At 37.0% G+C, this 72,089-nt stretch overlaps 1 non-coding gene and 1 pseudogene across 2 annotated transcripts; both read left to right on the top strand.

Annotated features, from left to right (window-relative positions):
* Positions 1 to 19,125: 19,125 nt before the first annotated feature.
* On the top strand, positions 19,126 to 50,769 carry LOC114377351 (annotated as a pseudogene). Its single transcript, XR_003659067.1, has 15 exons — positions 19,126 to 19,728; positions 20,083 to 20,185; positions 20,726 to 20,730; positions 25,741 to 25,844; positions 25,936 to 26,019; positions 27,501 to 27,573; positions 27,660 to 27,725; positions 27,917 to 28,006; positions 46,021 to 46,086; positions 46,396 to 46,532; positions 46,620 to 46,706; positions 46,795 to 46,858; positions 48,204 to 48,347; positions 48,986 to 49,155; positions 50,453 to 50,769. The product of XR_003659067.1 is annotated as an uncharacterized protein At5g03900, chloroplastic-like (transcript).
* On the top strand, positions 41,864 to 41,970 carry LOC114377792. The gene has a single exon (XR_003659225.1). It is a non-coding gene; the product is annotated as a small nucleolar RNA R71 (small nucleolar RNA).
* Positions 50,770 to 72,089: the final 21,320 nt, after the last annotated feature.

Below are 72,089 nucleotides of genomic sequence, written 5' to 3'. Positions count from 1 at the left end.
TGTCACTCTTGACAGGGCCAGACTCATTTATGGCATTATTATGAAGATGGATATGAATGTGGGGTACCTCATTTCCCACTAGATCTCCCTCACTGCTCTGCATGATACTTCCAGACTTGGATTCCTAGCCTTGATTACAGCTTTATGTAAGGCTAGGGGAGTTCATTCTAACTCTAGATCCTTGGAGAGCCTGAGTCCTGCCATTAATTTGGCTTATATTAAGAACTGTTGGAATCTTGATGATCCAACAGTAACTTTTAGAGTACCCAGGAAGGCCAGAGGGAATAGATCTAAGGTCCTTTTCATAGCAGCATTAGAGGCACCAACACCTTCTTCTTCTACACTTCCTCCTTCTTCCTCCATAGATATTCCAGTGATTCCTCCAACACCTTCACAAATACCACTACCAGCTCCAACAGATTTTATTTTCACTCCTCAGATGCTTCACTCCATGCTCTAGAGCATCCATAGAGGGTAGTCCATCATCATGCAGAGCCTTTAGGGCTTGGGCTTGCCCTTCATTATGAGCATAGAGGAGTTTGACGAACAGGTGGCCTAGCTAGCAGACCAGCCTTCTTCCTCTGGAAGGGGTGGGGCCTCCACAGCCCAGGAGCCTGTGACTGAGGAGCCCACAACACCAGCACCATCACCAGCAGTAGCAGAGGAGGAGAACACTCCAACTCAGACCCCTCAGCCATCTCCACCATCTGCACCTTCTTCTGAGGAGACTCATCCATCATCAGCACTGGATCTTAATGAAGACCAGCCACAGGAGGAGCAGGACGTTTAAATTTTTTGCATTATGAACACTTCAATTTTATTTCAGTTATTTTATGCTTTATGTCATTTAAATTTCAGCATTTTAATTTCAGTAGCATAGTTGTTTGTGTGCTTGTACAAAAAAGCTTGATTGAACAGTGAATTGATTGAACATTGTATGCAGTGGCTTGTTTGGTATGGAATGAGTGTTTGGAATTGATTTGATTGAGAAAATGTATGAATTGAATGGATTGGGATGATTGGATGATTGTTTGGATCAAGTTTGCAGTCATTAGAAGAGAATGAGCATATGATTGGAATTATGTTTGAAAATTTTAGTCGGTTGTCAGATTGATTGAGAAGAAATGCATTAACCGTATCCCGGTGAGAGTGTGATCTTTAAAATTTTGAGAGAAACAACTATCATTTAGTGTTGATTTTTGCGTGAATCTCTGATGTATGGATTGGATGCATGAACTTGAGAACAATGAAGGCCATGCTTGATTATGAATAGCTACTTAGCCAAAAAGCTAACCTTGTGATTGAATGAATTATCCCTTGCACCAAGTTTGAGCTGAATGAATTGATTGATCAATTAAACCTTGAGCCTATTCAGTTGTATCTTCTGCTACCTTATTTTAGGTTGTAGGAGAGCATCATCCACAGAAGATGGTTCAAGGAAAATTTTTCCCAAATTTGGGGGAGGTATTATCAAGGTAAATTTGTCCCAAATTTGGGGGAGGCACTGGGTAAGGATTGAAATGGTTAAAGAAAATAGTATATACACACTGTTTCTATTTCTGTGTTAAAAAAAAAACTGTAAGTATAAATAAAGTTAATAAGTGTGTATGCTATAATTTCAGGTATGGAAGCTAAGTGCTTAAGAAAAAAGGGCAAGTATGGGGAAGGAATGAATGAAAAAGTGAAGGTTATTCTATGGATGAATGCTCTCCTAGAACCTAAGCTTTTGAATCCTAGAAAAACCATGAATTGTTGGCAGCCTAACCCCATTACAAGCCTAGAAAGTCTTTCGGATTCATTTTTGTGTGTCCATTGTTGTATGATAGGAGATGAAATGCAAAGGTTGGAACTTGTGTTGGTCGTTTATGATGGAATAAGCGTAAACACTTGAGTTTGAGTGAAATAATGACTGTGAGGTTTTGGTCGATGATCCTTCCTTGATTTCTGTCATGCTTACTAGCTTATTTCAGCTGTGACTCTAATACTTGTGCTCTTATCTTTGAAAAGCTGCATGCTTGTGAGAAGTGATTGATTTAAGCATTCCATGATATTCAGTTCATATGGTGGTTGTCCTTGATGAATCAAACACCATTTTCTTTTGATTGGCCACTGTCTTTGTCACTTGAGGACAAATGAATTGTTCTTTCTTTGCTTGAGGACAAGCAAAACTGTAAATTTGGGGGAGTTTGTTAGTCGCTTTATACGACTGACTTTTGTATAGAAATCATTTTCCAAAGCTTGTATAGTTCCCCAATTTATAGTCATTTTGGAGTAAATTTGATAAATAAATATTGTTTTGTGGTAAACACTGTCTCTAGATAATTTCTATTGAATTTAATGATGAAATCTATGCATTTTCAGGTGAAAAAGAGGCTAAGTTTTGAATTGCAAAATGTAGCAGTTGGGCTAAGCTCAGCAGCTGGGCTAAGCGAAGATCCACCGCTAAGCGCAGCTTTAGCGTGCTTAGCACAAAGGAGAATCTGGCAGAGCATCAGCATCAAAGTCGCGCACTAAGCGCAGCAGGTGCCTTCAGCTAGGCTAAGCTCGAGACTGGCGCTAAGCCCAATTTCACTTACTCGCGCTAAGCGTGAGGGTGGCGCTAAGCGCAGCATCGCAATTTCAGAGCCTATTTAAAGACTGTCTTATGTAGAATTAGGGTACCACCTTTATGACAGCTTCTACAAACAGCCAGGGCACAGAATTCTAGAGCAGCCACGGCCTATTTGGGGAAAAGATCCCTAGAAGCAGAAAAGAGGAGCAACTTGTGCATTGGAGTCTAGGTTTTGTCATTTGAGAGAGATTATTGAGTAGAGAGTGAGTGTGAGATGCTAAGAAGAGGAGGAGGAATCCCCCTTCGTGTGTAAGGAACTATCATTCTCTGCTTTTAATCTCATTTATTGTTAAGGTTTCTTTGTAATGGTTGGCTAAACACCCTAATTCGAGATTTCTAATGAACAGCTGATGTAAGTACCTAATATCTAATTGATTATGTTTTCTATGTTCAATGCTTCCTTCAATGCTTAATGTTTGTATACCTTTGGTTTGATCACCGATTTGTGTGCACAGTTAGGTGACTTTAGCATTGGAAAATGTATTGTTGCCTTAGAACTTGATTGAAGTAGGATTGAAACTTAGCCTTACATGATGGATCTGCGGGTTAAGTTTTGGTTTTAATTATGGTGTTACAATAATGTTGTTTAGGTTAAGCCTAGTCTTACATGAGGGATTTGCAGATGAAGCTTAGGCTAAATTAGGCTAAACTTTATTAAGCTGCTCGAGCTGAGTCTAGTCTTATATGAGGGATCTGCGGACGAAACTCAGTTTAAGTTAGTCTAAACCTAAGAGACCTGTCTAAATTGGGTGTAGTCTTACATGAGGGATCTGCAGACGAAGCTTGGATATTCGGCCTAACAAGGGATTGAGGGTTTAGTAATTTAGGCTACAACATAGAACACCAGAGCATGATTGATTAGAGAAATATATTTCTATGCATTAGCTTGTTTGTTAGAAAGACCCAACATATCTACCTACTGCTGTCATTTTATTTACCTTGCATTTGATAGTTTTTAGCATACAAGTTTAGCTTAAATTCTGTTTTAATTTATCACTTATACATGTTCCCTCAACAATTCTTCGATTCTGAACTTAATTCAGGCTAACATTAGTTCCCTGTGTTTGATACTCGGATTCATCCATTTTAATTTTAAATACTTGACAACCCGGTGCGCTTTCCGGTGAGAAAACCCCCCATTGAAAATTTCCTTAAGACATAAATGCACAAAAAGTAACTGCAGTGGGGAGCCATCAGTGGGTGAGACTGACAAGAATTTGAGGGATCACACAGTGTGAGCTTAACCCTGAAGGCTTCAAAGTTGGTAAGAGATAAAGATTTGGTAATAATTTCAACATATTGACTGGTGGCAAGCACATAAATCACTTAGAGCAACTTGTTTAGAATGTTTTCACGAACAAAAAATAGGTCTAACTCCATGTGTTTAGTGCGAGAATGAAGAACTGGATTATGAGCAAGGGATACAGTACTTGTATTGTCACAATGAATAATAGGAAGCTTGTGTGAAACAATAAGTTTAGTAAGAAGAGACAAAATCCAAGAAACCTTTATTGTTATTAAGACCAAGCTCTTGTACTCTGCTTTATTACTTGACAAGGCCACAATTGTTTGCTTCTTGAACCACCATTAAATTAGATTAGGACCAAAGAAGACAAAAGCACCAGATGTGGGCTTCTTGTCATTCGGATCGGAGGCCCAATATGCGTCATTGAAGGCATTGATGGAAAAAGGAGTAGAAGCAGGTTTTAGATGGAGATCCCATGAGAAAGTTCCTTTGAGGTACCTTAGGATCCTTTTGACTGCAAATAGCATACATGTTACATTCAGTTTACTGAGATCTATCACATCAATATCATACAAATTGTTGTGTGGTCTGGCATTAAAGAAAGACTTGCCATCTTTTGTTTTGACTATGCATCTGTCTTTGTTGAAGGACACAATGTAACCACTATCACAAAATTGAATTATGCTAAGTAGGTTATACTTTAGACCTTCAACATATAAGACTTTACCTATACCAATGATATTTCAGTTACCTATGTTTCCAAAGGCAACCGCTCCTCCTTCAAGTGATTTTAGGTCAAGGAACATAAACCTTTCCCCTGTCATGTGCCATGAACATCCATTGTCCACGTGCTACCTTAAACCCTGGCCTTTTCCTACCAAGGATATCTACAATAGAAACTATTTGAGACTTTCGTAGCCATATATTTTTGGGTCCAGTAAAGTTAGTACCCTTAGAAACTTGCTTCTTCTTATGGGTGCATCTAAACTTACAATGTCTAGGTTTACCATAGAAGTCACATTTGCCTAAGTTAGATTATGACTTGGAGGATAAAGTTCCCTTTTCTAAACCCAGGTGAGACTTGTCATGTGGGTGTTGACGTAATGTTAAAAGCATAGTAACTATGTCAAAACTTTCTAACTTCCCAAAGTCATTAGTAAGACACACTATTCCTTTCTTAGATTATCAACTGTGGAGGATTCATCTATATTACTTGCCTGACTTAGACTTTCTTTTAGAGTCTGGATTTTTTTTTCTGATCTTTATTTGATTTCTTTAGTTTAGTGTTTCACAAATAAATGCTTTAATTTTTTCTTTCAACTTTTTGCACTAAATAGAAATCATATGATAGTTCTGAAGAAGAACATCATAAGGCATATCCTTTTCATCATCTGAAGAAGCACTAGAAGAAGTATTAGATTCAAAGCATAGATTTACCTCATTCTTATCGACTGTATCTTCCATAAGACAAATGTTAGCTTGTTCATCGTCTAAAATACTACTTTTTTCAATATCTAGTCGTCCTAGGGTGGGTTCAACATGGATGGACCAATCACTAGAGTAAGGAGTAAAATATTTCAAGAAGAGCTTGGCAAGAGACTAAATTCTCTCATAGAGGAAAAAGAAGAAGAATTGAAGCTCATAAGTTTTAGCCAACTTTTAGAGTAGGATTTATTTTCATTTATTAATTGTAATTTGGGCCTGTTTTTGGACTTGTAATGGGCTGTCACAACCTTTTATTGTTATTTTCAAGTCTTTTAATTATTAGATTAGTTATTGAGCCTTGTGCCTAATTTAGGGTTATTGGTAGGAGTATAAATAGACTCCTTAAACACTTTGTTGGTTGTTTTTGATGAAATTTCATATTAGACACAATTAAAAGAGTGTCTCTCTTGGTTCTTGTGTGAAATCTTAGGTTCTTATCGAAAAATTCTATTATTTGTGATGAATCATCCTCAACTTATCAATCTTCCAACATTGTGGCATTGTTCTTTCCATCTCCTTTTCTAATTCCTTTTTTTTCCTTTTTTCCCAATTTCAGAGAGTCCCAAATAGGTTCCCTAGTTTGTTGATGCTAAAATTTAGTTCCACAAATTAGGGTTCCATCTATTGGTATCAGAGCTCCGATTCTTGAAATCAGGTGTTATCTATCCTTTGCGCTTTCTTTCTTCTTGTGTGTTTCTTCCTTTGTTTGTTCTTTCCCTTTTTTTTAGCTCTATATTATTGTTTCATCTTCTTCTGTTCTATTTCTTGGAGTCTATCTTTCTTTTCCAAAATTATGTTACAGTCTAGATTTGGATCCACCTAATCACATATTTGTGTTCAAATTTGAATTTTGTGACAAAAAAGTGCAGAGATAAAATAAAAAGAAGAAAAAAAAAGTTCAAAAAAAAGGGTTCTACATTCATAGTTGTTTCCTTCTAGTTTTCACATACCTATACTTCAAAAAAAATTGTGTCTTGTTGGTTATTTACATCTAGTTTACTTCAATTCCGGGACAATCCTTTTCTTAATTCTGGAGTAATTTAGTTTGTCTTCCTTGACATTCCTTTTAAGTATTCCTTTCATTATTTTTTTCCTTGTCTTTAAATTCCTTAGTTTTGTCTTAAGAGTATTTCTATTCTTGACTTCTTGAGTTGAGTTATGATTTGTGACATATTTTACATTGAATACTTCCTAATTTTGAGTTTGAATGTTCTGCTTAAGAACTGAAGAGGAGCAAGAGTGGTAAAAGGTAAGAGTGCATATTATAAAAGAAAAAGCCTTGAAAGAGTGATACACCATGAGTGAACTTGAGGGAAACACTAAGTTGAGTGGTGAGGTCCTATTATGTTTATTACTTGTGCACTAACTTTACTTGTTGGTATGGCTTCTACAAGCGGAGATTGAGTGGAGGGAGAGGGAGAGAGGCGGGGGGCACGAATTTTATGCCTCAAATAAGGTCTGAACTTTGAAGTCTCATTTCTCAAATGATCAAAGTTGAAAAAAATACACACACAAAGCCTCTATTTATAGCCTAAGTGTCACACAAAATTGGAAGGAAATTTGAATTTCTATTCAAATTTCAGTTGAATTTGAATTTGTGGAGCCAAATTTGGAGCCAAGATTTCACTAATTATGATTAGTGAATTTCAGATATGGTTCAGCCCACTAATCCAAGATCAAGTCCAAGATTTTCGACTAAGTGTGCTTAGGTGTCATGAGGCATGTAAAGCATGAAGGACATGCACAAAGTGTAACTATATGATGTGGCAATGGGTTGTAGCAAGAAAATGCTCACTTCCCACTTAGGCTAGTCCTAAGTTTAATTGGATTGGGCTTCTCCCAATTGAATTAAATTTCTCTCAAAACACACACATCAAATAGTGCACTTAATGCACGTGAAATTACAAAACTACCCCTAATACAAAAACTAGTCTATGTGCCCTAAAATACAAGGGCTAAAAAATCCTACATTACTAAGGTACCCTCCCTACATTATGGAGCCCTAAATACAAGGCCCAAAAATAATGAAACCCTAATCTAATATGTACAAAGATAAATGGGCTCATACTTAGCCCATGGGCCCAAAATCTACCCTAAGGCTCATGAGAATCCTAGGGCCTTCTCCTGCATCTTTGGTCCAACCTTCTTGGAGTCTCCTAGCCATGGCTCTGGTGATGGGTCCCCTCCTTGGGATGATTAGATTTGCTGATCAAATGAGAAGAATGAGTTATGAAAATGAAGAAAGGATGGAGAGAATGAGAAAGAAGAAAAATGAGTTTGGGAAGAATACACAAGAGTAGTGAAGCTTTAAGTGTGAGGATTGAAAATATAGAGCGAAGAAGAAAGGACAGATCATATAATTCTTCTCATGGAGAAGATGAGGGGTATGAAGAGGATGAGGGAGGAAGGAGGAATGAGAGGTATAAAGAGAGAATAAATCATAGAAGATATGTAGGTAGGCAAAGAGAGGAAGGGATTGAGGGAGTGAAGGTAAAGATCCCTACTTTTAAAGGGACTTATGATCCAGAAGTGTATCTTGAGTGGGAGATGAAGGTTGAGCAAGTCTTTGCTTGCTACAAATATAATGAAGAGAAGAATATCAAATTGGCCTCCTTGGAGTTTGAGGGATATGCCTTAGTGTGGTGGAACCAAGTAAGGAGTGATGTTGAAAGGATGAGAAGGCCTTTGATTAATACTTGGTAAGACATGAAGAAAGTTTCAAGAGAGATATTTGTGTCGTCCTTTTATGGGAGAGACCTTCAGAACAAGCTCCAAAGACTAATTCAAGGAAATAAGAGTGTGGATGAGTATTACAAAGAGAAGAAGATTTCCTTGATTAGGGCAACGTTTTTGCATGGTCTCAATAGGGAGATCCAAGAGATTATAGAGTTGCACCACTATGCCTCTTTGGAGGATCTCATTCATCAAGCTATCAAGGTGGAGCAACAATTAAAGAGGAAGCAAATATACAAGAAGTCCCCCTATGGCTCTTTAACTTGGAAAGCTAAGGAGATATTCAAGGAGGAATGATCTTCATTCAAATCTCATGAGAAAGGTGCTACACTTAATAAAAATAATTCTAACCCTACTCTCACTTCTTCAAAAAAAAGTTTTATTAAATGTTTTAAGTGTTTGGGAAAGGGTCACATTACCTCCTAATGTCCTAACCAAAAAACTATGGTTATGTTGGGTAATGGGGATATGACTAGTGCATCTTCTTCTAGCTCTTCTAGTTCTTCTAGTGAGAGTGAAATTGAATGTGATGTACAACCCCTGTAAGGTGATCTTTTGATGGTTAGGAGGTTAATGGGTAGTGTGCATAAGGATAGAGAAAAAACTCAAAGGGAGAACATTTTTCATACTAGGTGCATGGTCATGGGGAAATATGCTCTTTGATTATTGATGGGGGTAGTTTCATTAATGTAGCTAACCAAAGATTGATTGAAAAGCTTGCTTTGAAAACTTCCCCTCACCTTAGGGCTTACAAACTACAATGGTTGAGTTAGAATGGGGAGCTAGTTGTAGATAGACAAGTTTTGATATGCTTCTCCATTGGCAAATATGTTGATGAGGTATTGTTTGATGTTGTCCCTATGGAGGCTAGCCATCTTTTTCTTGGAAGGCCTTGGCAATATGATAGGGATGTTGTACATAAAGAGCAAAAGGTTACCATCACACCTTTGTCTCCAAGTGAGGTTTGTGAGGATAAAATAAAAATGAGAGTGAAAAGAGAACAAGAGAGAAAAGCAAAGCTAATAAAAAAAGAGAGAAACATTAAAGGAGAGAAAAGAAAGAAAAGAGTGGAGATAAAAAAAAAAGTGAAACTATAAAAAAAGATGAAAATCAAGAGGATAGAAAAATACAAAGCTTGTTCATGAGAGAAAAAAAGGTGAACAAAGTGATGCTAGCAAGGCAACCTATGTATTTACTAATGCCTCATGATTACTATTTGTCTTCTATTGCTAGTTCTTTGCCTCTAGGTGTGGAAGAATTATAGAAGTTTGGCTCATGGGTTGTCTTCTTTGAGAGGGATAGAACACAAAATTGATCGCATGCCTGGAGTTTCCATACTGAATATGCCAACATATAGAAGTAATCTTGAAGAGACAAAAGAGAGCCAAAGACAAGTAGAGAGCTTGATGGAAAAAGGATGGGTGAGAGAAAGTTTAATCCCATGTGCTATGCCTGTCATCCTGGTAAATCAAACTCTATCTCAACTTCTAAGGTACTTGGTAGGTAAGAATTTGAAAACTTGGGAGGAATGCCTACCCTATGTTGAATTTTCTTATAATAGGGTAGTAAACTCTAGTACTTTTTATTCTTCTTTTGAGGTGGTTTACGGTTTTAATCCATTGTCCCCTCTTAATTTGTTACCCTTGCCTAACACTTCTGCTATGATGAATAAGGATGGGCTTCCTAAAGCCAACATTCTCTTGAGGATCAAATAGAAATCTAGTGCATAAATAAACATTATACATAACTAGTAATCAGATACAAAAGTGAACCAATCATACCTGTTAGACACTAGACGATCCATCACTGGACGATCCAAACATCTCTTAAGGTTTTGATGAAAACAAAGATATAAATTCGTATTAACCATTCTATTACATGTAAGTGAACATGTTTGATGACTGGATGCAACACCAGGTGAGATTTATCCGTTAGTGGATAACCTGTATATTGGAAGCAAGAAGTACTCGTCTAGTCCATCCAAACAACAATTGAAATATGGATTTCATTTGAATTTATTAGTTTATTCCAGTTTATATGATTTTGTTTAAAAGTAACATATCTGCGAATCCATCATTTATTTCCTTTTATATGTCTAATGCCACTATTGAGTTATGAATGACAGATATAGAAAGTTTTGATCCTGTCAAACAGAAACACACATGATTTGCTTATTTCAGGAAACAAGATCAATTTTCTCAACATTATATTATTCAATCCCGAAGATACTCTCCACAATTACAAGCTTCTCTTTACCTATAACACAATATCAAGGATTGAAGAACAATGACAAACACGTACAGAAAAACAAGAGTCATGACTCAAGAAACAAGAAAAACATTTGTTAAGAAATACACTAAACTTAAGAGAGTCCATCCTTTGTGATATACAAAGTACTTGTAAGAGATTAGAACTTCATTGTAAACTCACTCTTTGAGTGTAGTAAAGAATCTATGATTCTACATCAAACTTTTGTTTGTGAAAGCTAGGAGTGGCTTAGTGACAAAACAATACTTGAGTGTTCTTAGATTCAGGGGGAGTCTAAGGATTGGGACAGTAGTGGCCTTGAGAATACTTATGAGCCAAAAGTGGCAGAAAAGAATACTTGTTGTAATCAAATTTTATTAGTGGAACCCATTACTGGTTAGTAAAGGAGAACTGACATAGCTTAGGTTGAATGAACCAACATAAAATGAAGTATTTTTACTAGCTTATCAAAGTATTTCAAAGTCCATTATTGACACATTTTGCACACAAGGTTTTCACTAAAAAAACAAGTTTTACACATCACTAGACAACAGTCCACTTTGAGTCACTAGATGAGGGTTCTTATAAACTTGTTTATTATAACATCTTCCATTCCAAAAAGGTTTTATATTTTGACTAACACACTATTCAACCCCCCCTTTCTAGTGTGAATTGTTGTATTTCAATACCTTTGTAGATCATCTGGTCTATTGGTTTACGTGGTTCGTCTTTGCCCAAAGGATTTAAAGCATGCATAGAAGTTTTCATAGGTTTAGCATCTTCTATCTTTAACTTTTAATTTTCAAAAGTTCCTTGGTGTGCTTCTACTGATGTATGTATAAACCTTTGATTTCTTGTTTGATTTGAGGTCCCAAGAAGAACTTAAGTTCTCCCATCATGCTCATCTCAAACTCACTCTTCATTAGATAAAAAACTCCTTGCATTGAGATTCATTAGTATCTCCAAAGATAATATTATCAACATAAATTGGAACTATAATGATTTCTGAAAAGAGTTATATCAACTTTGTCTCTTACAAAACCATTTTCTAACAGAAAAGAACTCATTCAATCATACCAAGCACAAGGTACATGTTTCAGACCATACGTATACATAGCCTTCTTAAGTTTGAAAACATGATCTTGAAGAGTGAGATCTTCAAAACCAAGAGGTTGCTTAACATAAACTTCCTCATCAACAAAACCATTTAGAAAAAAGCATTGTTAACAACAATTTGAAAAAGCTTTATGTTTTTATGAGCAGCAAAGGCAATCATGACTCTTATAACTTCAAAGTCTAACAACTGGTGCAAAGGTTTCAGTAAAGTCAATACCTTTTTATTGGTTATAGCCTTCAGTTACAAATCTAGCTTTTCTTCTTACCACTTTACCTTGTTCATCTAGCTTGTTTTTGAACACCCATCTTTTTCCAATGATGATTTTGTTATTAGGCTTAGGAACAAGTGTCTATACATAATTTATGCTGAATTGGAGAAGTTCTTCCTCCATGGGAATAATCTAGTCATCATCTGTTAGTGCCTAATTTATCGACTTAGGTTCTATCTCTGAGAAGAGGGCATAAGACACATGATCTTTGAATGATGATCTGGTTTTGACTCCTATAGTCCAATCTCCATTGATTTGATCCTGAGAATGGGAGTTCACAAACTTCCAATCCTTCGTCTGAGGTTGTTGATTAGATGGTCCTTCAGTTTGAGGTAGGATTTCATCATATTGTTTGACTTCATCTTCCATAGAAGCAATCAACGGACTAATCCACAAGATCTAATTGCTTTCTATCAGACGTTAGTCCATCATTGACTTTAACATGGATAGATTCTTCTACAACTAAACTTCTTGTGATTACACCTTAATAAAATTTCCTACCATGATTTTCAATATTTCTAATTAGTCATTTAAAACAAATAAATCAAATAAGTCATAATCGAATCACACAAACACATACAACAATTATCTCACTACTTAAAATGTTATAACCCTAACTATCATTCAAACATTAGCTATTTTTACTATAAACTTTCCAAGGTACGAAAATTGGAATGTTACACGATCAAGATCATTAAGGTTTTACATATTAATAATGTCAACATCATCCTCATGATCAATTGCATCGTTAGGATTTTAGGTTAAAGTTGATGTTGATGAACGCCAAGATGAAGTAAATGAAGTGATTCAAGAAAAGGGTTTCCCGAGTAAGGTGGATGAAGATTGATCGATTGGAAAGAAGGACAATTTAAAGAAGCAAGAACAACTAAAAGATTGAGCAGGTGAGGATATTGCATTTTTAGAGGAAGGAAAAAGAGAATTTTAAAAAAGAACTTGATAGCTAAAGGATTTGTTACCATTTCAAATTTTGAAATTAATTTGAAAAAAGTAATAGTGACAAAGTATAAGTGTGGTTGTAATCATAACATCTTATCAATGTCATTAAATTAGTTGATAAATGTTGGGGGGGAATTTGTTGGTAATCGGAAATAAATTTTGGTAACTTAGTTAATGGTTGGTTGATGGAGCGAATCAAGTGAATTTAGAGAAGCCCAATTGAATTATTCAGTTGTCATTGTATAATCTTTTTAGCCAGAAATCGTCGATCCCCAAATGTCGATGGAAGATAAGGCAACGGGCCTTAGGCAGTGCAAAAGCCTAAATCGCTAAAGGGGCTCTGATCACAATTATTAGTTTCTGATTAACATGGGCAAGGAAACAATGTTGACATGATTGTGTGTCAAATGAAATAATTGGAAGGAAATCTCGATAATTAAGGAGCAAGCCTACATAGTGGATCTTAACTATTTTGATAGCGCAGTGGTTTCCTTTCACTATGGGTGATCATGTTATCTATAAATATTTGGATTGTAAAAACTGAAAAAGGACCTTCAACTCAAATTCAAATCAATTTATCTTATGTTTTAGTTATTTATCACAATTTATGACATTATTCCATTTATAGTTTATTCAATTTGCCTTTATTGTTTTCAAGTTAGCTTTTTTGGTTGCTTCGCCTACACCAAACGCTTTTTGGAGTAACTTGGGAATCCATTATTGGAGAGCATATTTCCCTCTCTAACACAAATCACTTGATCTTTATTTTTGGAATCACATTGAATCTTTTAGCTGATACAATCGGTTGAATTCCACGCAACAACATAAGGAAAACTAACACACTGGAAAAAGGTTCCAACATTGATGAAGTCCGTGAAACCCCGAATAAGAATGAATGGAGAGAGACTTACTAAGGAAAGTAGATGGAAACTCATGCTTTTTCCTGTCACTGAGTTTGACTGCGGTTGACTACAAATTAGTTATAAAGGTCATGGATGTTGTTCAAACAACAAAATAGTTCATGTTTCAGTTTTGAATGAAATGGAGAAGAATGTTGCTGCTCGTAGTGCTTCTATTGATAAGGTTGTAAATCTATATCTTTGATATGGAGAAAATATTGTCACATACACTTTCCTTTTCTTTGCTACAACCACTAAACCCACACATCGATCTTGTCGCTTATTCAAAGTGTGTTTGCAGTTGTAGAACCCTTAATTTTTTTGGATGACCATTCAAAATCTTTAGATAAGTTTCTTGAAAATTAAATAGTTACATGACATTTTCACCAATAAATTTAATTATTTACCACATTAAATAATTTAATAAGAGTAACATGTTATTTTTACTATAATAAAACAAAAGTTAAACTTGGGAAAGTAGGATTCTCACCCCTTCAATGAGAATGCTTTTGTAGGAATGTGAATTAAAAATGATTCACAAGAATCATAATTTCTCATAAATATGTTTCTTAAAAATGCATACCAAATGCAAGAAAAGTTTTCCGAGTTAGGATTCTTGGAGAAATAAAAAAATTTCTCCTACCAAATGTTTTCTAAAGGTGAAATGCCTCGATTCATAAAAATGAAAAAAAAGTTATTTTTTTAAATATAACTTTTCCTATAAAAATTAAATTACTTATATTTTTAAAATTACACTTGACTCAAGTTTATTAAAAGAAAAAACTTAAGAAAAACTTGACCAAAGAATAAAATTATTTGGTTAGTATTGCATAAAAATACGATGAGATGATTAAAACTCAACAAAATACAAGTACAAGTTTTGGAGTGGAGAGTAGGGGGGTGTTCAAAACTGAACTGAACCAAACCGAGCATAAAATCAAAAACCAACCCAAAAAGCTGCAAACTACAAATAATCAAAGGGTATCAATTTGGTTTGGTTTTTGTTTTTCCCAAACAACGCAGTTCAGTTTGATTTTCAAATTGGCATGCGAAAACTAAACCAAACCAAACCACACTCATTAGTTTGATATAGGGTTTATATTAGTCATATGCGCATATGATAATGTAGCTTTAAGATTATGTGAAACGACAACACTTACACTTAGTCTAATTCTAAGACTAAAATACTTAACACTTAGTCTCGCCCTCTCTCCTCTCTCGTGGAACCCTAAACTAAAAGCCCAAAATCACTCTCCTTGTAGCCCTTTCTATGTTTGTGGCATCAACTCTGTCCGACGACAACACTTATTGTTTTTTTTAATAGTTTAGTCGTTGGAACTTGAAAGCAAGTATTACATATTTGTCGCAACCTATCCTTCGGCAGGAGGGCGATGCGGGGCTTATGGGTTCGTCTTCCAAGAGAGGAAAATGCACGGAGTCGTCACCAACGTTTATTTAGGGAAAACGTCAGAAAAATCAGAACGTGTGGTCCACAAACTTTAAGTGTGAAAGGTTCGAGAGTTGTTTTTACGCACGGGGAATGTATTAGCACCCCACACGTCCGTCACAAGGGACGACAACCTTTAATCGAGTGTGCAAGACATGACTTCAAAAATTATGTATTTTCCCTTTTTTTATGTTTTTTTAGCTTTTTGGGGCCTTTTTGTATTTTTATCTTTTTGTTGTCGACAAGGGTGTTTCCCTCGCTCCTACGTATTCCTCAATTGCGATGAGCACATCAGACCTACGTAGTTCTTTCAGAACTAAATGTTGGTTAAGTTGTTTTGTGTTGGATCAAGTGACCTCGGAATAATTAAGAAGGGGGCGTTGAATTAATTATTAATGTGTCTTGACTAATTAAAAAATTATCATTCTTAATGTTACTAGATTCAACTAGGCTTTTACTACTAAGTTAAGAAAGTAAAGAACATAAACAATAACTTAACCAAAAGTAAAAGCGGCAATAAAAAATACACAGCGGAAATGTAAAAGAGTGTAGGGAAGAAGAAGACAAACACAAGATTTATACTGGTTCGGCAACAATCCGTGCCTACATCCGGTCCCCAAGCAACCAACGATTCTTGAGATTTCTTTCAACCTTGTAAAATCCTTTACAAGCCAAAGATCCACAAGGGATGTACCCTCCCTTATTCTCTTTGAACAACCAAGTGGATGTACCCTCCACTTGAACTGATCCACAAGAGATGTACCCTCTCTTATTCTCAGTATAACAACCCAAGTAGATGTACCCTCTACTTGTGCCACAAAGGATGTACCCTCCAATGTGTTAGGACAAAGAATTCTTAGGCGGTTAGTCCCTTGAATTCTCTGTGGGGGGGGATACAAAAGATATCTCAGGTGGTTAGTCCTTTGAAATCTTTTGTATAAAGGGAAAGGGAAAAAGATATTTCAGGCAGTTAGTCCTTTGAAATCTTTTGTAAGAAATAGAAGATATCGCAGGCAGTTAGTCCTTTGAAATCTTTTGTCAAGAGGGAGAAGGGAAGAAACAAAAGAATTCTCAGGCGGTTAGTCCTTTGAATCTTTTGACAAGAGAAAGAAGTGAATGAAGAAGAAGAGTAGCACAAGTTTTTGAACAATGAACTTTTCTTGGAAGAGAAAGTATTGAACAAAAACTCTATGAAAGAAATCTATTGATCATAAAAAGAAATCAATCTTTTAGAATGAAAGGAATCAGTCTAGTTAGTATATATAATTCGTGCCATGGTCACATATTTATAATCATTTGATGACTCAAGTTAAAGTTTGTAACTCTTGACAATTTCTTTAAAACTAGTCACTTTAAGAGTTGTGACTTTTGTGAAAAACTAGTCACTTAAAAAGTTGTGACCTTTGAAAAAATCTTCAGAAACAAGTCACTTTAAAAATTATGACTTTTGGAAATTTATTTTTTCGAAATTAGTCACTGGTAATCGATTACCATTAAGGTGTAATCGATTACACATCAATAGATGTGACTCTTCATGTTTAAATTTTAAAATCAAAACGTTTAGAAACACTGATAATCGATTACAAGTATTGTGTAATCAATTACACAAGTTTGAAATGATTTGAAAATGTTTTATCACTAGTTGTGGCTCTTGAAATTTGAAATCTAACGTTTTAAACCATTGGTAATCGATTACATGCTCATGGTAATCGATTACAGCTTTGTAAATCAGTTTTGAAAACAATGCTGGCTACTGGTAATCGATTACTACATTTTTGTAATCGATTACCAAAGAATAAAACTCTTTGGCAAAAGATTTTGTGAAAAATTCTTGTGCTACTCAATGTTTTGAAAAACTTTTTTAGTAATTATCTTGATTGAGTCTTCTCTTGATTCTTGATTCTTGAATCTTGAATCTTGAATCTTGAGTCTTGAATCTTGATCTTGATTGTTCTTGAATTTTGATTCTTGAAACTTGATGAATCTTGAAACTTGATTATTCTTGAATCTTGATTCTTTGAAACTTGATTCTTGAAGCTTTTTGGACTCCTGATTCTTTGAAACTTGCTTAACTCTTAATTCTTTGGCATCATCAAAATAATCTTGGAAGTCATTGCTTCCACATTTTGATCTTTTTCCACAAGATCGATTTTAACCGAACAAAAGTCGTTTAAGGTGTTGGACCATTAAACGATCTTTTGATTCTTTTGAAAGGAGAGAAACGTTAAGGCATTGGACCATTAACGATCTCTTGGTTGTGAAAGAAGAGAAACGTTAAGGCATTGGACCATTAATGATCTCTTATTTTTTTTGAAAAGGGGTGGTCGACAAAAGCAGAGCTTTTGCTCCTACGTATTCTCGATTTGTGATGAAGAACTCAGACCTACGTAGTTCTTGTGAAAAGCGGTAAAGTTATGTGTTGATTTTATGCTTTTGAACGGTCCATTTTAACCGATAAAAGCAAAGAGGACCGTTTAAGGTGTTGGACCTTAAAACAGCTTTAAGTGACTTTTGCGGACAAAACTTGGTTTGTGAGTTGATTTTAACCTTAGTTTCACTTTGGTTATTAATCAATTCATTCAAGGAAACTTTCAAAGAAAAACGTCTGGATTGATTTTTTTAATTATTTTATTATTATTTTGCTTTTTTGATTTAATCAAGGTTACAGTGTGAACGATCAATTAGATTTTATTTTAACAGTGATAACGACTTATATAAATGGTTAAAAGCTTGTTAAAAGCAGAAGAAAAGAAAACCAAAAGTGAATGAAATGAAGATAAAAGCCAACAAAACAAAAAATGAATTGAAAGTCTCAGATTCGAAAACTTAACGGTTGAAGACCAAAGAACGCATGAAGAACGAACAAAGAACGGCGAAGAACGGCGAAAAATCTTCACGGAATTGCTCATGGAAACGTCTCGAAAGCGTTACGGAAGCACCTTGGCTTGGATTTTCTTCACAGAATCACTTTTTTACTCAAAACAACTGAAATACACAGCATAGGGGTCAGAGACCCTTTGAAACAGCCCCCTTCCCCTATATATAGGAGGAAAAAGGGAGGAGGTTGCCGCCCAGCTCGCCCAGGCGAGCCTAGGCTTCCTCAGGAAGTTTCTTGATGGACCCACCAAATTGATAAGTTTACCCCCCTTTTTCGTATCTCACGGAAAGGTTACAGAAGTATTACGAAAGCATATCAGTCTTGATTTTCTTCTTTTTTCTCTTCTCTTTCACCAATCTTAAGTGAAATATCCTTATCCAGGGTTTTGGAAATGTTACAAAAGTATTATGGAAGCCCCCGGTGCCATTGTTTAACAAAATGAGGGAGGTGGTTGCCGCCCAACTCGCCCAGGTGAGCTAGGTTGCTTTCACCCGAAGCAAGAAAAAGTCCAGCATCTTCTAGATGGGCCCAGATTTGCAAATTGCTATTTACACCCGCAGTTTGATAAGTTCACCCCCACTTTTGTATTTTTTGGCTGTTTTCTTTCCAAAACCTCATGGAACTTGTGGCGATGGGCGTTAAGCTTTCCGAAGCGACCGATTGAGGTCTGTATGCCAACAGAAAATTGTCTCTGGACAAAAATTAGGGCTTGACAATCTATTTACATCCCGTTCACTTTGCTAAATACACCCCCATATTCGTATTTTTGGTCCGTTTCTCTCCGAAATATCCTGGAACTTTACGGATTCCATGGCTATGAGTGTTAAATATTTTGAAGTGGTCAAACGAAGGTCACATGTCCAAACAATGATTCCCGGACGAAATTAGGGTATGACAATATTATTTTTACTTCTAAGTTTACTTATTTATTATTTAAATTGAATGATTATTATTCAAGTTGAAACTATAAATTTATCATTTATATTGTTAATTGTTGAATTAATTATTATTTAAGTTGTGTTCAATTATAATAAATTTTTAAGCATTTTTTACTATTTACTAACAAATTTTTAAACTACAAAAATCAAATCAGAGAAACCATAAAAAATTAATTTTGTTTGATTTAAATTTTATAAACAATTTAAATCAAACAAAATCACATTATACATAATTTTCTTGTTTGGTTCATATTAATTGTAAGTTAAAACAACATTGAAATCAATCCTGAAACCCCTAATGGAGTCAATACACGAGCCTCATCCTTCCGCTCCCGCTTCTCTTCATTGGAAACACTAGAATGTGAACCATAAAACCAAAGCATTTTATCTTCCATGTCTAAACACACAAGCCTTATTTTTATTTATTTATTTTCCTCAGAATACGATCCTAAATATCTTACAAATTCACAATTCTTGGTATTTTAGGTGTGACAGACACTCACACACACAGCACAACCAAAGCATTTTATCTTCCATGTCTAAACACTGAAATGGCGTCCATCTCTACGTGCATCACTGTGACCCCCACTTGTAGGCTTGCTCGGCGGCTACTTTCCTTCACCTCGAAGCAGGCAATAGCATTCCTTTCCGTGCAGCAAAACCCGATAATTGGGGGAGTCACGAAAAGGGTATGGGATTCTAGGGTTTTGGTGGCGGGGCCGGGTGGCGCAGTGGAAACCGACAAGTTGCCTTCTGATGTGAGAAAGCGAACGATGGATGTTGTGGATGAGTGTGGAGGGAGAATGACCATTGGGGATGTGGCTAGCAGGGCTGGCCTCAACTTGAATCAGGCTCAGAAGGCTCTCCAAGCTCTTGCTGCTGACACAAATGGCTTCTTAGAAGTACTTTACGTTACGTTACCATTTTTTTTTTAATTTTTAGTTTTAAATATGTTTAAAGTCCATAATAAATAATCGTATTTTGTTTTGAGTCCATGTTATCAAACGGGACACCATCACATCCATGGATGATCTTTGGAAGATTCAACTGTGAGGGGACATGTCATCACTTAATTAATGACAGAGATTCAAAACAAAAAGTTTTAATATATTGGGAACTCAAAACAATAGAAAAATTTATTATGGACCTAGAACAAAATTCGGTTATTTATCAAGACCTTCAATATATTTTAGCCTAATTTTTATCTTTAATTATTCATGTGGTGTTGTACAATTGTGCCACTGTGATCTCTGCAGGTTTCTGAGGAAGGTGACGTTCTGTATGTATTTCCAAAAGATTATCGATCAAGGCTTGGTGCCAAGTCATTTAGGATTAAAGCTGAGCCATTTTTTTGAAAAGGCCAAGGTATCAAGATTATCTATTGTCTTCTCTGCTAACACTTTGATAGGACCCAGCTAATTGAAGAATTGCCACATGAGCAGCTGATTCACCAGAGATCAAGTGGACCCAAGACTTGGAAGGTGTACTCTAGAAGGAAGGGTAGAAAGGGTATTGGTGGCTAGTTAGTTACAATTGTGTGACGTGGTTAGGAGTGAGGAGAGTACCATTGCACTTCCTGGATATAAGGAGTGGGAGGGGGAATATTCAATGGGGAGGATTATTGTAATATTCTAGAATGTATAGGGAGCTTTAGCTTCCTATTAGGAGCCCTGCTCTTGTCAGATCTGTGGATTGTTATTCCCTTTTCTGTTATTGTCTCCATTGTTGATCATAATAATAAAGCTCTTTATTCCTCCATTTTACTATTTTTACTGTTTGATTGTTTTATTGCTATTCTGGTACGTATCAAGTGGTCCAACCTGCCGGATATTCGTCGACGAAAGTACCAGTGAATGCCTACTAAGAAGGTGACTCCTGCAGCATTTACAAAAATGGAAGCGAAGGTGGAAGCACTTGAAGGAGAAATGTCTGAAGTCAGATCAACGTTGGCTGACGTTCAGAACGCCGTGAAGGAGAACCACGCGAGTCTAATCGCGATGCTGGAGAAGTGTTTGGGAAAATCCCTGAGTGGAGAGGAAGGGAGTGCTAGTTTCGCCGGCAAAACGACATCGGAGATTCCAGTTTCATCGGAGAAGGCGAAAGGAACGAGTTCCAGTGATTTACGAGGTGACGTGTTGGCGGAATTCCGTCAATCCGTCAAGAAGGTGGAGCTTCCACCGTTTGATGGTGAGGACCCAGCTGGATGGATATCGCGAGTAGAGGTTTACTTTCGCGTCCAGGACACCAGTCCGGAGGTGAAGGTTAGTTTGGCTCAGATTTGTATGGAGGGATCTACGATCCACTTTTTTAATTCTTTGATTGGCGAGGAAGAAGGGTTGATGTGGGAGGCGTTGAAGGAAGCTTTGTTGGAGAGGTATGGGGGTCATGGTGAAGGTGACGTCTATGAGCAGTTGACGGAATTGAAGCAAACCGGAACGGTGGAGGAGTACATCACAGAGTTCGAGTATTTGACAGCTCAAATTCCAAAACTCCCGGAAAAGCAATTTCGGGGTTATTTCCTTCATGGGTTGAAGACGGAGATTAAGGGGAAGGTGCGGAGTTTAGCAGCGATGGGAGAGTTGAGCAGAGCGAAGCTTCTGCAAGTTACTAGAGCTGTGGAGAAGGAGATAAAGGGTGGAAGTGGATCGGGCTACAGTCGTGGGCCTAGACCTAGAAATGGGTCGTTTCGGACCGGGTCACATGGTATGGGTAAGTCTGGATCCGATTGGGTCATGGTAAAAGGGAGAGAAGTTGGATCGAATGGGGGTGTGAAAAGTGGAGTTAATGGGCCTAGAGGAGATAAGCCAGCCCATGGTGACAGAAAACGTGTTGGGCCTCGTGATAGAGGTTTTACTCATTTAGCATACAATGAGTTGATGGAAAGAAAACAAAAGGGGCTGTGTTTCAAATGTGGGGGTCCATTCCATCCTATGTATCAATGTCCTGACAAGCAGCTTAGAGTTTTGGTGGTAGAGGATGACGAAGATAATGAAGAGGAGGCCAAAATTTTAGCAGTGGAGGTGGAGGAAGCTGATGACGAAGAGAAGGGGGAGATGAGCGTGCTGGACTTGCATCACATAGCACATGAGAATCATCACACTGTTAAATTCCAAGGCTCAATTCAGGGTGTGGAGGTGCTGATTTTGGTTGATAGTGGTGCTACACACAACTTCATTTCTCAGAAGTTGGTACATCAAATGGATTGGCCGGTTGAAATTACTCCTCAAATGAATGTAAAATTGGGGAATGGATTCCAAATGGTGACACAAGGGGTGTGTAGGGGGTTGGATATGCAAATTGGAGATTTCAAATTAGACCCGGAAATGCATTTGTTTGAGTTAGAAGGAATTGATGTTGTTTTAGGCATTGAATGGCTTAAAACCTTAGGAGACACAATTACCAATTGGAAGCAACAAACTATGAGTTTTTGGAAGGATAAGGAATGGGTGACCCTTAAGGGAAAAGAGGGGTGTAGGAAGTCAGTGGCCTTACAAAGTATATTGAGCAAGCCCAAGCCCAATACGCAAGGCTTAATGTGGGAAATAGAGAAGTGTGAGCCCAATGGAGTTGACAAACCCAGTCTGTCTGTACAACAACAAACAGAGCTGGAGGATTTGTTACGCAAATACGCACAAGTATTCCAAGCACCAGCTGGTCTTCCTCCAAAGCGAAACAAAGAACATGTTATTAACCTTGTAGATGGACAAGGGGCAGTGAATGTAAGACCGTATCGTTATCCTCACCACCACAAAAACGAGATAGAGAAGCAGGTCAAAGAGATGCTGGCCACAGGAGTTATACGCCATAGCACGAGTTCGTTCTCAAGCCCGGTGATACTAGTCAAAAAGAAGGACAATACCTGGAGGATGTGTATTGATTATCGTGCCCTTAATAAGGTAACTGTTCCTGATAAATTTCCAATCCCTGTCATTGAGGAGTTGTTAGATGAATTACATGGAGCCAAATTTTATTCCAAATTGGATTTAAAATCCGGCTACCATCAAGTTAGAGTGAAGGAGTCTGATGTGTGTAAGACAGCTTTTAGGACACATGAGGGACATTATGAGTTTCTTGTGATGCCTTTTGGGCTCATGAATGCTCCCTCAACCTTTCAAAGCCTCATGAATGATGTGTTTCGCCCCTTATTAAGGAAGCATGTGCTAGTTTTCTTTGACGATATCCTTATCTATAGTAAGGATTGGAAGTCTCACTTGTTACATTTGGAGGAGGTCTTGAATTTGTTATCCACTCACAGTTTAGTGGCTAATAGGAAGAAGTGTAATTTCGCTCAAAAGACTGTTGAATACTTGGGGCATATGATTTCAGAAGATGGAGTGGCTGTAGATCCTGGTAAGGTAGTCAGCGTGCTCCAATGGCCACAACCTAAGAATGTCAAGGGTGTAAGGGGTTTCTTAGGCCTTACAGGGTACTACCGGAAGTTTATAAGAGATTATGGGAAGATTGCAAGACCTTTAACTGAGCTTACCAAGAAGGACAGTTTTAAATGGGGAGTGGAAGCTCAACAAGCTTTTGATGAATTGAAGAAAAGGCTTACTACAGCACCAGTTTTGGCTTTACCTGATTTCTCTAAGAATTTTGTGATTGAGTGTGATGCTTCAGGTGGTGGTATAGGAGCTATTTTAATACAAGATAAGAGGCCTATAGCTTACTTCAGTAAAGCTCTGGGACTGAGAAATTTAGCCAAATCTGCCTATGAGAAAGAGTTGATGGCAGTCGTGCTAGCAATCCAGCACTGGAGACCGTATTTATTGGGGAGGAAGTTTGTGGTTTCCACTGATCAGAAGAGTCTAAAGCAATTAATGCAACAGAGAATCATTACTGCAGAGCAGCAGAATTGGGCTGCTAAACTGCTTGGATTTGATTTTGAGATTATTTATAAGCAAGGCAGATTGAATAAAGGTGCAGATGCTCTGTCAAGAATTCATGAAGGAAGGGATTTGAATGTTATGAATTCTTGTGTGAAATGGATCCAAGAGGAACAGATCAAGACAGAAATTCAGCAGGACGAAAAATTGCAGAGAATAATAGAGGAAATGCAACAGAATTCAGTTTCATGGCCTGGTTATGAGTACAGACAGGGTGTATTATTGTATGAAGGTAGATTGGTTATTTCCAGCAAATCTGGGCTAATTCCTACACTGTTAGAGGAGTTTCATTCAACACCACAGGGGGGACATTCAGGATTTTACAAGACTTACAGAAGGCTGGCTGCTAATGTGTATTGGATAGGCATGAAAGGGACTGCACAGGAGTTTGTGAGAAACTGTGATATCTGTCAGAGACAGAAGTATATGGCATCATCCCCAGGGGGTTTGTTACAGCCCTTACCCATTCCAGAGCAAATTTGGGAGGATTTATCTATTGATTTCATTATAGGCTTACCAAAGTCAAAAGGGTATGAAGCTATTCTAGTTGTGGTGGACAGGTTGTCTAAATACTCTCATTTTATTCCACTTAAACATCCTTATACTGCAAGGAGTATTGCTGAGGTATTCTGTAAGGAGATCGTCAGACTCCATGGCATACCATTGTCCATAGTTAGTGACAGGGATCCCATATTCATGAGTAGTTTTTGGAGGGAATTATTCAAGTTACAAGGGACTAAACTCAAGATGAGTACTGCTTACCACCCTGAGTCGGATGGGCAAACATTAGTTGTTAACAGGTGTTTGGAGACTTATTTAAGATGCTTTATTGCAGACCAGCCTAAGACATGGGTATCATGGGTACATTGGGCTGAGTATTGGTTCAATACCACCTTTCATGCTGCTATTGAGAAGACACCTTTTGAGATAGTTTATGGGAGACAACCACCAATACTGACTAGGTGGGTACAAGGTGAAACCAGAGTAGAAGCTGTGCAGAGGGAGTTGTTGGACAGAGATGAGGCTTTGAGGCAATTGAAGAGTCAATTATTTAGGGCACAAGAGAAAATGAAAAACCAGGCCGACAAGAAGCGTATTGACAGGAGTTTTGTGTGTGGAGAATGGGTATTTGTCAAGCTCAGAGCACATAGACAGCAGTCTGTGGTTACTAGAATTAATGCCAAGCTAGTGGCAAGATATTATGGTCCCTACCCTATCATAGAGAAGATAGGAGCAGTAGCTTATAGATTGAAGTTACCAGAAGGATCTAGAGTACATCCTGTTTTCCATGTTTCTTTATTGAAGAAGGCTGTGGGTCGGTATCACGAGGAGGAGGAGTTACCGGATTTGCTGGAAGAACAAATTGACATGTATGTACCAGAGGCAGCACTAGCTACCAGGAAGGTGAAGCAGCAGGGTGAAGAAGTCAGACAGGTTCTAATTCATTGGAAGGGAAGGACTGTAGAAGAAGCAACATGGGAAGATGAGATAATGATCAGAAGTCAGTTTCCAAAGTTTAGCCTTGAGGACAAGGCCATTGCAGAAGGAGAGGGTATTGATAGGACCCAGCTAATTGAAGAATTGCCACATGAGCAGCTGATTCACCAGAGATCAAGTGGACCCAAGACTTGGAAGGTGTATTCTAGAAGGAAGGGTAGAAAGGGTATTGGTGGCTAGTTAGTTACAATTGTGTGACGTGGTTAGGAGTGAGGAGAGTACCATTGCACTTCCTGGATATAAGGAGTGGGAGGGGGAATATTCAATGGGGAGGATTATTGTAATATTCTAGAATGTATAGGGAGCTTTAGCTTCCTATTAGGAGCCCTGCTCTTGTCAGATCTGTGGATTGTTATTCCCTTTTCTGTTATTGTCTCCATTGTTGATCATAATAATAAAGCTCTCTATTCCTCCATTTTACTATTTTTACTGTTTGATCGTTTTATTGCTATTCTGGTACGTATCACACTTGTTGATGATGTTTTATTTTATCAATTGACTGTGGTTGTTGTATGGCTTTCACTTTGACAGGCTGCAGGAGAATACTTTATAAGGGTTTCTTTTGGGACAACACTTATTGCATCCATTGTTATTGTTTACACTACAATAATTGCTCTTGTAACTAGCAGTAGAAGGTGCTTCATATGTAATTTCGATATCTATGATCATAATTTATCCTGAAAAATTTAGTAATGTGAATGAGGGAATATTCTTGTTTTATTACAGTGAAGAGGACAATCGTGGAAGGCGTGGAGGTAGGTCATATGATTCAGGATTCACTTTCTACTTTAATCCTGTTGATTTATTCTGGTAATTCTCTTTTATATAGTGTAGGACTTGCATTTTATACAAATTTTCATAAAATTTATCTTCTTGGTTCAGAATTTGAAAAATTATGTACTTTTGGTTGCTAATGAAGTTTTGATATGCTTGAGAAAAAGAAAAGAAAAGAAAAGATAAGGAAGACAAGAGACAGGCTAACAAAGAAGAGGAAAAAAAAGGAAGATAGGCTTAAAGAAATTAGTGTGGTCACTTAACACGTACTTATTTAACATTGGTCAAGGTGATGCAATGTAGTTAAATTAGGTTACTTTTCCCCCTTATTATGATAAGAACCTTAGGAGAACCACACAGCTGGTTGTTATAGTTGGAGACTGAGAGCCCAAGACCTTATAAACCCTACACTAGAATCTCAAACTTCCAATGTGGGACTCAACTCCCATACCTTTCAATTGGATCCTAACATCCCACTATGCTCTGCAACCCCAATGCTCATGCGGGTTGGTTGTGTGCAGTAGCCCTTTAACTAGATTGGGGAGAACACTGAAATGATGTTGGCACCACCTGTGCCACTTGCTTGCAGCTGAGACACGGTGGAAACCTCTGGTATCAACTGATAAGAACCTTGAGAGAATGACACAACAAAAGTTAGCCATTTTGTTTCTAAGTAGATGGTAAAGAACTCAAGCATTCAACCAATCCATTTATCGTTTTGGTGTACAAGTCAAGGATGAGAATGTCATTCAGTGTGAGGTGAGTGAGATCGAACCTGCTTTGATACCAAGTTGAAGACTTTAGATTGAAGAAAAGCTTGAGTGAGTCACTCAGCATATTTGCAATAAGTACAAAGTAGACACAACAATGAATAGCTTTATAAAAGCTGAACAACAGATAACAGATCAGCTTTTGTAACACGACCCACAATGGGGAATGAACGTTCAAAAATGTGGTATGGGAGAGATATTACTAACAGACCATATAACACTGTTGTATACTATATGGCCTAACATTTTTCTGAGCCTATGCGGATAGATGTGTAGGGGAACTGGGTAAGTTGAATTGAATTTGTTTAAACTTTAGATTGAATTAATTATACTCCCTCCTTCTCTAATGATAAGACCCTTTCAACTAATTCACGCCCCTTAAGAAAAGTAGTTGATTTAGTTAATCAAATTAAATCTTTCAATTATTGGTACTATCATTCCAAAATTACCCTTTTTTTATCTCTCTTTTCACTTAATTGCTTCTCATTAATGTTCGGAGAGAAAATAATTAAGGGTATGTAGGAAAAAAATAATTAATGCATCTAGAAATTAGAAAAGGATCTTATAAAAAGGTACAAACAAATTTCTGAAAAGGGTCTTATAATTAGGAACGGAGGGAGTATTTTCATTCCTCCTGTTATATTCTAAGTTTGTAGCACATGTATCTAGTTTTATGCAAATAAAAAACAACTCATTTCTTTTTGAGAGAAATGTTTGGAGACATAATTTCTTTTTATCCCATGGAAGGTACTGGGATCCATATTATTATAGGAGGCAAAGGCCACAAGCTGATGATGACAAGATGAACTTCATTGAATCGGTGTGTGATGCAAATGAAATAACATGTCATCCCCCCGGACCCTTTTTGTTTCTAAATAAAGATAAGGATTTTTTGTTTTCTGGTAGGTCTTCTCCTTTGTATTCGGAGATGGTGATCCCAATCAAGGAATTGAAGAAGAGAGATGGAAGTTGGTAATAATTAAGGACTGAATTCAGTGGTCTGTTGCCTTTGATTTTTTTTTTTTATATTTTGTTTCATAGTTGAGTTGGTACCATTTTTCACATTAATTGTTAAAATGCTGTGCATTATTCTTTTTTTTTTTTTTAAACTTTCCATTATCTTTGCATGTTTATTTCCTTTGATCCACTTGTCTTATGTACAGATTGGGCAATACATAGCATCTAATGGTGGCGTTGTTGCAGCGGAAGAACTTGCTCCATATCTTGATATAGATTCTACAGAGGGAATTAAGGTAATTTAGTATATGTTTGGTTCTGCACTTCTTCCTTTTGCGTCTACAAGCTCAGATGTGCATATTTTATGTGATAAATGGAAGCGAAAAAGAGTGGCATTTTCCTGGATGCAGAAATTCAATGCACATAACATAGTATTATTTGTTTAACAAGGATATCTATCAAATAAAAAAATTGTATTTTGCATTGACATAAATAAGTTTGTTGCTCAGCCCATGGATTTGTCCAACCTTATTTGTAGCACATTTCAGTAGGAATTGAACATGATGAATTTTCACAACATATTTTACATACATTTTGTTTGGCTTTTATTCTATTATTTTACTAGATCTTTGCTTCATTGCCAGCTGTCAATAATAAAATTGAAGAAACAATTTCTCTATTTTTTAGCTCGTGGATACTGAAATTAGCAGCTTAATATCAATTTGCTGTTTTTCAAATGATGTTGACTTGAAACAATTATTATATTCTTATGTAAATGCTGCCTTTATAGAGTAATGGTTTCTGTTAAATGTGTGTGTAGTTTTGAGTGTGGTTGCTATTGTAATTCAACTTTATTTAGAGGACAACAGTATTGTGTCATTGTGAACAACTGTCCCTCTCCTACTCTTTTGTACTCTCTCTCTATATATGTTATTTGAAAGCAATAAAGAAAGTAGTCAGTGAGTGACATTTTCCTCACAAATTCAAACTTCAACTTGGCATCAGAGCAGGTTCTCCGGCCACCGTCCGCCACTGTCTTCGGCCACCATTTCTCTCGGCGAACTCAGGGTTGGGTGCGCCTTGAAGAGCGCGACTCACCCCTGGAAGTCGCGTGGCCAAACTCCCTTCCACGCGCCGCCATAGTCTCGTGCCAGTTTCGGCGCGTGGCCTTCACGTGCCGCACTCCAGTCGCTGGAAGTTCATCGGACCTGTTCCGGCATCTTTGTCGTCTTCACCTGAACACATTTTCAGGCCTTGTCTTTTGGTTTTGGCAAGTTGTTTGTTCCAGCCCTTGTGTTTCCCTCTTCTTCTTCATTAGGGTTTCCGTTTTTTATCAGAAATGGCTTCTGCTGGTCCTGTATTTTCTTTCTCTGGAACTCCAACCATCACAACTGGAAGAATTATTTGTCTTGGTCTGCTTCAGTGGAGTTGTGGTTTCTCGGTCAAGGATACCATGACCACTTGGAGAAAGGTGTTGATGCTGTTCCAAACGACAAGAGACCTGAGTGGGAAAAGCTTGATTTTCAACTCTGTGCTGTGCTATGGCAATCGGTTAAGCCAAATGTTTTGGAAATCCTTAGATCATTCAAAACATGTTGCTCTTTCTGGAAGAAGGCCCAAGAGATTTTTGCCAATGATATTCAAAGCCTGTTTGATGCAACCATGAAAGTTACGGCTCTCAAGCAAACCAGCCATGACATGATTGCACATATAGGTAAAGCTCGAGCAGCAGTGGAAGAGCTGAAGAGGTTTCTTGTGGCTGATTCGTTGGAGGAAGTGAATAAGAAGCTGGACAAGTTTTACATGGTTCTTATCATGAGGAGCCTACACTCAGATTTTGATCATGTGCGTGATCAAGTTCTTGCTGGAGACCAAGTTCCGTCAATGGACTCTCTCATCACTAGACTTCTTCGTGTGCCTCATGTGTTGAAAGATGAAAATCTAGTTGATGTTGTGGAAACATCAGCCATGGTTGCACCTCGTGGAAGAGGAGGAGGCCGCAGTGGAAGGGGTGGACGTCCTCATTTGCAATTGCAATTTTTTTATTGCTGGGACAAGGTCTATATGAGATAAATTCAGTAGAGGAATGAGTCATGTGATTCGTAGCTCCAGAATCAACAACCCATGTCACTTGTGCAGTAGATTGTAGAACACTGAGAGCATAGGCTTGGGAAGTAGTTGACAGTGCCAAGGAAGAACTACATGTGTTTGTGGGTTTGACTAAAGTCTCTAGGACTTCCCTCAATTTTTTAATTTCTTCTATATTGTAATTTGTAAGGGGTCTGGAAGGACTTCTCACTGCAGCACCTGACTGAGTTAGATGGGCTTGTGTTGGTTCTCCTCGTTGAGTACCTTTGGTGGTCCAATTTTAGTTTTGATTTGGAGGCTTACCATGAAGTTTCCAACATCTGTCTTGGGTGTGTCTTTGCTTCTTACAAAAGGTACACCATAGAGAATCCTTGTTTTCCCCTTTGTCGATCTCCATCTTGGGGGCTACACCTCCAGGTTGACCAGTCTAACATTGATCAATCTTCTTTTCCTTTTGTGCAACTAAGGCAGAACTTTCAGTGGATTGAGACTCCATCATCACCCCCCCCCCCGACGTGCTTTTTCTACCCGGAAGGCAGCCATGGTTTCATTGAGTGAGGATAACTGCTTTCCTAGCACCTGAATTCTTATAGGATGAAACTGACTATTTAGCCCTGTCAAGAACTTATAGATTTTGTCCTTCTCCTTGTAACGTTTGAGTAAATCAGCATCTTCTATGCATTTTGATTCAAATTGTTCATAATGGTCTAACTTCAGCCAAAGATTCTACAGTCTGGGCATACTCACTAACGAATCGGTCTCCTTGTTTGGTAGTCGCGATCTTCATCTTAATTTCATAAATTTGAGCAGCATCACCAACCTCGTAATAGTTTTGCTTACAGCTATCCCACACGTCCTTGGCGGTCCTCATGAACATGTAAGCATCGCTCACCTCTGGCACCATGGAATTCCATTGCCACGACATCACTACTACATCTGCTTCATCCCATGCACCAAAGGTACTGTCTGTGGATTTTGTGACATCTTTCCCAATAAGATGATTCAATTTGCCCTTCCCTTTTAGAAAGGTTTGGACAAAGTGAGACCATTTAAGGTAGTTTTTGCCATTGAGAAAAAGGCCGGGTTGAATATTTTGCAGCTCAACAGTGTCGGTATTTTCGGCTTGGGCGGGGTTATTGGTTGTTGTAGACATTCTTAGTTTTGTTGGGTGAGATTCAAAGGCATGGAGGGTGTTTTAGGGAAGAAAAAAACGACAATATATGCCGTCAAAGGGAGGGGAAAAAACCCGGCAATGCAGGCCGTTCAGCGGAAGAAAAAACGTGTGGCAATGCTGGCCATGAGTTTACACAGGCTCCCATAAATTTTGGAGCATTGATACCATGTCAAAGGATAATTTTCTTATATTATTGATAGAAGAACATGTGCTCTTAAATAGAATACAAGGAAATCTAAAAAAGAAAATACAATATATAGTGGTATTCTGACAGTCACCATTTTGGTGGACCTCGTTCACAGGCCTCCTGAAGAAATTCATATCAGTGAAAGAGAAAGAGATAAAACTGAAAGCTAAGAAACTGTTATTGTATTATGAAATTGGTTTGTTACAACTGAATGCTCAACAATGTATTTATAAAGAATTCTAACTACATAACTGTTAGTCTAACTAACTGTTATGCTGAGTCAGCAATGACTCAGCATAACAGTTAGTGGTATTCTGACAGTCACCATTTTGGTGGACCTCGTTCACAGGCCACCTGAAGAAATTCATATCAGTGAAAGAGAAAGAGATAAAACTGAAAGCTAAGAAACTATTATTGTATTATGAAATTGGTTTGTTACAACTGAATGCTCAACAATGTATTTATAAAGAATTCTAACTACATAACAGTTAGTCTAACTAACTGTTATGCTGAGTCAGCAATGACTCAGCTGCTAACTGACTAACTGTCTGTATAACTGACTAACTGTTATGTTGAATCAACAATGACTCAGCTGCTAACTAACTAACTGTCTATATCTATTACCACTGGATCCACCCACCCGACCCAATCTGTGGGGCCCTAGATCTGGCCCAACCCACTCGAGTCCAGCGTTTTCCTGGTTGGGTACCCATAACTTGTCTTACCCAAAATTAATAGACCGCAGGAGTCGCGGGCTTTGCTTCAAGTGTGGCAGAAATTAGGGCCCGACCCATGTTTGCGCCTACCAACACCTGTGCCTTCTCATTTGGGAAGGAGACGACCCACCAAATGATTCGTCCCCATCATCAAATCCATTCCTCAATTTGATGACGTGCTAGACGAGGATGTTCATGACATGGTCTGTCATATTTTGGTTTATTGCGCACTGATCTAGGTGATTTGGTCCAATCTAAAATTCTTAAACTCAAAGGGCAGTTGGTCGGCTATCCCATTTTCCTGGTCAATAGTGGCGCCAGGCACAACTTCTGGTTAGCTCCCTCAACCTTCCAGTCACAACTACTAGGCAATTTTGTGTGGGCCTTGGTAATGGCAAGAAGTGCTCATCTCAAGGCATTTGCAACGCTCTGTGTGTCAAACTGGGTCGATACACTATCGTACTCAATGCATATGTCCTGGATTTAGGTGGCGTTGATATCATTCTTGGTGTAGAGTGGTTGGAGACATTTGGGAAGACCACGATGGATTGGCAGAAAAAGACAATCAGCTTTGAAGACAATGGCCAGTTGATTACATTGTAGGGCCACCACATGCATGATGCTCACCGTTCTTCGACTTTGTAGGGCCTCTTACACGGTGTGGCTATGGTGGATACCACCCTCCTCCAACTCGATTCTTCGTGCTTTTCCTATATTTGAGACTCTAGAGTTATAGCTTGTCTTGGACCAATATGCTTCCGTTTTTGCCTCCCGAGGTGGCTTACCCATGATCATGCTATCTCCTTAATTTCGGGTTCCAAAACCGCCAGTGTCTGTCCCTATCAATACACTTACCACCATAAAGATGAGATCAAGAAATAAGTGGGAGAACTTCTTTATGATGACATCATCCGCAATTCGGTAAGCCCTTTTTCCAATCCTATTATTCTCGTCAAGAAAAAGGATGAGACCTAGAGGATGTGCGTCAACTTCTGAGCTCTGAATCGGGTCACAGTTTTGAATGAGTATCTGATTCCTACCATTAGTGAATTGATAGATGAACTTCATGGCTCCCAAGTTTATTCCAAGATAGATTTGATATCTGGTTTCCACCAAATTTGGATGAGGGAAGCGGATATTCCCAAAATTGCCTTTAGATCCCATGAGAGCCATTACGAATATCTCGTTATGCCATTTGGGCTGGTCAATGTGCCTTACACGTTTCAATCAACAATGAATTCGGTGTTTCGTCCCTCCTCTGTCGATGTGTTTTGGTTTTCTTCGATGGCATCTGGATATATAGCCCCGACTGGCCTTCCCATCTCGTTCATCTCACAAAGGTGCTACAACTATTGTCCCTCCACCATTTTGTTGCCAATCGTAAAAAGTGTGCTTTTGGTTTACCCTTCGTCTACTATTTGGGGCATGTGATCTCGGGTCAAGGTGTCCAAATGGACCCAACCAAGGTTCAAGTAGTGGTGAATTGGCGTACTCCGCTCAATGCCAAAGATGTATGCAGGTTTCTGGGTCTTACAGGTTATTATTGACGGTTTATTCGAAAGTACAGCAAGATTGTCCAACCTTTAAGGCGCTCACCAAGAAAGATGGGTTTTGTTGGGGATCGGCTCAGGCCAGTGCCTTTGAAGATCTCAAACGCCGTTTGGCTTCCTTTCCTGTCTTGGCCTTACTAGCCTTTACCAAGATTCTTTATTGAATGTGATGCGTCTGGTCATGGCCTCGGTGCAATTCTCATGCAAGACAGACAACCTAATGCCTATTTTAGTAAGGCGCTTTCACCCTGGACAATCTCCATATTAGTCTATAAAAAGGAGATTATGGCTCTGACTTTATCTGTTCAACATTGGCGTCATTACCTGTTTGGGAGGAGCTTTAAGGTTTACACTGACCATTGCAGTCTTCACCACCTTTTACAATAGCGCCTTACCACTACGGACCAATAATGCTGGTTATCCAAGCTCATGGGGTATCAGTTTGAAGTCATTTACAAACCAGGCCCTGATAACAAGGCTGCGAATGCTTTATCCTGTCAACACCTTGCTCCTGAACTTCATGCCATCTCGATCAGTCCTTATTGGGTGTATTTCCCCAGGATACGTGCAGAAGTTCAGCAGGATCCCAACTCGGCTCAATTAAGCAGTGCCCTGCAATCCAACCCTAACACCAATCGCAACTATACCCTTCGCGATGGATTTTTATTCTTTAAGGGTCATCTAATGCTGCCTAAGACCTTAGCTTTGATTTCCACACTCTTAGCTTAATTTCATGACACAGTTGTAGGAGGACATTCGGGGTTCACCAAGACTTACAAGAATTTGATCGAGGCCGTACCCGACATGAAAATGCAGTAACTAGGAAGTGATCCTAGGTCGTTTCCCAACGAGCAGTGACAAGCCAAATGTTCATAATATACTTGCATTAACAGTAACGATGGGGGGGGGTTTGGTTGTTTGGTAATTAAAGAGCAGAACAAATAAAATGGAATACGAAACTACTAATATTAAAAACGGGTTGTTTCCTTTGATTCAGAAGCCACTCTCTTATCCTGGGTTATGGAGAATTCGTCCCTAACAGTCAACCACTTAATCCAACCCTATTTCAATTTACTAAGCGAAAATCAACTTAGGGTTTTCAATACGTGATTAGGCACCACATACACCAGTTAGCCCTTCGTCCATTAAGCATGAACGCAAGTTAGGCTCAGAGGCAATTAATCGAACACGAAGCGTGCACTGATTAATATTCACGAAATTGGGATAACTGGTGAAGGGAAAATTGCCAGGAAACCACATTACAAGCGAAACCTCAAAGAGAGTTGGGCTTCATCCTCAAAAGGAAACAACACCAGAAAATCTAGCCTTCCATGGATTCAAATAGAAAACGCAATTGAAACATGAAGCAGAAACGTAAATGAACGGAAACGTAAATGAACAGAAACGTAAACGAACAGAAATGTAAAATGGAACAGAAACGTAAATGAGAGTAAAAGAAGAAGCAAGAACGGAATTGTAATTAGAAGCAGAAAACGTAAAATTGCATTACGAACTCAGAAGCAGCAAAACAGAAAAACGAAAAACCCTAAAACAAAGCTCTGAATAATGGATAGCATAACAGAATAGAATCCCCTGCACGAATCCCAAGGTAGCTATTTAAAAAGAGTCACTCAGAGTCACTGGGCCCTATTACAATACTCTGGCCCAAAACGAAATAAACACTGAACAACATAAAATAAAATTGCGAAATATCCTAATTAGAAATTAACTAAGGTAAGCGCTGCTTTATTTGCCCTCTTCAAGTCCACAACCAAAATCCGGATTAAGCCCAATGTTTCATTAATTCCTGAAATTAGATTAAAAACATCAAATTAGCTAAATGAGCCCAAATAATAAAACTGCCTAATTAATTGACAATTAAGACCAATCAATAATTAAAATGGTGCAAAAAGGGTTTAGAAAATAGAAGAAAATGATGGCACATCAAAACCCCCCATACTTAGCCTTTTGCACTCCTGGGCAAAATGAAACAAAGAACAAAATCCAAGGATATGAAAGGGAGACAAACAAAAACATTCACATATTTCTCAATGAACATCAAGGAATGAAAGGAATGGGTAACATCTAACATAAGGAGATCCAAAAAAAAGTCAAGACATTCATGAAAATCATCCAAGCAACCCAATCATGGCAAAATAGTTAATCAGCTCAAGAATGAAAAGTGATAAAGCCTCACAAGATATACACTCTATCTCTCAAGTGTCTAGGCTACTATTTACCCTCAAAGCACCCATGAAAGCAAACACCACATAAACTTGGCAAGATTCTAAAATTGACAATCAACCCATAAACACAAGCACATGAGGATCAAAAGGTCTTTTAAGGTTGTAATGGGGCCAAGGACAAGGTATGGAGAAATATGGAATAAGTGGCTAAATCCCAAAGGGATAGAGGAGCAAAGGGGAATAAGTGCAAATTAAAAAAATAAGAAAATATAAAGAAGTAAAGATAAAAATTAAACATGAAGAGTAGAACCAAGAGTTTCATCATTCTTGTGCCATTTAAGATCTTATTCACTCAACTTTATTGCTTTTCTTTTTCTTTTTTCGATTTTTTTTTTTTTTTTTTTTTTTTTTTTTACTCTTTGGCCTTTGAGAAACAACATTTCATTCAGCATGTCCAACATTTAACCAATATACAATGTACATCAAGTATGGCCCAAAATACATCATGAAGCATAGCCAACAAAACAAGTTGTCCAATGAAACAAAAACCCCCCACACTTATTCCCAAAACAATTCCAAAGCTCCAAAATTCCTTAAGGATATGGTAATATCATGGTTTTTCACTTAAGGCTTGTAGTGAGCTTCAAAACAAGGAAAGGGAAACAAGGCTCAAAAGGGCTGTCAAAGGAATTAATTCAAGGTAAGTCCATTTGGCTAGAAGCTTATAAGAACAAAATTGCCTTAATCATTTCCAAATATGCATGTGAATTAGGACGCATCAACAAGAATCAAGCCAAGGCTATTGTGCAAGCAATCAATGGGGCAAAACACACCAAATGATTATAATGATGGATGGCTCAAATTCTCACAAAGGTAAAATCATCACTTTCAAATTGAGCTTTCAAAACTATCATGACATGTAGAGAAGAATCAAGGATTTCAAGTCACAAAATGTCAAGAACTTTTATTTTCAAAACAATTACCCATTTCTTGAATATATCCTATAATTCAAAGAAAAACATGCAAAGTCGTACGTGCACACGAAATTGACCCAAAATATTAAACTGAAAATCCGACGAAACTAACAACATTAACAAATTAACACAACTAACAAATTAACAAAACCAACAAAACTAGCAAAACCAAAGAACACTCCCCCCCCATACTTAAACAACACATTGTCCTCAATGTAGCACAATTAAAAGATTAAAAACAATTAAATCATCAAAGAGAATCGGACAAGTGTAATAAAAGCAAAGAAGGAGATAGGAAAAGAAAAACTCCCTAAGTCATGGTGGAGGAAGAGTAGGATGGAGTAAGGAAGTCTCTTCCACCACTACGTCCACTAAAGAAGGGTTCGTGAGGAATGGCTTAAGTCGATGTCCATTGACCTTGAAGCTCTTGTTTGTGGAGTCGCTTTTGATCTCAACTATACCATAAGGAAAAACATTAGTAACAACAAAAGGACCAATCCACTTAGACCTCAACTTACCACTCATGAGTCCAAGCCTAGAATTATACAATAACACTTTTTGCCCAACCACGAAGTCTTTTTTAACTATCATGCTATCATGGAACTTCTTGGTCTTTTCTTTGTAGAACTTGGCATTCTCGTAGGCTTCTAGGCAGATTTCATCTAACTCACTCAGTTGCAACTTCCTTTCCTCGCCAGCTTGATCCATAGAGAAGTTGCAAGTCTTCACTGCCCAGTATGCTTTGTGCTCAATTTCCACTGGAAGATGACATGCCTTTCCAAAGACAACCCGATAAGGAGACATTCCTATGGGTGCTTTGTAGGCAGTCCGATGTGCCCAGAGAGCATCATCAAGCCTGGTACTCCAATCTTTCCTGCTTGGCTGCACAATCTTCTCTAGAATTCTCTTGATTTCCCTGTTAGAAATTTCTGCCTGTCCATTAGTCTGGGGGTGGTATGGTGTGGATACCCTGTGTACCACCCCGTACTTTTTAAGCAGGGCATGTATTGTCCTGTTGCAAAAATGGGTCCCTTGATCACTAACAATTGCTTTAGGTACTCCAAACCTACAAAATAGATTAGACCTGACAAAGTCTGCGACAACTTTAGCATCATTAGTTCTAGTGGGCTTGGCTTCCACCCATTTTGAAACATAATCAACTGCAAGGAGAATATAAACATAACCAAAAGAGACAGGAAAAGGACCCATGAAATCTATACCCCAGACATCAAACACCTCACAAAATAGCATAGGTTGCTGAGGCATTTGTTGTCGCCATGTAAGTGTATTTCCTGCTCTCTGACACTGCTCACAAGTGCTGCAGATCTTCCACGCATCTTTAAAGATGGTGGGCCAATAAAAACCACAATCAAGCACTTTGCGAGCTGTCCTTTGAACACCCAGATGACCTCCCGGTGCGGAAGAATGACAGAACTGCAGGACTGAGTCAGTCTCATGATCTGGAATGCACCGTCTAATGACCTGATCACTGCACAATTTCCACAAGTAGGGGTCATCCCAAATAAAATGCTTAGCATCACTTTTAATCTTATCTTTTTGGGCCTTAGATGCTAAGGGAGGAAAAACAGAGGCAACTAAATAATTGACAATGTTAGCAAACCAGGGAGTAGAAAGAGAGTCAGAGATACTATACAATATATACAAATGATCATCCGGGAAATCATCCCGAATAGGTGAATCTGCATCAGAGACATGTTCGATCCGGCTCAAATGATCAGCAACTAGATTTTGTGCTCCGCTCCTATCACGGATCTCCAAGTCAAACTCTTGGAGCCAGAGCATCCATCGGATCAACCTAGGCTTAGAATCAGCCTTCTTCAACAAGTACTTTAGAGCTGCATGGTCAGTATAAACAATAATGCGAGTACCAAGCAAATAAGATCGAAATTTTTCAAGAGCAAAAACTATGGCTAGAAGCTCTTTCTCAGTAGTAGTATAATTTGCTTGGGCAGCATCTAAAGTCCTAGAAGCATAATATATCACCCTGGGCAATTTATCAATTTTCTGAGCAAGGACAGCCCCCAATGCGTAATTTGATGCATCACACATAAGCTCAAAAGGGGCTGTCCAATCGGGTGCCTAGATGATGGGGGTGGTAGTCAACGCTCTTTTGAGGCAATCAAAAGCCTCTTTGCATCTGTCATTAAAGTCAAACTCCACCTCCTTTTGCAACAACTTGGACAGTGGAAGGGCTACTTTGCTAAAATCCCTTATAAAGCGCCTGTAGAATCCTGCATGACCAAGAAAAGATCGCACCTCTCGCACACAAGAGGGGTAAGGCAATTGTGAAATAACAGAAATTTTTGCAGGATCTACTTCAATGCCCTTATTGGGAATAATGTGGCCTAAAACTATACCTTTCTCAACCATAAAATGACATTTTTCAAAATTTAGAACAAGGTTAGTTTCAATGCATCTATTCAAAACTTTTTCCAAACTATTCAAACAACCATCAAAAGAGGATCCATATACAGTGAAATCATCCATAAACACCTCTATGCAATTTTCTAAAAAATCACTGAAAATACTAATCATGCACCGCTGGAAGGTACCAGGGGCATTGCACAGGCCGAAAGGCATCCTCCTATAAGCAAAAGTGCCGAAGGGGCAGGTGAATGTGGTCTTTTCCTGATCCTCAGGAGCAATAGTAATTTGCATATAACCAGAAAAACCATCAAGGAAACAGTAGTGGGATTTACCTGCTAGGCGTTCAAGCATCTGGTCAATGAATGGCAGGGGAAAATGGTCCTTTTTGGTAACCTGGTTCAGCCTCCTATAGTCAATGCAGACTCTCCAACTGTTCTGCACCCGAGTAGGAATCAGCTCCTCCTTCTCATTTCTGATCACTGTGAGGCCAGTCTTTTTCGGGACTACCTGGACGGGACTCACCCATTGGCTGTCGGAGATAGGATAAATGATTCCAGCTTGCAAAAGCTTGGTTATCTCCTTCTTCACTACATCAAGAATCACCGGGTTGAGTCTTCTCTGTGGCTGTCTTACTGGTTTAGCTCCATCTTCTAAATTTATTCGATGCATACATGTGGATGGGCTAATACCAGGAATGTCCGCCAGGGTCCAGCCTATAGCCTTCTTATGCTTCTTGAGAACTGACAACAACTTCTCCTCTTGCTCATCAGCAAGGGAGGCAGATATAATCACTGGAAAACTCTTGCTATCATCCAAGTAAGCGTATTTTAAATTTGATGGCAGAGGCTTCAATTCTGGTGTGGTCGGCTGGACAGTGGTAGAAGGAGATGGTTTCTCAGCCTTTACCTCATAAAGAAAGTCAGAGGTATGTGTACTTCCTGAAACATGGTTAGTCCTATCTGACTCTATAAAATCAATCTCAAGAGGTAAAACACCACCACCAGGCATGCAATCAATATCACTCTCAGATTCACTCTCAGCATCAAATTCAGACATATGATCAAGTACAATTTCAGACTCAATGCATGAAGAGTGAGAGGCATGCAGATTAGAATAAAGATCAGTCATGTATTCATCAACAACATGGTCAATTATTTCAGCACGAAATACAGAAAGATCTTCAGATGGGTATTTCATAGCATCCAGAATATTAAAATGAACAGTTATATCACCAAACTCCATGGACAGTGTGCCTGCATAAACATCTATCTTAGTTCTAGCAGTTTTCATAAAGGGTCTGCCTAGAATGATGGGAACTGATCCTTGAGAAAATCCATCTTCCATATTCAAGATATAAAAATCAACAGGGAAAATCAGTTCACCAACTTTAACTAAGACATCTTCTATGAAACCAACAGGATAGGCAACACTTCTATTAGCTAAATGAATTACCACATCAGTTGACTGCAAGGGACCTAGAGATAGAGAATTAAAAATAGACAGAGGCATAACACTAACAGAAGCTCCTAAATCTAGCATGGCATTGTCAAACTTACTATTCCCTATGATACAAGGTATGCTGAATGTACCTGGATCTTTGCATTTTTCAGGAATTTGAGGAACAGATTTACCAATCAATGCGGAGACATTTCTGCCCATGCTAATCCGTTCACTTCCTTTAAGCTTCCGCTTATTAGTGCACAGCTCCTTCAAGAATTTGGCATATCTTGGAATTTGCTTTATTGCATCCAACAGAGGTATGTTTACCTCTACCTTTCTAAATGTTTCCAAGATCTCTTTCTCTGCCTCTTCCATTTTTTTGTTGGAAACTGCTCTTGGAGGGAATGGAAGAGGGGGAATGTGCTGCTTCTGCAAATCAGAATTACCTGTGGAAGAAGATTCACCTGCACAGAAATTGTTAGGTAAATTTTTGTCATCACCTTTTTCTGGAATAGAGTGAAGTTTGGCAGGTTCATTTGCAGATGAGGAAGGTGCTACGGGTTGAGGTCCTTGACATTGCTTTCCCGACCTCAATGAAATGGCACTGACATTTTTGGGGTTTTGGACAGCTTGAGAAGGCAGCTTGTCAGAATTCTGGGACTGTTGTTGATTCAATTGAGTAGCTAATTGTCCCATCTGATTGGTTAAGCTCTGAATGGAGGCTCTGGTCTCTTGCTGAAACTGCATGTTCTGCATAGTCATTTGCCTCACAAGTTCTTCGAGGGAAGGTTGTGGAGGGGCCTCAACTGTTGGCTGTTTCTGGGGTTGTTGCTGTTGTTGGATTGGTGGAGGAATGTATGGTCTGCTTGGGCCAGCAGCATTTTGGAAGGAAGGAGCAGGCTGCTGTTGTTGCTGAGGGCTGGACCATCTGAGGTTAGGGTGATTCCTCCATCCAGGGTTGTATCTGTTGCTGGAAAGGTCATAATTGTTCTGCTGTGGTTGATTTTGCTGCTGAGGTTGAGGAGGTCTATTGTAAATATTTGCAGCATAAGCTTCAGGCTGCTCAATTGCTCCAGGTTGCTGCATGGAAGGGCAAAGGTCTGTATGGTGGTCAGCAGAGGAGCACAAACCACAAACCCTTGCGACAGGTACATATTTCTGATTCAAGGCCAGCTGGGTTACCAAGTTGACCAACGCATCCAGTTTGCCTTCAAGCTTCTTAGTTTCAGATGATGCAGATGGGTTTGTAGCTACCTCATGCACTCCTCTAATGACTATGGCATCATTTCTGGCACTAAACTGCTGGGAGTTGGAGGCCATCTTCTCAATTAAATTTCTGGCTTCAGCAGGAGTCATGTCTCCAAGGGCTCCACCACTGGCAGCATCTATCATACTTCTCTCCATATTACTGAGTCCTTCATAAAAATATTGGAGAAGAAGCTGTTCTGAAATCTGATGGTGGGGGCAACTGGCACATAGTTTCTTAAATCTCTCCCAGTACTCATACAGGCTCTCTCCACTGAGTTGTCTAATACCTGAGATATCCTTCCTGATGGCTATGGTCCTGGAAGCAGGGAAAAATTTTTCTAAGAATACTCTCTTAAGGTCATCCCAGCTCGTGATGGGCCTTGGAGCAAGGTAATACAGCCAGTCCTTTGCCACTCCCTCTAATGAATGAGGAAAAGCCTTCAGAAATATGTGATCCTCTTGGACATCTGGGGGTTTCATGGTGGAGCAGACAATGTGAAATTCTTTCAAATGTTTGTGCGGGTCTTCACCTGCAAGGCCATGAAACTTTGGAAGCAAATGAATTAGTCCAGTCTTAAGAACATATGGGACATCCTCATCAGGGTATTGGATGCACAAGCTTTCGTAGGTGAAATCAGGTGCAGCCATTTCCCTTAGAGTCCTCTCACGAGGTGGAGGTTGTGCCATGTTCTCAGAATGTGCAAAATCAGAATGCTCAGAATCAGAATGCTCAAAATTATAATGCTCAAGATCAGGATGTTCAAAATCACCAATAACAGAATGCACAGATTCACCAGTTATGGAATGCTCAGAATGATCAAAATGTATAAAATGATGCCTAACTAATCTATGAAATGTCCTATCTATCTCAGGATCAAAGGGTTGTAAGTCAGATGGATTGCCTCTAGTCATACACTACATTCAGCATGCACACAACTAGTTGCCTTGTCATGTAAATAAAGGTGTAGGTTTGAACTACAGCTACCCTCAAATGATATCCAAATGACTTGAAATTTTGTGAGCAACCTTATAAAATGATGAGAAGATAGCACAAAAAATTTCAGACAAAAATTCAAAGTCTAACTATGAAAGCTAAAAATGGTAGGTTAAGAAAAATAAGTGAATAAAACTTGAAAAATAAAAAACTTTTGACAGAATCGGTTTTTTTGGACGATGGAGACCTCAGCCGGCGCCGGCTGCCACGGCATAGGAAATTTTTTTCTACCCCAAATGCATATATAATAATTGCGATTCTGATAACCGGAGCAAAAGTTATGGTCGTTTGAAGTTTTGACAAACACAAAATTTGCTAGTTTTTTGGAACTTTCAAATCTGACCAAACTAAAGGCTCTAGCTATTTTTCCCACACAATATGGATTAAAAGAAGTTACCACAAAAAAATTCAGCCAAAAATAACAACCCTAGCTACTAAAACAAAAAATCCCAATTAATTCAGCATGGGTGGTCGCTAAAATCCGTCTCTAATTGATTTCTACTACTACTTTGTTTTTTCCGCAAGCTGATTTCTACTACTACTCTGTTTTTAAGCACAATCTTCACAGCAAAACACCCAAGACTGAAACAGGGGAAACGCTTAATGGTAAAACTGAAACAGAACACACATTAAACAAAATACCAGGACACTAATCAACACTAACACACATACTAACACAATACTAACAAGTAAACATAAAACACGAAAGGATTAAACACACAACACTAGCTAGCTATTATGAACCTTTGGACACTGCTCCCCGGCAACAGCGCCAAATTTGATCGAGGCCGTACCCGAATCAAATAAACATGAAAATGCAGTAACTAGGAAGTGATCCTAGGTCGTTTCCCAACGAGCAGTGACAAGCCAAATGTTCATAATATACTTGCATTAACAGTAACGATGGGGGGGGGGGGGGTTTGGTTGTTTGGTAATTAAAGAGCATAACAAATAAAATGGAATACGAAACTACTAATATTAAAAACGGGTTGTTTCCTCTGATTCAGAAGCCACTCTCTTATCCTGGGTTATGGAGAATTCGTCCCTAACAGTCAACCACTTAATCCAACCCTATTTCAATTTACTAAGCGAAAATCAACTTAGGGTTTTCAATACGTGATTAGGCACCACATACACCAGTTAGCCCTTCGTCCATTAAGCATGAACGCAAGTTAGGCTCAGAGGCAATTAATCGAACACGAAGCGTGCACTGATTAATATTCACGAAATTGGGATAACTGGTGAAGGGAAAATTGCCAGGAAACCACATTACAAGCGAAACCTCAAAGAGAGTTGGGCTTCATCCTCAAAAGGAAACAACACCAGAAAATCTAGCCTTCCATGGATTCAAATAGAAAACGCAATTGAAACATGAAGCAGAAACGTAAATGAATGGAAACGTAAATGAACAGAAACGTAAACGAACAGAAATGTAAAATGGAACAGAAACGTAAATGAGAGTAAAAGAAGAAGCAAGAACGGAATTGTAATTAGAAGCAGAAAACGTAAAATTGCATTACGAACTCAGAAGCAGCAAAACAGAAAAACAAAAAACCCTAAAACAAAGCTCTGAATAATGGATAGCATAACAGAATAGAATCCCCTGCACGAATCCCAAGGCAGCTATTTAAAAAGAGTCACTCAGAGTCACTGGGCCCTATTACAATACTCTGGCCCAAAACGAAATAAACACTGAACAACATAAAATAAAATTGCGAAATATCCTAATTAGAAATTAACTAAGGTAAGCGCTGCTTTATTTGCCCTCTTCAAGTCCATAACCAAAATCCGGATTAAGCCCAATGTTTCATTAATTCCTGAAATTAGATTAAAAACATCAAATTAGCTAAATGAGCCCAAATAATAAAACTGCCTAATTAATTGACAATTAAGACCAATCAATAATTAAAATGGTGCTAAAAGGGTTTAGAAAATAGAAGAAAATGATGGCACATCAGGCTCGCTTTGTCCTTTTTTTGGAAGGGGATGCAGAAGTCCATTATGGACTATATTTGTCGGTGTGATGTTTGCCAGAGGAACAAATATCACGCCATGTCCCCTGTGGGTCTGCTCCAACCCATTCCAATTCTAGAGAGAATTTGGGAGGAAATCTCTATGGATTTCATCACAGGATTACCATGCTCCCAGGGTTATGAGGTGAACAGTAGCGGAAGCCTTCATACAGGATGTTGCTAAACTTCATGGATGTCCCAAATCCATTATCAATGATAGAGACCACTGTTCCTCATCAAATTCTAGACTGAGTTGTTTTGTCTCTAGGGGACCACGTTCAAGATGAGCACCACTTACACCCCCGAATCGATGGCCAAATGGAGGTGGTCAATTGTTTCTTGGAAACCTTCCTTTGCTGTTTGCTTCAAAACAGCCTACCAAGTGGCATTTGTGGTTGTCCTCGGCAGAATTTTGGTATAACACCTCCTCGCGTTTGGCAATGACCACATAAGCAACAATTTGTCGCACTACGCATTAATCCCAAATTGTCCCCACGCTACTTTGGGCCTTATCAAATCCTTTCGCAAGTGGCAGAGGTGGCCTACGAACTTAAGCTTCATGATTCGGCCCGCATTCATCCTGTCTTTCACGTGTCTCAGCTCTGAAGGTCAGTGCAGAATGGTTCCGCGGTGAGTTCCTTACCCCTGATGTTGGAGATTGATGACTCAGAAACATCCAGTCCAGAAGCTATACTTGCTACTCGTGTCAGGAAGCATCAGGGCACGCCAATGGAGGAATGGCTGATTCTTTGGACGTCACAACCCACGGAAGAGGCAACTTGGGAAGTGGCACATTCCATCAAGGACAAATTTCCCAGTTTCTGCCTTGAGGACAAGGCAAATTTCATAGGGGATGGTATTGATAGGAATTTAGTTTCCAAATGAAATAGGCCCTTTAAGACATACTCGAAGGCCCAAGTTGACAAAGGCCTGACCCCTTTCTGTTAGAGGAGAGTGTTAGTGGAAATCAGTTAGAGGAGAGAGAGAGAGAATGTTTCTGTTATATTGAAGTCGAGATTGTAGAAGGTATGCGATATTTTGTCAATAGAATTGGGAGCTGTGAGAACCTTTCTCAAGCTTGGGGGAGCATCTGCTCTCGTTTGGTTTACTTTTATCTTTGCTGCTCTGTTTCTTTACCTTGTTTTTGGTTATACTGATAGTAGATACCTATCAGACCAAAAGTATTGGTTTCGGATTTTATACCAGTGAAAACCAACAAAAACTTTTACAAGGACCAAAATTAAAATATGCTTATTTAACATAGACAAAACATATTTGACCAGCATTTTTGATATAATGTTATTCTCTGTTTTTATTCCTACTTTTTAACTTTGTATCTTTGGATGGTTACAGGATGATGAATCCTATATCTTACCTGTGCTCTTACGATTTGATGGTCAACCTGAGGTTGACGAGGAGGTATACTGAGACAATAACTTCTGCCCTTCCTCATTTTCCTCTCAAATGATGTTTACAAGATGATACTGTATATTATTCCTTAGAATTGTTATTTGTTTCCACTCACTAGTTGGCACACATAACTTGCCTAATTTTTTTAAGGATGTAATGCATTTTGTTTTTACAGAAGGCATTAATTTCTTGCTCATATAACAATACCTTCTGCCACTCATGTATAAAATATAAAGTATTTATTGATTTCTTCTATGAATTATTTTTCCCCTTATTTCCCCTCTTTTTATATATACTTGCAGATTGCTTGTTATGCAGGGAAATATTCTATATAGGTTTCCATCTTTGCAGACGACAGCTTCTCAAAAGAGTAAGAGAAAAGAATATGTTGGAAGGAGATGGGCAGATTGGGTTGGAATTGAGAAGTTTTTCAAGGAGAAAAAATGGCAATTCAGGTTCTTTATTGTATTTTTTTGTGACCTAGTCGTAGTTATCCATCTATGTTTTATTAAACCATAACATTAGTGTTTGTTCTATTGTAGTATAACTGGAACGTGAGAGAGAGCAATGGTCATTGGCCTGGGTGGCCTCAATCTGTTTGGAGTTATTATTCTTGGAACCATGTTGAAGTATACCCTTCACATGATGCATTAGAACATTAGTTTTTCGCTTATGTTATTTCAGTGCCCTCACTTCTGTTTTTTTGTTGATCCAAAGAGATACGGCTGTTGCACCCAGTAGCTTCATTAAATTTGTAGCCGACATATTTCCTCTTCTTCAGGTAATGACCAGTATTTCTATTTTCTAACGGATGATATGCTGGGTGACCCATTTAATGAATCTAGGATAGGCTCTGATATCATCTTAGAATGTCGGTTTGGGGCTTAACTCAATCCAAAAGCTAGCTCAAGAGGTTAGGATTGCACCTCACTTTTATACTCTATCTTGGCTTTGTCTTTAGCCAATAAGGGACTTGGATTTTTTCCAATAGCACACAACATTTCTAACTTCACTCCAAACATGCACTAAGTTGTTCAATATTGGAAAAGGAGTTGCAAATTATCTTTTTGAAGGAGCATTTTGATAGAGGATGATGATATTTCTAATTTTGAGAATTTGAAGGCAATATGTTGCTGCAAATTTAAGATGATAAGTTCATGATTAGTAGTTGGGTTTAACTTATGTTTTCTCTAATGATATACTTCCTATGTGCATTAGTGTGGTCACTTTCTTGATATCTATGTAATTTATGAAGGAAGAAAAAAATAGAAAAATGGAGAAAACTGTATGACTAGATGATAAATAAAAGGGTTTAATTACCCTTTCGGTACTTATAGTTGCAATGACTTTCCTTTTTAGTTCCTATGGTTGCCATTTCTTTACCCTTTTAGTCTTTGCCGTCAAGTTTCAACTAACGTTTTTTGAAATGAATGTGATGTGGCTCATTTAATCCACGTTCATCTCAACCAGCATTAAGCGACTTTAGATTACAAAGACTAAAAAGGTAAAAAAAATGACAACTATAGGGATTAAAACGGGAAGATTTAAACTATAGGGACTAAAAGAAAAAATTCTTACAGCCATAGGAGCCAAATGGGTAATTAAAGTGACCAATAAAATGCATTACCCGAATCTTATCAAATTCAAACCCTGATCCTTTGTAAAAATCTTAACCCCTTAAATAAGGTATATACATTCCAGCCATAACTCAACCTCTATTATAGAAAGGCTAGACCCCAAACATATTGCAGCATCGCAGTAATAGTTTGCAAGAAAGCTTCACTCCGCGAACCTGATAAAGTGGGTTTGATCACATAATGGATGAGATGATCCTAAAGAATGACAAGAAAGTGAGTAAATAAAAAAAGGGTTGATCAACATATCATTTTATTGATGCTTCACTAGTTCACTTGCCTTGCCTCGAGTCATGGCCATTAAATTAAATTTGAGATAAAAAGCACAGAGAAATATAAAAATTATAGAACAAAATGTGTTCAAAATTTGGCAACTGTTTTGCACTTCCATTAACGTTAAATATTTCCTGGATGAGGAAGGTAAATCTTGTAACTGTAGTTATTAGCATTGGATTAGCATCACTGTCTCATATTCTATGGTAATATTTGCAGATTTATGCTGGTTCCTTCTTTGCAATTCCTCTTGTTCGGTGGTTTTTTATTCGGAAAAAGAATCCTGATATCGAAAAGAGAAACAAAGCTAGGCAGCAGTGTGCACAAGTTCTTGAATTACCTGACACTTCACTAAGGCAGAAGGTATGATTTATGAAAGTCATCTTGATTATATAGTATGCATAGCATTGTCTCCCTCCATTGATTTTTATTTACTAGAAAATTCAAGAGAATGTTTCTTTAAGTTTATGAAGTCAACTGTTAAAATTAGAGAAACTGACGGATTCTTGAGTGAAAACCGTGTGCCAGAGTATGCAGTGGATATCTGGTTATATAGGTTAATTACATTAAATACACATAAATAGAGGATATTGTGTTTCTTCTAAATCAACAGTAACCTTGTCTGTGTATGGAAAAATATATAAGGAGCAAGGAAATGTTTTAGATATTCATTTCTCTCATTTCTTGCTTTATATACTTCTACAACTCTTGGCTATCTTTTTTTTTCTTTTTTATAGTTTACAAGTATTCCTAGTAAATTGAATGACCTTGTAAACATGTAATTGAATTTTGGAAATGATTCCTTGAATGAGTTGTCCATCATTATATTAGTGCATTCAATCTCATTTCTATATTGTTTTGGATGGTAGCTGCTTACTCGATCACATAAGTGTGTATCACTATGATATGCTCAGTTCAACTATGGAACTTATTAGGTGGGATAGGAGATTGCTTTTACTCAGGCATAATTTCCCTGAGAAATTCTTTGTTCTGGCTTTCAGCTTTTCAGTGCTCGGGACATGGCCGAAAAGACAGTCATAGGACAGGATCAAATTGTGTATAGTACTGACAAGGACTTACTTGAGCAAGAGTATGAAGCTCGCGAATGGGATAAAAAATTTCGGGAGCTAGAGAGGTCTGATTAAGGGTCAACTGTTAATCTGTTATACAGGTAAACTGTTTAACTTCTATTTGAATGTATTTCATGTTATATTATTTTGATGGCAAATGCATGGGTCTGTTTGGCAAATATAAAAGTTAAAAGCTAATTTTTAGCAAAAAGTTGTTAGCTAAAAAATGTTGAGCGTGTATTGAAATTAGAAATGTTTTGTAAAATTAATTAAAGTAGTTGATAAATATAAAATATGACAAAACATGTTTATATATATGTTTTTTTCTTTATATTTTGTTTTGTAGACAAAAATATATTTCTAATAATTATACTTTCAAGTGTTTTAGTTAATTTTGAAGTCTTAACATTTTGTTTTTTTTAAATTTAAATACTAGTAAAATAATACTTTTTTAATTAATGTTTTTAAAACTGGACTGAACATTGAACCTTTGAAGGTATTAGTGTTCAAGGTTTAATGGTTCAACAGTCGAATCATTATTAATGAAATAATAAAATAATTTTAAAAGACATAAATAAAATGAAATACAAAAAATATAATAACTTTATAATACTAAAAAGTAAAAGCTAAAATAAAAACATTATTTTATTTTAAAGGTTCTTAACATTTAAAGTACACATTAAAGACCAAATGAAATATATCTTAATAGGTTTACGTTTTAACAAAATACAATGTTTATTAACAATAACAAGTTTGCATCTAGAATAAAGAAAATGATAAATTAATATAATATAAAATTATAAGAAATCAAGATACAAAAAATTGAAAACTAATATAAATGATTAGATTATATATAAGATAAATTAATAATAATTGGTAAAATAATTTATTCTAATTTGTAATCCTTCTTAAATGTGTTTCTATTTATTTTAAAAATGTTTTAGATTAAATTTAGTAAATATTTTTTTAAAAAATACCTGTTCAAACCGGTTTTGTGCACCATTTATGAAAAGGGTGTTTTTTTTTTTTTTAATGTTACCTGGCTAGTCTAGTTTGGTTTAAACTTTCCAATAATTTTGAAGTTCATAGTGTCTTGTGATGATGACGAGGGTGTGAATATTGTGAAGGTGAGGGTGAGGGGTTTTCTTAATATTAAGGAGGGGTATTGGAAGAATTTTTTTATACATTGAGGATAAAAATAAATAAGAAAAGTTATAAGTTAGAAGTTTGAACGCATCTTGAAAAGTGCCAGAAAATATGTTTTGAAATAATGAGATAAAGCTCGTTAATGAATTGTCTTTATTTTGGTCAAATAAGTTTATAAGCCAGTGAAATAAAAACCAGTTATAATAAAATCTTTACTTCACTGAATGGGTCATAGTTTCATTAAAATTTCAGGGCGTTGAGCCTACATTTTACCATCCATGTATTGACAATTTTAGCACAGCATCTAGGCTGCCTTCTGTGAAAGCATTGGATTTAGCCCTGGTATATTGCAGCTTTTACTGGTTCAGTATCAATCTTAATTCATTTCTCTTAGATCCAGTAATTTAAGTGATAAAATTTGTAATGTGATCTATAAAAGAGGAATAGTGAAAGTTTCTATAGGACAATCAATGTAAGTTAAATTGGCATTGCCTTTGTATTTATGTTTTATACGTCAGAGTTTCGAAATTTATTAGCGCGTTGAAGTAGAACATAATTAACCTTTATCATAAAAGTTCCACAGATTATGAGAAACCACGATTGTGTAAGATACCCATTGGTTTGGAAGTTTCACATTTTGTCTAGGTGACAACTAAGTTCATATTGTTCTGTTAAAAAAAAACAAAAAAAAACTAAGTTCGTATTGCTTTATTTTGCGAGGCGCATTAATTCTTAGCTTGTACCAAAAATTAAAATAAAAGTTTGGGTGAGGTATCCCAAAAGAATTGAAAGGGTTTGATATCTCTTGATCTGTATTACCTTATTATAATTAACATTACTATCAAGGTCTCAAGATTGGCATAGAGATCTCAAGATACTAAAAGTTGTGAGCAACACCAAAGAATTTTGAAACCTTGTTTTTAAATTTGGTTAAATTACCGTTTGAGCCCTTTAATTTATTTTTAAAGTTCAATTGAGGCTAACGTTGGCAAAGAAATGAAATTTTACACTTTTTGGCGGTGTGGAAACCTCCCGTAAGTGGTGTTTGTTTTATGGGTTTTTTTTTTTTGTGCACTAGTACAATTGCTGGGACATCCAGCACAATAGCATAATTTCAGTTTATCCCTTCTATAAAGCTGATGCGAATTGCGAGTTCGAAAGTTCAATATGGATTGAAGTTCAATATGGACTGGTCAATTCCTAGGCAAAAATATTAAATTGGGTACTTTTTACAAATTTTTTTTATCAAAATGAGTCTGTTTTGTAGTTATTTACTTTATGGGTATCTTTTTTTACTATAACGCATTACTGGATTAGGCGTTTTTTACGAAAAGTTAACACGTGACTAGGTGACAAGGGAGGTGGGGTAGGGGGAGGAAGTAGTGGCTTGTCAAGCACGACCACTAATGGTGGTCAGCCTGACACTTCCTTCTTTCCTATAAAATCCCTCTTCATCCGTTTTATTTGCACTACGAAATCGTTGCTTCGTCGGGCGGTGCTTCTCTATGATTGTACAGTGGTGTAGCTCGTCGGATTTTTAACATCCTTTCATTAGTACCATTCCAAATATGTTGTGATATATGATTTTTTTGCATCCACAATAAATCATCCTCTAATGGTTCAGATGCCACATAATAATGATTAGAAGATGACGAACTTGTCATATTAAAACCCCTGTATAGAAAGAAAAAAAATTAATAATCACACATCATAAATAATAAATAAAAAATTATGATATATTTAAATACATTTTACTAATGATTTTAATATAACAAAAATGATATCCATAAATACTCAAATAATTAAAAATATTAACATCATCAAATGTATATAAAAAAATACATAAATTCAATATATTTTTAAAAATACTAATATAATAAAACAAAAACTATAAAAATCACAAATAAAAAATAATAATAATAATATTATGATAAAAAATTTTAAAAATACAGACACAAATCATACATATTAAAGAAATTATTTTAGCATTAACCATAATATTAATTATTTAAATGACAAATCATATTACTTTGTTATGAGAAGAATGTAATATATTGATAATTAAATTTTAAAAAGTGCTAATATGTTATGTTAGGATGGGTTTTGAAATGGAAAGTTTTCTTTTCGGCTGGTTGTTGAGATGTTATTAATATTGGGTCAAATGCAATTAACTTGTTAATTACATAGAATCCATAACAACCACGTATATTTAACATTAATCACAATATTAACTATTTAAATGATAAATCATTAAATATATATAAAAAAATACATAAATTCAAGGCATCCATATAAATTAACATTAATAATAATAATTTCATTAAATGTGACAGTAAAAATATATCCAATATACTTTTAAAAATATTAATATAATAAAACAAAAACTATAAAAATCACAAATAAAAAATAATAATAACAATAATATTATGATAAAAAAATATTTAAAAAATACAGACAAAAATGATACATATTAAATAAATTATTTTAACATTAATCACAATATTAACTATTTAACTATTTAAATGATAAATCATAAATAACATAAATCTTAATTAATATCATTAAATATTAACAAAAACAATAATATAATATTTAAATGACAAATCATAAATAACAATATTATTATCTATAATTATCTTAAAGAACAATTAACAATTTTATGTTATTATAATATAAAAAACAAATCTAACACTATCAAACTAACAATAATTACCTCTACAAATAAATCCACTAAAAACATAAAATACCTATCTGCAAAAAATAAAATATATAAATACTAAAATATAACAATTTATATAAATTAAATAAATTTAAAACACAAAAAAAAACTAGTGGTCGTGCCTGGCAGGCCACCACTAGTGATCGCGCCTGGCACCACTACTTCCTCCCCTTGCCCCACCTCCTTTGTCACCTAGTCACGCCATGTCACGTTTCAGCTTTTCGTGAAAAGCGCCTAATCTAATAACGCGTTGTAGTAAAAAAAGAGACCCATAAAGTAAATAACTACAAAACAGACCAATTTTAATAAAAAAAATTTGTAAAAAGGACCCCATTTGATATTTTTACCCAATTCCAAAGTAGTCAAAACCATTCTTTTTTAATTTTTTTTCAAAAATGTTTTATGAATTAATGGTTCATGCAAAAATTGAACATGTGATTTTCATGTTATTAAATAGACCAATAATATTATAATAATTAATGTTATATATAATACTAAATATTCTAATATATATTTAATGCACATGTAAATTTAGATAATAAATTTTGTAACAATTAATTTTAATCTAATAATTAATTTGTTTACATATATAAATTATAAATAAAAATCATAGGTTTATTAACATAAATTTACTAATGTATTTTTTGATCTTATTACAATTAATTTTGATCTAATAATGTATTTTTTTTGCATATATAAATTTTAAATAAAAATCATAGATTTCATAAAAATTTATATAAGTAAATAAATTAATTATTAGATCAAAATTAATTGTCATAAAATTTATTATCTAAATTTAAATGTATATTAAAAATTTTAGTATTTATATATAGCGACATTAATTATTTTACAATATAATTGATTTATAGCAAAATTACAAAATTGGTACCCCACTTTATCTCCAATTACGGATTTGGTCCTCATATAATTTAATTCACAAATTTGGTCCCCAGTTTTATAAATCCCTGCAAAATTGGTCCTGAAAGCCCGATTTGGACGTTGACCGTTAACCTCAAACGTTGACTGTCACGTGTGATTATCACATGTCAATGTCACATGTCAATGACACGTGTCAACGTCTGAGTGGTTCCTTGTAAAGACTTCATTTTTTGTAGGTAAAATTATACTTTTGGTCCCCCAGTTTTACTCCAATTTTGATTTTGGTTCCCCTATAGTTTAATTCATACATTTAGTCCCTCAGTTTTATAAATCTCTTTATAAATTGTTCCTGGAAAATTGGTCTTTTGAATGGTTTAGCTACTGGTGCTAGAGACATGGTAGGTCTTGATAAATCTTGCACTTCTTTTTCATCGCAAGTTTTTCACTCACTTGGAACCCATAGAAAAATCACACTTTGTCTCTCTCCCACTTCCAGGGTTGTTCAACTTGGGAAAGTGGCGCATGAATATCAACCTGGGTCTAAAATTTTCAGATCTCTTACTTTAACAGGTTCTGTAATAATCCCCTATTTTTTTTTCTTTTTTTCTCCCCATGCGGTATTATGTGTATACGATTGTTTAAGTGGCTTATGTATGACAATGGTATTTTTGTTTGAAATTTGAAATACAACTTCTCCAATAATGAAATTTGACTGAATTTATAAAGGGATTTATAAAACTGAGGGATCAAATGTGCGAATTAAATTATAAGGGGATAAAAATCAAAATTGGAGTAAAACTGGGGGGACCAAAAGTACAACTTTACCTACAAAAAATGAAGTGTTTACAAGAAACCACTCAGACGTTGACACATGACATTGACACGTGGCAATCAACATTTGAGCTTAACGGTCAACGCCCAAATCGGGCTTCTTGGATCAATTTTGCAGGGATTTATAAAATTGGGGACCAAATTTGTGAATTAAATTATAGGGGGACCAAATCCAAAATTAGAGATAAACTGGGGGACCAAAAGTACAATTTTACCTTATTGATTTAATTGGTTAGAGATGCTTAGTCCAGTAGGGTACAATCAATTGAGTTGAAGGTTGCGCTATACATCCCAAGTCCCAAAACCTTGCCATTTTATTTTCAATTATGCAAATTCCTTTAAGATTGAGCTACACAACCCAACGGATTTCCAGTCACACTGCACCATCAAATTAAGTTCTGTGCTCAATAAGAATTCACAAAAAATCTCAGAACAATAACAATTTCATCACAAACAAAATTACAATCTCAAATCTAAATTAAACCTCCAAATCGTAATTTTGATTCTCATGGAATCCTAAAGGGCATTAATGGAAATAGAAAACGTTGCTGGATCATGTTGTTGCGGACCAAAACAGAAACAGAAGAATGATGCAGATTTGATAGAGAGACAATGGTCGGAGAAGGAGGTAGCGACAGAACAGACATCAGAGGAGGCAGTCTTAACGGAGATGATTTCCCTTCTCTGTGTTCTGTTTGGAATAGCGTGACTTCGATCTCCAACACATGAGTTGTGTTTTTTTAGTTCTTGTGTTTTTAAAGATCCTGAACTAAGAGATTAGGGATTTGGTTTTTTCTTCTTCTAATAATTCATTGCTCTAATAATAGTGATGGTTAAAAGTTACTTAATGGCACTTATTAGACCAGCATAAAGTGTAAGAGAACACATGTTTTTATTTGTTAATGTTGTTAGCTTTGTTTTTTTTTTTTTTTACTTTTCATACTAATTTTATATGTATTGCATTATATAATTAGGTAAATGTTTCTTAATAGATTTTGGATTTCCTAAGTGGCAGTCATTTTTAGCTCTATGTTGAGCTGTGTGATATCATCTACAAGATTTTACAGGTCATGGTAATGACTCGGGACACAAAAACAAATTGTTTAATATTTGTAATGAATCCTTTAGCAATGTTATTGAGAGGGTATTTGATATTTTTAAATCAAGGTTCACAATTTTCAAGACAACACCTTTGTTTCATTTAAAACAAACAAAACTTGTGTTAGCATGTGCAACACGTTATAACCTTCTTCATAAAAATGCCACTCTAATGAATTTTTAATTGAATCAGTTGATGAGTCTTCATCTTTAGAATTACCACTTAAGAAAGACCATAATTTTGAATCTGTTATTCAAATCGAAGAGCAGGAATGAGAACATGCTATATGCATGGAGGACTAGTATAGCTTTAGATATGTGGAAAAATGCTATATAGGAGCAACAGTGCCATTCTATATATTGTAACAGTCCAACTTCAATATTTTATGCATTTTCCATGCAATTAAACTTTTTTTTCATTTTATTATTTGTATTTCTCGTGCACACTATTTTCATTTTTATTAATTCAAAACAAAAAAACATGGGCCAAATTCATCCCAATTTTATCCTTTTTAGTTATCAATTCTTAAAGTAAAATTTCAAAACAAAAAATATGTACTCATAATTCATCATTGTTAATTTTAAAATATTTGGTCATCTTGGCCTCATTAATAAACTATTACCACCGACAAATAATGAGTCATGTAATAACCTCCCTCATCAAAACAACATATTAATAAATATCTTTTATATCAATCATTACAATACCCTCAATTCTAACTTCTGACTGGTCATTCTTATCTCAGATAAACATTAAGCACTAAAGTAATATAGCAACGAGTTAGTAACATCTAAATAATTTTGAATAGATTTCTTAAAATTCAAACTACTTTAAAATCTTTTAGATTTATAAAGTTCTTTCAATTCTTATGAATTCATGATTTATAAATCAATTAAAATCCAAACTATAAAATCCTAATCATAAAAATCTTTTCAAAAAATCATAAAAATCATTACATTTCTACAAAATATTTTTAAAATCCAAAGTGTTTTTTTATGTAATATCTTTTAAAATCTTAATTGAATACACCGACACTAATTTATCTACTTAAAATTCCTTGTCCATAACTTTTGCCCCATTTAGAAATTCATTGCTCTTTCTTTTCTTTTTCTCCATTGGTCTAGTTCCAATAATTAGACCATTCATCATGGGAAATTTTATCTCTTGTGCGTTTCCTTATCAATTTTTTCTTATTTTTAAATCAAGTGTTTTCTTAACTGAATTCTCATTGATGCTTTCGAGGAACACAAGATTAAAAACTTTGGTTCTACCCTTTTAGAAAACAGCTCAAACTTTTGTATACACTTTTGAATAGAAGATACTCAATGTTTTCCTCTCATCCTTTTTTTAGTACTTGACACTAATGCAAGTTTGAAGGAGAAAGTAATGTCTCGATAGATGACCTCACTAATATCCCTTGGTGAAAACCTCATTTTTTTTTCCTTTCATCCTTTTTTAGTACTCGACATTTAAATTTATGCATGTTTGTAGGAGAAAGTAATATCCCGATAGATAACCTCACTAATCTATCTGGGTGAAAAACGTACATTAACATTGCGTTGACCACAATAAACAATATCAAACAAAAATTCCATCACCCATCATGGACCAGGACTAGTACAAATCAAATACCAAGAGGTAGTAATATAAAGAAAAAGTTTATATGAAACATTTTTGTTTACATGGTGAGGCACAATGTTTGCTTGCTCGCCTTTACCTGTGTTCCTGATCACTGCCACTTATTCTCAATGTTGAATACTATAGATGGAAAAGAATACAGCTATCGAAAATTAGTTGAAGTGCCAAATTTCAGCTCCAATAGCAAGGTCAACAAGGACAGGGGAAGTCCTATTTTGGAGCTTACACAACAATAAAAATTAGCCAGGGTAGAAACATAAATACCACGTTGGTCATAACCATCAAAGCCACCACCAAGAATGAGTAGTCATTTTCACGACAATAAGGTAGCTAGTTCATTTAGAGTCACTTTGGTGAAACCTAATTTTCCTTACGTGTTGATGATACTGCTGAGTAATAGTGGATGTCTTTTGTGTATGTATTTGTAAGGGCAAAGAGTAACAGAACAAAAACAACTTGGGCACTCATGATGCCAAAATGACTTATACTATTTCCAATTTCCATCCAACTTCCCGTATTCCTAACCTGCCATCCATCAAACTCAGTAATATGATACCATATACATGCATGCATGCACATACACTCACATTGATCAAAGATTCAAAATATACCAATCAATAACAACCAGACATTTCACGTTAAAAGAATTTTAATTTGCAATAGCATTAAATAGGCAGAGGGTGAGTCATGGCACAACGGTAGAGTTGTGCCTTAGAGACCAGTTGGTCATTGATTTGAATCTGAGAACAGTCTCTTTGCATATGCAAGGGGTAAGACTACGTGCAAGACCCTTCCCTATACCTTCACATAGCGAGGAGCCTCTGGGCATTGGGGTACATTAGTTTAGTTTAGAAGCATTAAAAAGGCATCACAAAACTTGTCTCTATATAACAAATATTCAACATGCCTTGAACTTAAAAAGACTATAAAAGCATCATAATATAAGGTGAGGATTGAACCCCACTCATATACTTTAATCTAGCCATATCGCTAGTCGATGTGGGACTAAACCATCACCCCTGATGCTACAATTAAGATAGACCCCAAAGAGGCCACTACTAAGGCGGGCCAGTGGGTTCACAGTTAAGGAGGCTTTCCAACACTTCCCCTCACGCCTAGAATTTCCATCCTGGTGCGCGAAAAATACAGGTGGCTCAACAATGGATCTAGGATAGGCTCTAATATCATCTTGGAATTTGGGTTTGAGCCTATGCCTAACTCATTCCAACAAAATAGTATCTTAGGGGTCCACTGTGACAGACTTTGTCCTTGCTATTTTGCAATTTGGGAGTCATACGCTAAATGCCTCGTCCACTGATAATTTTTTGTGGCATCTACATTTAGGCCACATGAGAGAAAAAAGTCTAGATATTTTGAGCAAGTGAGGGTTACTTGAAAATCACAAGGTTGAAACTCTTCAGTTTTGTAAGCACTGTGTCTATGTGAAGCAACATTTGATGAAGTTCCCAAAGGTTGTGCACAAAACATACTATACACTATACTCCAAAGCAAAACATAGTAGATGAAAGAATAAGCAATACCAATTTAGGCTTGAATAGGAGTTTTTGGATTGAGACAGTCAACACACCATGCTATCTTGTGAATCATTCACTATCCACTGCCATAGACTTTAAGACCTTATTGAGGTATGATCTAACAAACCAACTGAATACTCAATGTTGAAGGTGTTTGGATGTTTGACATACTATCACGTGGTGAAGGTAAGTTGGAGCCCAGAGCCAAGAAGAGATTCTTTATGGTCTATGGAGATGGAGTCAAAGGATTATGAGTCTGGTCTCCATATGAAAGAAAGGTCATTATAAGTAGAGATGTTGTCTTTGACGAACTCTCTGGTGTATTCCAAATCTGGTGAAGATTTGGGCAAGGCTGAGTGATGTGATCCTTACTAGGAGCGGATCGCTTGATACATGTTACAGAGTTTTGGATAACAAATTTGATAGCAGATTTGGATAACAGATTTGATAACAGATTAGGATAACAAATTTGGATAACATATTTGATAACATATTTGATAACATATTTAATAACAGAGAAGAAACAAAGAAGCTACTTAATCACAAAGAAGAAAAAAACATAATTAACGAAGATGACATGTAAACTTCAAATGGTCATAATTTTTGCTTATTTTAGTGAAAAACATCATAGTGCCACCCTCAACTACCCCACCTATCATAAAGAGTTTTATGCCTTAATAAGAGCCCTCCAAACTTGGGAAGACTACCTTGTTTCCAAGGAATTTGTCATTCATAGTGATCATCAATCACTTAAGTACATTAGAGGGCAAAGCAAGTTAAACAAGAGGTATGCAAAATGGGTAGAGTACCTAGAGCAATTTCCATATGTTATCAAATACAAAAAGGGAAAAACAAATGTGGTAGTTGATGCCCTCTCTAGAAGACACACATTGTTTTGCTCCCTAAGAGCTCAAATTTTAGGATTTGATAATATTAGGAACTTGTATGCTTTAGATGAACATTTATCTCCCATTTACGAGAGTTGTGGGAAAAAGGCCCAAGATGGATTCTATTTGGCTGAGGGGTATTTGTTCAAAGAGGGAAAGCTTTGCATACCCCAATGATCCATTTGGAAATTACTAGTGAAAGAGAGCCATGAAGGTGGGCTCATGGGCCACTTTGGGATAGACAAGACCTTTGTCTTACTCAAAGAAAAGTTTTATTGGCCCCATATGAAGAAAGATGTCCATAAGAATTGCACTAGGTGTGTGGCTTGTTTACAAGCCAAGTCTAGGGTGATGCCTCATGGGCTATACACACCCTTACCCATCCCATCTGCACCTTGGGTAGACATTAGTATGGACTTTGTCCTTGGGCTTCCTAGAACCCAAAGAGGTGTAGACTCTATCTTTGTGGTGGTGGATAGGTTTAGCAAGATGACACACTTTATACCATGCCACAAGGTGGATGATGCTTCCCATATCTCAAAACTCTTTTTCAGGGAAGTTGTGAGACTCCATGGTTTGCCTAGGACCATTGTGTCAGATAGAGATGCTAAGTTCCTTAGCTACTTTTGGAAAACCCTATGGGCTAAGCTAGGAACTAAACTTCTTTTCTCTACCACTTGTCATCCACAAACTGATGGGCAAACAGAGGTAGTGAATATGTCTTTATCCACCCTTTTAAGGGTTCTTCTGAAAGGCAACCATAATTCTTGGGATGAGTATCTTCCTCATGTAGAATTTGCCTACAACAGGGGGGTTCATAGAACCACCAAGCAATCCCCTTTTGAGGTTGTCTATGGGTCCAATCCCCTAACACCGTTAGACCTCATTCCCCTCCCACTAGACACTTCTTTTATACATAAAGAAGGGGAATCTAGGTCATAGTTTGTAAAGAAGTTGCATGAGAGGGTTAAGAACCAAATAGAGAACCAAACAAAGGTGTATTCAACTAAAGGCAATAGAGGAAGAAAAAAGCTAGTTCTTAATAAGGGTGACTGGGTTTGGCTCCATCTTAGGAATGATAGATTCCCTACTAAAAGGAAATCCAAGCTTAGCCCTAGAGGGGATGGACCTTTTCAGGTTTTGGAGAGGATCAATAACAATGCCTATAGGTTGGACCTCCCATAAGAGTATGGAGTCAGCACCACTTTTAACATTTTTGATTTAATTCCTTTTGCAGGTGGAGCTGATATTGAGGAGGAAGAACTAATAGATTTGAGGTCAAATCCTCTTCAAGGGGAAGGGGATGATGCAATCCTCCATAGGAAGGGACCAGTCACTAGAGCCATGAGCAAGAGGCTCCAAGAGGATTGGGCTAGAGCTGCTGAAGAAGGCCCTAGGGTTCTCATGAACGTCAGGGTAGATTTCTGAGCCCATGGGCCAAGTTTGGTTCCAATTATCTTTGTACATATTAGACTAGGATGTCATTATATTTGGTCCTTATATTTAGGGCTCCATTTTGTAGGTAGGGTACCCTAGAAATATAGGATTTTTCAGCCCTTGTATTTTAGGGCACCTAGACTAGTTTTTGTATTAGGGGTAGTTTTGTAATTTCATATGCACTAAGTGAATATTTGATGTGTGTGGTTGGAAATAAATTTAATTGAATTGGTAGAAGCCCAATCCAATTAAATTTTAGAGGGGGAGGTGAGCATTTGCTTACTACACCCCATTGCCACATCATATAGTCACACTTTGTGCATGTCCTTCATCTAGATTTTGTTTCATCTAGATTTTGTCTTATCTTATCTTATATAGATTTTATTTTATTTATGGGCTTGGACTTAAAACAGATTTGTAAGCTTTGGGGCTGAGAACTATATAACAACACCAAGGTTCTAGTTTTAGGCTCTCTCTCTCTATCTCTCTCTCTCTCTCTCTCGTTTTAGTTTTTTTTTTTGTTTTGGAGAATAATTCTAGTTTTCTTCGTTTTCTACTACAATTTCGTTTTCTATAGATTAATGAAAGGCTAAGTCTCCAACATTGTTTTCTCTTAAGGATCAAGCACAACTCTCTTTAAGGTTTTATTATTACTATTGAATTCTGCTCAATTTTTCCTCTTCACCAATTACTCTGTATTTGTTCCTATTAATCCATGCATGCTTAGTGCTTGATTAATTGTCTCTGCGCTTAATTTACGTTCATGCTTAATGATCAGTTTCATTCATGATTAATTGGTGTATGTGTTGCTTAATCACATAATGAATGCCTTATGTTAAATTTCTCTTAGTAATTTAATTTAGGGTTGGATTAAATGGTTAAATTGATAAAGGATAAATCCTTGTAACCTAGGATAAGAGACTTGCTTGTGAATCAAGGGGAAACAACGTGTTTTAATTTTGATATTTTCTAATTCAAATTTAGTTGTTGTTTAATTTACAAAAACAAACAACCTTCTTCTTCTCCTACCATGGTTCCTCCCACTGTTCAGCCACCATCCACACCATAGTTGACGCCCTTACCAACAAACCTCAAATATGCTTAATTGGAGGACAAGGAAAAATTTCCAGTGATCATCTCTGCCTCCCTTGATGCTGAGTAAGAGGAGAAGTTGTTGCTAGTTCTCAAGAAGCACAAGAAAGCCATTGGATGAAGTTTAGCAGACATTCCTGGTATTAGCCCATCTACCTGCATGCATAGGATACTTTTGGAGGATGGAGCTAAGCCAGAGAGGCAGCCACGGCGGAGACTCAATCCCGTTATTCTAGATATGGTGAAAAAGGAAGTGACGAAGCTCTTACAAGCAGGAATCATCTACCCCATCTCTGACAGCCAGTGGGTGAGTCTAGTCCAAGTGGTTCCTAAGAAGACAGGCCTCACAATGATCAAGAATGAAAAGGATAAGCTTATCCCCACAAGAGTGCAGAACAGTTGGCGAGTCTGCATTGATTATAGGAGGCTGAATCAGGTAACCAGAAAAGATCATTTTTCCCTGCCTTTCATTGATCAAATGCTTGAGCGCTTGATAGGTAAGTCTCATTACTATTTTCTTGATGGTTTTTCTGGCTATTTACAAATTCATATTGCTCCTGAGGATAAAAAAAAGACCACATTCACCTGTCCCTTTGACACTTTTGCCTATAGGAGGATGCCCTTTGGCCTATGCAATGCCCCTGACACCTTCCAATGGTGTATGCTTAGCATTTTCAGTGATTTTTTAGAGAGTTGCATAGAGGTGTTTATGGATGATTTTACTGTTTATGGATCCTCTTTTGATACATGTTTGGATAGTCTGGATAAAGTTCTTAGAAGATGCATTGAAACTAACCTTGTGTTGAATTTTGAAAAATGTCACTTTATGGTAGAACAAGGTATAGTTTTAGGGAATATCATTTCCAGTAGGGGCATAGAGGTAGACCCTACAAAAATAGATGTTATTTCATAATTTCCTTACCCCTCTTGCATGCGAGAGGTTCGTTCTTGGTCATGCAAGGTTTTATAGGCGCTTTATCAAGGATTTTAGCAAAGTGGCCTTCCACTATCCAATTTGCTGCAAAAAGAGGTAGAGTTTGATTTTGATGACCGGTGCAAAGAGGCCTTTGATTGCCTCAAGCGTGCGGTGACTACCACCCCTATCATTCAGGCACCTGATTGGACAACCCCATTTGAGTTAATGTGCGATGTATCCACTTACGCATTGGGAGCTGTCCTTGCTCAAAAGATTGATAAGCTACCTCGGGTGATCTATTACGCCTCCGGAACTTTGGATGCTGCTCAGGCAAATTAAACTACCACGGAGAAAGAGCTATTAGCGATAGTTTTTGCTCTTGAAAAATTTCATTCATATTTGCTTGGTACTCGTGTTATTGTTTAAACTGACCATGCAGCTCTGAAGTACCTATTGAAGAAGGCTGAATCAAAGCCTAGATTGATCAGGTGGATGCTTTGGCTCCAAGAGTTTGATTTGGAGATCCGTGATCGGAATGGTGCCCAGAACCTCGTGGCTGACCACCTGAGTAGGATTGAGCGTGCGTCTGCGGACTCACCCATTCGGGATGATTTTTCGGATGATCATTTGTACATATTGTATAGTATTTCTGATTCCTTCCCCACTCCTTGGTTTGCTAATATTGTGAATTATTTGTTGCTTCTGTTTTTCCTCCCTTAGCATCTAAAGCTCAAAATGATAAAATTAAGAGTGATGCTAAGCATTATATTTAGGATGACTCCTATTTGTGGAAGTTGTGCAGTGACCAGGTTATTAGGAGATGCATTCCAGACCATGAGATTGACTCAGTACTGCAGTTCAGTCATTCTTCTGCACCAGGTGGCCATCTTGTTATACAGAGGACAACTTCCAAGGTGCTTGACTGCGGTTTCTATTGGCCCACCATCTTCAAAGAATCGTGGAGAATTTGCAGCACTTATGAGTCTTGTGAGAGAGCAGGTGGCTCACCTTCATGGAGACAACAAATGCCTCAACAACCCATGTTATTTTGTGAGGTGTTTGATGTCTGGGGTATATATTTTATGGGGCCTTTCCCTGTCTCTTTTGGTTTTGTTTATATTCTCCTTGCTGTTGATTATGTTTCAAAATGGGTGGAAGCCAAACCCACCAGAACTAACGATGCTAAGGTCGTTGCGGATTTTGTTAGATCTAATCTGTTTTGTAGGTTTGGAGTCCCTAGAGCCATCGTTAGTGATCAAGGAACCCATTTTTGTATCAGATCCATGTATGCCTTGCTCAAAAAGTATGAGGTCGTGCACAAAATTTCCACACCTTACCACCCCCAAACTAATGGGCAGGTTGAGATTTTAAACAGGGAAATAAAAAGGATCTTGGAGAAGATTGTGCAGCCGAATAGAAATGATTGGAGCACCAGGCTGGATGATGCTCTTTGAGTGCATAGGACTGCCTACAAAGCACCCATAGGAATGTCTCCTTATCGGGTTGTCTTTGGCAAGGAATGTCATCTTCCTGTAGAGATAGAGCACAAAGCCTACTGGGCTGTAAAGACCTGCAACTTCTCCATTGATCAGGCTGGAGAAGAAAGGAAGTTGCAACTAAGTGAGCTAGATGAAATCTGTTTAGAAGCCTATGAGAATTCCAAATTCTACAAGGAGAAGACCAAGAAGTTCCATGATAGTTTGATAGCTAAGAAGGAATTCGTAGTTGGACACAAGTTTTATTGTATAACTCTAGGCTCAGACTCATGAGTGGCAAGTTGAGGTCAAAGTGGATTGGTCCTTTTGTGGTGACTAATGTTTTTCCTTATGGTACAATTGAGATCAAAAGTGAATCCACAGATAAGGGCTTCAAGGTCAATGGACACCGACTGAAACCATTCCTCACAAATCCTTCCTTAGTGTATGTAGTGGTGGAGGAGACCTCCTTACTTCACCCTACTTCTCTTCCGCCATGACTTAGGGAGTTTTCTTTTTCTGTCTCCTTCTTTACTTTTATTGCACTTGTCCAAATTTATTGATTGCTTTGATTGTTCTTGATCTTATGATTGTGCTACATTGAAGACAATGTGTTGTTTAAGTGTGAGGGGGGGGGGGGGGAGAAGATAGTTCTTTAATTTTATTAGGTTTTCTAGTTTAATTTTGTTAGGTTTTCTAGGTTAATTTTGTTAGTTTGGTTTTATGTTTTGTGTACAACATTGCATGTTCTCTTTGAATTATAGGTTATGTACAGATAATGGGTAATTGTTATTGAAATAGGAGTTTCTTGGAATTTTGTGAATTGAATCCTTGTTTTTCTCTACATGTCAAGTTAGTTTTGAAAGCTCGAATTGAAAGTGATAGATTTACCCTTGGTGAGAATTTGAGCCATCATCATCTATTTTATTCGGTGTGTTTTGCCCCATTGATTGCTTGCACAATAGCCTTGGCTTTACTCTTGTTGATACTTCTTGCATCACATGCATGTTGGGAGATGATTTAGGCATTTTGTTCTTATAAGCCTCTAGCCAAATGAGCCTACCTTGAATTAATTCCTTTGATAGCCCCTTTGAGCCTATGTTCCCCTTTCTTTGTTTTGAAGCTCATTACAAGCCTTAAGTGAAAAACCATGATTTCACCCTACCCTTAAGGAATTTTGGAGCTTTGGAATTGTTTTGGGAATAAGTGTTAAGGCGGGGGGGGGGGGGGGGGGGGTATGTTTCATTGGATGATATGTTTTTGTTGGCCATGCTTGATGTATATACATGTATTGCCTAATTGTTGCTTTATTTTTCAAATGCTTTCAAATGCTACTGTTCACGTTCAAAAAAAATGAAAAAAAATATATATCAAAAAAGAAAAAAAAATCAAAAATAAAAATAAAAAAATATAGAAAAAGAATGAGGTTGAATAAATGAGGTCTTGGTTTGAAGACTTGAATTGGTTTGAGGACTTGGTTAATTTGTAATTTTGGTTTTCGGGTTTATTATTTTTTTCTTAATTCCCACTTATTCCCCATTGCTACTCTATTTCTTTGGGTTTTAGCTACCATCCCATACTTTCATCTACCTTGTCCTTAGCCCATTACAACCTTAAAAGACCTTTTGATCCTCATGTGCATGTGCTTGTGATGTGGTTGTCAATTTTAGAGTCTTGCCAAGTCTATGTGGTGTTTGTTTTCATGGGTGCTCTGAGAGTAAACAGTAGCCTAGACACTTGAGAGATAGAGTGCATATCTTGTGAGGCTTTATCACTTTTCATTCTTGAGCTGATTTACTATCTTGCCATGTTTGAGATGCTTGGATGATTTTCATGACGACCTTGACTCTTTAATTCTTTACGTGTTGCATGTTACCCATTCTTTTCATTCCTTGAGATTCATTGAGAAATATGTAATTGTTGTTGTGTCTGTTTGTTTCTCTTTAATGTCTCTGGATTTGTCCCTTGCTTTGTTTTTTGATTTTGCCCAGGAGTGCAAAAGGCTAAGTGTGAGGGGATTTGATGTGTCATCATTTTCTCATATTTCTTAACCCTTTTTGTCACCATTTTAATTACTGATTAGCCTTAATTGTCAAATTAGTTATGCAGTTTTATCATTTGGGCCTATTGGATTAATTTTATGTTTTTAATTTAATTTAAGGAGAAATATAAGTAATTGGGTTGAATCCGGAATTGGGCATGGACATGAAGAGAGTAGACCAAATCTTATCTTATCTTGATTTTATCTCATCTAGATATTATTTAATCTAGATTTTATCTTATGATATCTAGATTTTATCTCATCTAGATATTATTTCATCTAGATCTTATCTTATCTTATCTAGATTTTATTTCATCTAGATTTTGTCTTATCTTATCTTATCTAGATTTTATTTTATTTATGGGCTTGGACTTAAAACAAATTTGTAAGCTTTGGGGTTGAGAATTATATAACAGCACCAAGGTTCTAGTTTTAGGCTCTCTCTCTCTCTTTCGTTTTAGTTTTTTTCGTTTTGGAGAATAATTCTAGTTTTCTTTGTTTTCTACTACAATTTCATTTTCTATTGATTAATGGAAGGCTAAGTCTCCAGCATTGTTTTCTCTTGAGGATCAAGCACAACTCTCTTTGAGGTTTTATTATTACTATTGAATTCTGCTCAGTTTTTCCTCTTCACCAATTACTCTGTATTTGTTGCTATTAATCCATGCATGCTTAGTGCTTGATTAATTGTCTCTGCGCTTAATATACGTTCATGCTTAATGATCAGTTTCGTTCATGATTAACTGGTGTATGTGTTGCTGAATCACATAATGAATGCCTTATGTTAAATTTCGCTTAGTAATTTAATTTAGGGTTGGATTAAGTAGTTGAACTGATAAAGGATAAATCCTTGTAACCTAGGATAAGAGACTTGCTTGTGAATCAAGGGGAAACAACGTGTTTTAATTCTGATATTTTCTAATTCAAATTTACTTGTTGTTTAATTTACAAAAACAAACAACCCCCCATTTGTTACCTTTTTATTACAATCTGTTATGAACGTTTGGTTGACCATTGCTCATTGGGAGACGACCTAGGATCACTTCCTAAATACTGCATTTTTAATGTTTATTTGATTCGGGTACGGCCTCGATCAGAGACATTCACTCTAGTGGCGAAAATGAATACAATCAAGATCATCATCTCCTTAGCAGCCTACTTTGGTTGGAAGATGCATCAATTTGATGTTAAAAATGCCTTCTGTTGGACAAGTGGCCTCAGATATCTTAAGAAGGGGGGTTGAATTAAGATACAAAGACTATTCCCCAATTAAAAAAAATTCTACTTTTAATTTAACCCAACAACCCAAGATTCCTTTTAAACAAGATCTCCTAGATAATAATGCAAATTAATCCTACTAAATAGAAATAATAAGCAATAAACAATAAAGGAGTTTAAGGGAAGAGAGAAATGCAAACTTGATTTATAGTGGTTCGGCCATTTCTCGTGCCTACGTCCAGTCCTCAAGCAACCCACTTGAGATTTTTCACTCTCTTTGTAAAACTCCTTTTACAAAGTCTGAACCACACAGGGACAACCCTTCCCTTGTGTTCAGGAATCCTTTACAACAAGAGACCCTCGATCTCTTAATCCCTTTTCAGATGTAAGAAGATGAGAAGAAGAAATCTCTCTTGAAAGAGATAGATTGTACAATGAAGATCAATCAAAATTCCTTATTGAATATGCAAGTGTTTGAACAAGGAATCTTTTTGAGAGGATGAGACATTTCAATTCAGAAAAACTCTCTTAAAAAAGATTACATCTTCTGGTAATCGATTACCAGAGAGTAAATCTCTTGAAAAAGACATTTTTGCTTAAATTTCTTGGCCAAACCTTTTGTAGTTTCAATTTGGAATTCCCTTCCTAAAAACACTAGAGATCTTCTTGATGTTGTATCTTGTATTCTTGAATTTTTGTCTTGAATTAAACTTGAGAAGCGCATTTTCATAAGGCATCAAATCATCACGATCATATGACATCATCAAAACATCAAAGGCAAAGTCTTTGCTTCTACAATCTCAAAGTCTTTACTTCTACACCTTCTTACATGGAAGCTTAGAAGAAAAAGTGTACATGGAGATTCCACTTGGATATGGTGCCACTAATGGAGGAAATAAAGTTTGCAGACTAAAGAAGGCCCTATATGGTCTCAAGCAGTCTCCTCGGGCTTGGTTTGGTAGGTTCACTCAAGCTATGGTATCTTTGGGGTACAAGCAAAGCCAAGGTGACCCTACTCTCTTTATAAAACACTCCTAAGATGGTAAACTTACTTTGCTCTTGGTCTATGTCGATGATATAATTATTGCAGACGATGATGAGCTTAAAAAATAGACCTTGAGGAAGAGGTTAGTTGCCTAATTTGAGATGAAGGATCTCGGGAAGCTAAAGTACTTCCTTGGGATAGAGGTTGCATACTCTAGGCAATTCTTAGAGAAAATATATATTTGATCTCCTCAAAGAAGTTGGAAAGTTGGGTTGTAAAACCACTGGAGCACCCATAGAGCAAAATCATAGAGGATTTCAAGTGATGAAGAAAGCCCAAAAGTAGAGAAGACACAATACCAGAGACTTATGGGAAAACTTATCTACTTATCCCACACTAGGCCTGATATAGCCTATGCAGTTAGTATGGTTAGTCAGTTCATTCATGACCCAAGAGAGAGACATTTTCATATGGTAAATAGGATCATTCAGTACTTGAAGTCTTCTCTAGCAAAGGGATTGTTGTTTAAAAAGGAGAAAAGTTTGCTGATGCTGACTATGCAGAATCAATTGTTGATAGGAGATCTACCACAAGATATTGCATGTTCTTGGGTGAAAATTTAGCAACATGGAGGAGTAAGAAGCAAAATGTGGTTTCAAGATCAAGTGCGGAAGCAGAATTCAGAGCTATGGCTCAAGGGGTTTGTGAGTTGTTATGGATGAAGATCATACTTGATGACCTCAAAATAAAATATGAAGCTCCTATGGCTTTTAATAATAAGTCTGCCATCAGCATTGCACATAATGTAGTTCAACATGATCGAACAAAACACATAGAGATAGATTGACATATGTTCACCAAGGGACTTCCCATGGAGCAACTTCAAGACCTTACTTGCGAGCTGGGAATGATAGATATACATTCACCAGCTTGAGGGGGGAGTGTTATCATACATTCCATAATTAGCACAAATTTTATTTTGTTATTAGTATATATTTGATTCTTTTTGTACAGATTTTGTTCCATTGTATTTCTTTCCTTAATTAGGTCGCTGGAAGCTTATAAATAAGTCTTGTATTCACTCGTTGAAATACATAATTGATAAGTGCCAAATTTCAGTTATTTTTGGGATTAAATTGTTAGAACTTATCTTTTGATTGTAATAGTTTTCTTATAAACTACCCTTAAATCTAGTTGTTTATATATATATATTTTTAGAGTGCCAAAGATCTTACTTCAGCCCTAAGCAAGCAACGTGCCTGGGCAAATTTGTCTACTCTCCTAGGCTATTTTCTATAAATAGGTGGATGAGCCAAAGTGCGAGGATGAGCGAAAACCTTGAGCAACATAAGCCTGAGTATGAGAATCCTGGTGCACCAAATTGGGTTTTGCTTCTTCAGTGAGATTAATCGAAGTAACGGACGAGGCATGTGATTTCTTGCGAGCAATTTGAGTCTCATGAGCCAATAGAAGAGTCATGACTTCATCAATAGATAATGACTCAAACTTGCCACTCACAAAGGGGACGAGCGACTCAAATTCATCTGGTAAACCATCAAGAATGATGTCAACATGATGATATCTAGACACATGCTCCCCAGTCGACAAGAGAGAATCAATAATGGTTTGAATGCAAAACAAATAGTAAAAAATAGAACTATTGTTTTGAAAAATATTGCGTAAATCATTACGGAGTTTCCTCTTTTTCGCACAAACAATGGAGTTAAAGTGCATTTGAAGCTTGTCGCAAAGATCCCATGCATTTTTGCAACCAATAAGCAAAAACTATAGTACCTTGGCACAATAATGGACTGAAGCCACGATAGAAGGAGCTGATCTTGTTGCTCCCAAAGCAAAAATTCAGACGAAACAACACCAGCATCACGATTGGCAGCGGTGAGATATTGAGGCAGAATCTGCAGTTCAAGTGTCCTCAAGGGTGGCCATAGTGAGGTCGGTCGACACAGGGTCGTTAGAATCGTCCTCATCTTTAGCAATAAGAAGGAAAAACTTCACTGTGCACTTGTGGTTTGGACAATAACGTTCATCACAATTGTAGCACAACCCCTTCTCTCGGCGTGCTGCCATTTCTATAGGAGAGAGTTTCTTGAAGGTGGTCTTTGGGGTAGATGGAAGAAGTGTAGATAATGGCGGAGGTGAAACAAAGTTAAGTGGAGTAACCTGCAGAGGAGGATAGGTGACCCTAGGACGAGTGATGTGCTTGAGGTCATTTAGTTAGTCCTCCTGCAATTTAGCCAAAGCGGCGGCCTGGACGTGGGACAATGGTTGTAGTGCCTGAACCTCACGGCGGATCTCTGGTTATAAACATGAAAAGAAACAACTAAGAAGACATGAAGGAGGTAAACCAACAATGCGATTAGCTAAACTCTTGAATTCTGAAAGGTAAGAATTGACCGTGCCATGTTGGGATAATTTGGGGAGAGCCCTTCTCGGGTTGTCGTAGAAGGAAGGAGCGAAGCGCATCTCCAACGCCTGCAGAAAATCAGACTAGGAAGAAATCTAATCATTTTGACACATCCATTGATACCAACTCAAAGCAGCATCGTCAAGGTAAAAGGAGGTGACTTGAAGGCGCTCATTGTCAGGGGTACCATGGAAGTAAAAAAATTGAGAAATCTTGAAAATCCAAGACATAGAATCAGACCCATTTAATCGAGGAACATCAAGTTTCATGTAGGAAGGAGGTCTACTGGGCAAACCAGTCTTGAGGGACTTGAGGCGTGAAATTACCTCATCAAGTTTGGAATGGAGGGACCTCTAGTTAGAGGTTAAAGTAGTCTAGCTCTGTGTAAGAGGGTGACGACCTCTTCAAGGCGGTTGATGGTTTAGGAGTGAGTGTTGTCGGCCACGGGAGGAAGTCAGTGAAAGCACCAAAAATGTTAGGCGCAGAATCTAAAGGCAGAAAATAAACTCACTGAATTAGAGGCCAGGGGAAATACCTCTAGAAGAATAGGTAAGAGAAAGATTTTTGTGAGTAATTTTCTTCCCTCTTTCCTTCATTCCTTTGACCTTATATAAAGGCTTATTACAGCTAATAGATTCCTAACTAATTTTGTTATCACTATAGCACTAAGCAGGCAACACTACAAGTAGTAATGACAAATAACAAATTCCTA

The sequence above is a fragment of the Glycine soja genome, chromosome 11, assembly GCF_004193775.1.
Source record: "Glycine soja cultivar W05 chromosome 11, ASM419377v2, whole genome shotgun sequence".
Classification (NCBI taxonomy): domain Eukaryota; kingdom Viridiplantae; phylum Streptophyta; class Magnoliopsida; order Fabales; family Fabaceae; genus Glycine; species Glycine soja.
The sequence above is the reverse complement of the archived record's forward strand: the minus strand, read 5'-3'. Positions and strand labels throughout refer to the sequence as shown.